This window comes from Coregonus lavaretus, assembly GCF_964263955.1.
Source record: "Coregonus lavaretus genome assembly, contig: HAP1_SCAFFOLD_3639, whole genome shotgun sequence".
Classification (NCBI taxonomy): Eukaryota; Metazoa; Chordata; class Actinopteri; order Salmoniformes; family Salmonidae; genus Coregonus; species Coregonus lavaretus.
Genome location: NW_028156086.1, coordinates 1 through 60,381, shown reverse-complemented (window position 1 = coordinate 60,381; position 60,381 = coordinate 1). Strand labels below are relative to the sequence as shown.

Genomic DNA, 60,381 nt, shown 5'->3' with positions numbered 1-60,381 from the left:
CAGTTTTTCACACAGCCAGAACTACCCAGCCTTAGCTAGTTAGATAAAACGTTGCGTTATGGTCCCCTGGAAGTTTTGTCTAGTTCCCAGTTAATTTGTGGAATTTCTTTCCTTCTTAATGTGTTTGAGCCAATTAGTTGTGTTTTGACAAGGTAGGGGTGGTATACAGAAGATAGCCCTATTTGGTAAAAGACCAAGTCCATATTATGGCAAGAACAGCTCAAATAAGCAAAGAGAAACGACAGTCCATCATTACTTTAAGATATGAAGGTCAGTCAATACAGACAATTTCAAGAACTTTGAAAGTTTCTTCAAGTGCAGTCGCAAAAACCATTAAAGTGCACTCTTTGGGAGCAAGGATAAATAATTGGGACATAGCCTGTAAGTCATCATGAGTCAGATAGTTATGCAACCATGCTGAATGTCTGTCTGTGCAGTGTCAGACTTGATAACCATAGCATCTCCCTGGTTGTATATAGGACAAATTCTGTAAGATTTGAAGAAGCTATTGCTATTTTTACCTTTCGAACATATCTTTATCTCTCCGATTTTAATTTGACCTCTATGAATGAATCGAATGGCTTGAAACAACTCATGTAACAAGGAAAATATCCTGGCAATGGGTAAAAGTCATGATGCCGTTGACCTTAACAATGGACCCTTCTGAATAGCTCTTTATCTCTCCGATTTTAATTTGACCTGTACGCATGAATCGAATGGCTTGAAACACCTCATGTAACAAGCAAAATATCCTGGTACTGGATAAAAGTCATGATGCCGTTGACCTTAACAAAATAGCCCCATAACATCAAAGATCCACCACCATATTTTACAGTAGGTATGGGGTTATTTTCTGCTCATGCATTCTCATTTCAACGCCAAACCCACCACTGGTGTGCGTGGCCAAAGAGCTCTACTTTCATGTCATCTGACCAAAGCACTGGTTCCAACCCAATACCAATGCTGTTTAGCAAACTCCAGGCATTTACATTTATTGGATGACATGAAAATAGAGCTATTTGGCCACGCATACCAGTGGTGGCTTTGGTGTCGAAATGAGAATTCATGAGTAGAAAATAACTCCATACAGTGCCTTGCAAAAGTATTCATCCCCCTTGGAGTCTTTCCTATTTTGTTGCATTACAACCTGTAATTTAAATTGATTTTTATTTGGATTTCATGTACTGGACATACACAAAATACTCCAAATTGGTGAAGTGAAATGAAAAAAAAACTAACGGAAAAGTGGTGTGTGCATATGTATTTCACCCCCTTTGCTATGAAGCCCCTAAATAAGATCTGGTGCAACCAATTACCTTCAGAACTCACATAATTAGTTAAATAAAGTCCACCTGTGTGCAATCTAAGTGTCACATGATCTGTCACATGATCTCAGTACATATACACCTGTTCTGAAAGGCCCCAGAGTCTGCAACACCACTAAGCAAGGGGCACCATCAAGCAAGCGGCACCATGAAGACGTAGGAGCTCTCCAAACAGGTCAGGGACAAAGTTATGGAGAGGTACAGATCAGGGTTGGGTTATAAAAAAATATCAGAAACTTTAAACATCCCACAGAGCACCATTAAAATTATAAAAAAATTGAAATAATATGGCACCACAACAAACCTGCCAAGAGAGGGCCGCCCACCAAAACTCACAGACCAGGCAAGGAGGGCATTAATCAGAGAGGCAACAAAGAGACCAAAGATAACCCTGAAGGAGCTGCAAAGCTCCACAGCGGAGATTGGAGTATCTGTCCATAGGATCACTTTAAGCCATACACTCCACAGAGCTGGGCTTTACGGAAGAGTGGCCAGAAAAAAGCCATTGCTTAAAGAAAAAAATAAGCAAACACGTTTGGTGTTCGCCAAAAGGCATTTGGGAAACTCCCCAAACATATGGAAGAAGGTACTCTGGTCAGATGAGACAAAAATTGAGCTTTTTGGCCATCAAGGAAAACACTATGTCTGGCGCAAACCCAACACCTCTCATCACCCCGAGCACACCATCCCCACAGTGAAGCATGGTGGTGGCAGTATCATGCTGTGGGGATGTTTTTCATCATCAGGGACTGGGAAACTGGTCAGAATGGAAGGAATGATGGATGGCGCTAAATACAGGGAAATTCTTGAGGGAAACCTGTTTTAGTCTTCCAGAGATTTGAGAGTGGGACGGAGGTTCACCTTCCAGCAGGACAATGACCCTAAGCATACTGCTAAAGCAACACTTGAGTGGTTTAAGGGGAAACATTTAAAATGTCTTGGAATGGCCTAGTCAAAGCCTAGACCTCGATCCAATTGTACACCAGCGGAACCCATCCAACTTGAAGGAGCTGGAGCAGTTTTGCCTTGAAGAATGGGCAAAAATCCCAGTGGCTAGATGTGCCAAGCTTATAGAGACATACCCCAAGAGACCTGCAGCTGTAATTTCTGCAAAAGGTGGCTCTACAAAGTATTGACTTTGGGGGGGTGAATAGTTATGCACGCTCAAGTTTTCTAAAATATTGTGCATCTTCAAAGCGGTAGGCATGTTGTGTAAATCAAATGATACAAACCCCCCAAAAAATTCATTTTAATTCCAGGTTGTAAGGCAACAAAATAGGAAAAATGCCAAGGGGGGTGAATACTTTCGCAAGCCACTGTACCTACTGTAAAATATGGTTGGTAGATCTTTGGTCTTATGGGGCTATTTTGCTTCCGCTAGTCCTGGGGCCATTGGCATATTTGATGAAGCAGAAATTCATACAGGTCACGTGGTCCTCTGTAGCTTGGTTGGTAGAGCATGGCGCTTGCAATGCCAGTATAGTGGGTTAAATTGCCTGGAACACATGTACGTAAAATGTATGCACGCATGACTGTACTTTAGATAAAACTGTCTGCTAAATGGCATAATGAAAAAATAATTAAAAATGAAGATGGCATAGTGAACATATTTCATTATACAGTGGGGAGAACAAGTATTTGATACACTGCCGATTTTGCAGGTTTCCCTACTTACAAAGCATATAGAGGTCTGTAATTTTTATCATAGGTACACTTCAACTGTGAGAGACGGAATCTAAAACAAAAATCCAGAAAATCACATTGTATGATTTTTAAGTAATTAATTTGCATTTTATTGCATGACATAAGTATTTGATACATCAGAAAAGCAGAACTTAATATTTGGTACAGAAACCTTTGTTTGCAATTACAGAGATCATACGTTTCCTGTAGGTCTTGACCAGGTTTGCACACACTGCAGCAGGGATTTTGGCCCACTCCTCCATACAGACCTTCTCCAGATCCTTCAGGTTTCGGGGCTGTCGCTGGGCAATACGGACTTTCAGCTCCCTCCAAAGATTTTCTATTGGGCTCAGGTCTGGAGACTGGCTAGGCCACTCCAGGACCTTGAGATGCTTCTTACGGAGCCACTCCTTAGTTGCCCTGGCTGTGTGTTTCGGGTCGTTGTCATGCTGGAAGACCCAGCCACGACCCATCTTCAATGCTCTTACTGAGGAAAGGTGGTTGTTGGACAAGATCTCGCGATACATGGCCCCATCCATCCTCCCCTCAATACAGTGCAGTCGTCCTGTCCCCTTTGCAGAAAAGCATCCCCAAAGAATGATGTTTCCACCTCCATGCTTCACGGTTGGGATGGTGTTCTTGGGGTTGTACTCATCCTTCTTCTTCCTCCAAACACGGCGAGTGGAGTTTAGACCAAAAAGCTATATTTTTGTCTCATCAGACCACATGACCTTCTCCCATTCCTCCTCTGGATCATCCAGATGGTCATTGGCAAACTTCAGACGGGCCTGGACATGCGCTGGCTTGAGCAGGGGGACCTTGCGTGCGCTGCAGGATTTTAATCCATGACGGCGTAGTGTGTTACTAATGGTTTTCTTTGAGACTGTGGTCCCAGCTCTCTTCAGGTCATTGACCAGGTCCTGCCGTGTAGTTCTGGGCTGATCCCTCACCTTCCTCATGATCATTGATGCCCCACGAGGTGAGATCTTGCATGGAGCCCCAGACCGAGGGTGATTGACCGTCATCTTGAACTTCTTCCATTTTCTAATAATTGCGCCAACAGTTGTTGCCTTCTCACCAAGCTGCTTGCCTATTGTCCTGTAGCCCATCCCAGCCTTGTGCATGTCTACAATTTTATCCCTGATGTCCTTACACAGCTCTCTGGTCTTGGCCATTGTGAAGAGGTTGGAGTCTGTTTGATTGAGTGTGTGGACAGGTGTCTTTTATACAGGTAACGAGTTCAAACAGGTGCAGTTAATACAGGTAATGAGTGGAGAACAGGAGGGCTTCTTAAAGAAAAACTAACAGGTCTGTGAGAGCCGGAATTCTTACTGGTTGTTAGGTGATCAAATACTTATGTCATGCAATAAAATGCAAATTATTTACTTAAAAATCATACAATGTGATTTTCTGGATTTTTGTTTTAGATTCCGTCTCTCACAGTTGAAGTGTACCTATGATAAGAAATTACAGACCTCTACATGCTTTGTAAGTAGGAAAACCTGCAAAATCGGCAGTGTATCAAATACTTGTTCTCCCCACTGTATGTTAGCTGTGAAAATCAAGGACATTGTTTTCAGTGAAGAAAGATCGGTCAGTCAGTCTGTTTAAATCTGCCATGGTGCTCATTAGCGAAAATAGCATTTGTTCTGTCCAGACAGTTCTTTCTCTGTCTCAGTATCATGCATGGTTGATGGATTCTGGAGGGCTCCACCACTGATGTAATTCCCTGCTCACTGAGCGCTCCAAGTCTAGAAAAGCCTTTAGGCTGTGATGAAATGTTCTGCATTAAGCAACAGTATCTACTTGGAGGTTTTTTTAATGTGGTTTTACCATCATCGTCAGAAGGCTTAGGTTGCCTTCCAAGATGGCTAGATTTGAGCTATATAAATTGGTACTGTAGTACTTTTAGATGTTAGCCAAATGCTGGATACCTGATTAAAATGTAATGACTTCACACTACTCTGAATCTATATCTCACTAGTTAAAACCTGGAAATAGGCTAAACCTATTTAATTCTGACAAATACAATACAAAGGACGAGGGCCTGTATTCACAATGTGTAGTGCTGAGTAGTACTGAGCAGGGTAGTGCTGATATAGGAACAGTTTTGTATTTTAAGTCATAATGAATCATATTATATGGACAGGTGGGACCTTATCCTAGATTAGCACTCCTACTATGTGATGCTTCTTGAATATGGCCCCTGGTCTCTCACTGCCCCAAATAGCACATTGTCTACATCACATCTCTAGGAAACAAAACACTTTGTCAGCAGTAAGGAGTCACACATTGATATCTGCCCAAGTGCTGCTGACTTGACCGATAATCTTGCATGCCACAGTATCCAGTGAATTGTCACGACAACCGAGCGGAAATATGCAGGTTTCAGGAGAACCGACCTCACAAAAACGTGGCCAGCAAGCCTTAAATCTTTCCATTATAGGGATGGATATAGTAAAGGGAGAGGGTTTTTCACACATCCTGATCCAAATATGCACAGGAGCTAGGCAAAAAATGAATCTCCACTCACTGTTTGCTGTTGCCAGTTTGAAGTGGTAGAGGTTGTTCACCACAGTATTTGGAATATACTGCTGAATATACAAGCTGTCATCATTAGCTTCATATTAATACAAAAATGACCAAACCTTAGTAACGGCCCTCTGGTAATGTCTAAAAATCTATGTCTCAAACTAATGGCTGAAATAGCAGTGTCTTATTTTTCTTGTCTCCAACGCTATTAAGAGGGCACTTCAAGCCTCTTTGCTTGCCACTCTCCCAGTCTTGCTGAGACTCAGAGGAACACTAATACTCTGAATGCGTCTAATTGGGAAGTCGATCGGATGGAGAAAGACACCAACGGACATGAAATATGTTTGCTGGCACATCTGCCGAGCACCATTCAATGGAGCGATTGGCCCAGCCTTATCTTAATGGGTGCAGATGGTGTCAGTTTATTTTTAGGGGGTATTCAGAGGTCCTCACATTCCTACAGCTCAGCTATGCTGAGTTCATCCTTAAGGAAATGGTAACAGAATCTGTGGAAAATCTCTGTAGCTTCCTCTCTGCATTCATGATTGAAATACTGTAGATCGGTACTAGTGAATCCCAAAATCATGGTGTTTGTAACATTCTTATTCAAGAACATTTCCCCAGTCACTATACGGATTAAATTTGAACCAAAACAAGTTAGCACTCAGCTTCCTGATTGTACCTTTATAATGCCTGGGTGTAGGGCCCACAAGTGTTCCCTTGATAACCGTTGTCTAACACCAGGGTGTGTTCACCTGAATGGGTGACCACCAGTTATTTGCTTTGTTCCCCTGAAGAGGGTGCCTGGTATAGGTCTAATTGCTGTAACACAGGCTCATTCCCCAGTAAGTAGCATAGCCTCTGAGAAATACAGACATGACTCAAATGCTATGCTCAACGTAGCAGTCATGGACTGTTGCCACTGGGCTGCCTCCTGTTGATAGTTAGAGCAAACATCAGTATAACGAGGAAGAAGAAGGAGTGCACCATTTATTTGCACCTGCTGTAGAGAATGTTTAGTCAACTGTTTATATAGCTATTGATAGATTATTTGTAACTTTTTGTAGAACAGCAACATTTCAGGTGGCAAATTGGAAGGACCCTACTGGCATTCTAGCCATAGGCAACTGGACAATGTACATATTGGCCAGTGTTATCTAGTGTTGATTTTTCAGTGTAACATTTCTAGTGTTGATTCAGGTGTTAAATTAACACTCATTGGTGTAAACAAAACAAAAAACAGTGTTGGTTTTAATAACCAGTGTTAAACCAAACCACACCCATCATTATCATATTTCCCAGCATGCTCTATATTGCAGGTAGATTTTTGGAATTGTTTGTTTCAATATTTATGTACATTAATTGATTAATATATCTTATGCTACTCAAATGTAAATAACATACAGTGGCTTATTCCACATTTTGTTGTCTAAAAGCCTGAATTGAAAATGTATTAAATATATATTTTTTCTCACCCATCTACATAATGACAAAGTGAAACATGTTTTTAATATTTGTAGAAATGTTTTAGAAAATTAAATACAGAAATATGAATTGTTTTGCATTTTAATGAGGGAAATAAGTATTTGACCCCCTCTCAATCAGAAAGATTTCTGGCTCCCAGGTGTCTTTTATACAGGTAACGAGCTGAGATTAGGAGCACACTCTTAAAGGGAGTTATCCTAATCTCAGCTTGTTACCCGTATAAAAGACACCTGTCCACAGAAGCAATCAATCAATCAGATTCCAAACTCTCCACCATGGCCAAGACCAAAGAGCTGTCCAAGGATGTCAGGGACAGGATTGTAGACCTACACAAGGCTGAAATGGGCTACAAGACCATCGCCAAGCAGCTTGGTGAGAAGGTGACAACAGTTGGTGCGATTATTCGCAAATGGAAGAAACACAAAAGACCTGTCAATCTCCCTCGGCCTGGGGCTCCATGCAAGATCTCACCTAGTGGAGTTGCAATGATCATGAGAACGGTGAGGAATCAGCCCAGAACTACACGGGAGGATCTTGTCAATGATCTCAAGGCAGCTGGGACCATAGTCACCAAGAAAACAATTGGTAACACACTATGCTGTGAAGGACTGAAATCCTGCAGCGCCCGCAAGGTCCCCTGCTCAAGAAAGCACATATACAGGGCCGTCTGAAGTTTGCCAATGAACATCTGAATGATTCAGAGGAGAACTGGGTGAAAGTGTTGTGGTCAGATGAGACCAAAATCGAACTCTTTGGTATCAACTCAACTCGCCGTGTTTGGAGGACGAGGAATGCTGCCTATGACCCCAAGAACACCATCCCCACCGTCAAACATGGAGGTGGAAACATTATGCTTTGGGGGTGTTTTTCTGCTAAGGGGACAGGACAACTTCACCGCATCAAAGGGTCGATGGACAGGGCCATGTACCGTCAAATCTTGGGTGAGAACCTCCTTCCCTCAGCCAGGGCATTGAAAATGGGTCGTGGATGGGTATTCCAGCATGACAATGACCCAAAACACACGGCCAAGGCAACAAAGGAGTGGCTCAAGAAGAAGCACATTAAGGTCCTGGAGTGGCCTAGCCAGTCTCCAGACCTTAATCCCATAGAAAATGTGTGGAGGGAGCTGAAGGTTTGAGTTGCCAAACGTCAGCCTCGAAACCTTAATGACTTGGAGAAGATCTGCAAAGAGGAGTGGAACAAAATCCCTCCTGAGATGTGTGCAAACCTGGTGGCCGACTACAAGAAACGTCTGACCTCTGTGATTACCAACAAGGGTTTTGCCACCAAGTACTAATTCATGTTTTGCAGAGGGGTCAAATACTTATTTCCCTCATTAAATGCAAATCAATTCATAACATTTTTGACATGCGTTTTTCTGGATTTTTTTGTTGTTATTCTGTCTCTCACTGTTCAAATAAACCTACCATTACAATTATAGACTGATCATTTCTTTGTCAGTGGGCAAACGTACAAAATCAGCAGGGGATCAAATACTTTTTTCCCTCACTGTAAGTATTCACATCCCTGAGTCAATACTTTGTAGAAGCACCATTGGAAAGCGATTACAGCTGTGAGTCTTTCTGGGTAAGTCTCTAATTGTGCAACATTTGCCCATTATTCTTTTCAGAGTTCTTCAAGCTCTGTCAAATTGGTTGTTGTTCATAGCTAGACAATAATTTTCAGGTCTTGCCATAGATTTTCAAGCAGATTTAAGTCAAAACTGTAACTCGGCCACTCAGGAACATTCACTGTCTTCTTGGTAAGTAACTCCAGTGTAGATTTGGCCTTGTGTTTTAGGTTATTGTCCTGCTGAAAGGTGAATTAATCTCCCAGTGTCTGGTGCGAAGGATTTTGCCTGTGCTTAGCTCCGTTCCGTTTATTTTTTATCCTGAAAAACTCCCCAGTCCTTAACGATTACAAGCATACCCATAACATGATGCAGCCACCACAATGCTTGAAAATATGGAGAATGCTACACAGTAATATGTTGTATTGGATTTGCCCCAAACATAACACTTTGTATTCAGAACAAAAAGTTAATTGCTTTGCCAAATTTTTTGCAGTATTACTTTAGTGCCTTGTTGCAAACAGGATGCATGTTTTGGAATATTTTTATTCTGTACAGGCTTCCTTCTTTTTACTCTGTCAATAAGGTTAGTATTGTGGAGTAACTACAATGTTGTTGAGCCATCCTCAGTTTTCTCATATCACAGCCATTAAACTCTGTAACTGTTTTAAAGTCACCGTTGGCCTCATGGTGAAATCCCTGAGTGGCTTCCTTCCTCTCCGGCAACTGAGTTAGGAAGGACTCCTGTATCTTTGTAGTGACTGGGTTTATTGATACACCAAAGTGTAATTAATAACTTCACCATGCTCAAACGGATATTCAATGTCTGCTTTAGAAAAACATTTTTTTACCCATCTGCCAATAGGTGCCCTTAATTGCGAGGCATTGGAAAACCTCCACGGTCTTTGTGGTTGAATCTGTGTTTGAAATTCACTGCTCGACTGCAACTTATTATGTGACTTGTTAAGCACATTTTTACTCCTGAACTTATTTTGGTTCGCCATAGCAAAGGGGTCGAATACTCGTTGACTCAAGATATTCTAGCTTTTTATTTTTTATTAATTTGTAAAAAAAAAAAAAAAAAAAAAAACATAATTCCACTTTGACATTATGGGGTATTTTGTGGAGGCCAGTGTCAAAAAAAAATCTCAATTTAGTACATGTTTTATTCTGGCTGTAACACAACAAAATGTGGAAAAAGTCAGGGGGCGTGAATACTTTCTGAAGGCACTGTACATTATTCTAAACTAACCAAATCTGTTACTTGAACTTATTGCACCTGTTACCGAGGTGGTTGTTTCAGTTTAGATGGTTTAGGTAGTCTCATATCTTAGTCTTCCAACCCGGCAGTCATTTTTTGGGCTGTATTCCAATACTAATTACACATCACTTTGCAAGCCAGCATGATGTGACTTGCAGGCCTGATGTGGCCTGTAAACCATATGTTTCAGGGCACTGTATTAGGGTAAAACTATGCCCTCAAAATTAGGCCTCATGAAATATGTGTTGTATTGTGTTAAATGGCTACATTTTTATGATAACATATTCACTTAGGATCTCACTTGGTGAAGGTCACAAGACTTAAAATGGATAAATGCAATAACCATGTCTCTGTAACTATCAAATACAGTCTTGGGTGGTAACTGTACAATTCACTCGAAAGGCAAAGCACTCTGGGAAATATGCAAATAAGTCTTTAAACTAAGCAGTGAGTTAATTTAACACGGAAAAGTGTGGACCTATGTAGACACTGGGCTGTATTTACCTGGCTGTAATAGACTACTTGGTTGTAATCTGGTTATTTGAGGACTTACAGTGCCTTGCAAAAGTATTCATCCCCCTTGGTGTTTTTCCTATTTTGTTGCATTACAACCTGTAATTGAAATAGATTTTTATTTGGATTTCATGTAATGGACATACACAAAATAGTAGAAATTGGTGAAGTGAAATGAAAAATATATTTCAATTACATTATTCTTTTCAGAGTTCTTCAAGCTCTGTCAAATTGGTTGTTGTTCATAGCTAGACAATAATTTTCAGGTCTTGCCATAGATTTTCAAGCAGATTTAAGTCAAAACTGTAACTCGGCCACTCAGGAACATTCACTGTCTTCTTGGTAAGTAACTCCAGTGTAGATTTGGCCTTGTGTTTTAGGTTATTGTCCTGCTGAAAGGTGAATTAATCTCCCAGTGTCTGGTGCGAAGGATTTTGCCTGTGGGGGTGAATAGTTATGCATGCTCAAGTTTTCTGTTTTTTTGTCTTATTTCTTGTTTGTTTCACAAGAAAAAATATTTTGCATCTTCAAAGTGGTAGGCATGTTGTGTAAATCAAATGATATAATCCCCCCAAACATTCATTTTAATTCCAGGTTGTAAGGCAACAAAATAGGAAAAATGCCAAGGGGGGTGAATACTTTCGCAATCCACTGTATTAACCAGAAAAATAGTTTACAACCAGAAAATGACGTCATTAAGACGTCCACTACATCAACAATAATGGTATTTATTTGGCACTCTAAAAAGGAAATGGGAAATTTGGAGGAGCTGTGTCCTCTTTAAATCTATATAATCAAAGTAAACAGGCTTTCAGAATGCCCTGCTGGTCCAATGACTCGAGGACACCAGCAGTAGATGTAACCTTGAACAATTCATTGTATGTTTTAAAATGCCAGTGTGAAAGTGGGCTCAGAATGCAATAAGCGAAAATAGGGCAGATTACCATGGGAGGCCTGAACTTGGCTGGATGTTACCCTGCAGGAAGACTTTCTCACTAAGCCGTTGGGTTGCTGTGTGCGTGTTTGTGTGTGTATGCGTGTGTGTGCATGCGCATGTGTGCGTGCATGGAGAGTGACAGAGTGAAAGAGAGTTTGCCTGGACTCAGTCACAACAAAAAATTACAGGGGTGTTTTTTGCTGTCAAGAAAAGGAAGGTCCCCTTCTCTCTCTCTCTCTCTCTCTCTCTCCATCCATCCCTCCCTCTCTCTCTCTCCACCCTCTCACTCTCTCGTTTAGCTCCACTGTAGCTGTCGATGGTAGTCTGCTTGTCTAATGGAAACTAACAACTCTTCCCCATCCCGTCAGCCTATTGTCCTAGTCTATAAGCAGCAAATAGCATCATCATTATTGCATAAGCACAGTATAGTACAGTAACTGATTTTATTCCGTGACTAAATAAATTATTTGTAATATATCTCTCAATGGAATGTGACAGACTGGAAGAAAACAAGTTTTAAAATGCTCATTATGTGAGAAACGGTATGTTTTGCACGATTAGAAGTAGCCATGGTTGATGAGCGTCGTGACGTAGTTACAACGGTGTGTTATTAGTGTACGTAGTCCTCCCTCTAAAGTCATTCCAATTTAATTGTGTTGTTTTTTCAGCCATGATTCTCCATAATTTGTGCAAAAGGAGAATGAACAACAGAGACTGAATGAATATTTATTTTAAATAGATTTGGGGGATGACCCCGTCTCTGGGGGATGAACCCCAGAGCCAGACACAGGGATGGCAGATAGCCCTTTGATGGGCATTTGGCATCAGGACCCCACTGGCTGGGTGTAAAATGCTGTATTCTGATGCTGGGACCCTCAGCTGGTGGCGGTGGGGAGGAAGAGGGGTGACGGCGTAAACTTTTGCTGCAAGTGCGAGACAAGGGCTAAGCAATTATTCAAATACATCTCATGATTTCACCCATTGGTGAGAAAGAGAGCAAGGTGATTATTGAACTGCTATGCCCATAGGTATATTAGGAAGCCTGGTGGAATTACGTTATTCTGCTGTGGCTCATTGGCTAACGGTGACTGTAATTCCGCATGTGGTTAATTGATAGTGAAGGAAGAGTGACCTGATGTTGTCCTGTTGATGATACTATTTGTAAACATAACAAATATAAAGTTCCCACTGTGCCCATGTTAGGAGAATATTCCATCAACGTTCCACCATGCATACACAGTACATGGTTGCCATGTTCTCAGAATATACAATAGTAGTGTTCTAGACATGTTTTATGGGATGTTGCAAAAACATTCCCATGTTGTCACGCCCTGGCTCTGAGGACTCTTAAATGTTGAGCCAGGGTGTGGATTTTCTATGTTTAGTTTTCTATGTTTTTTGTTCTAGATCAGGGGTGTCAAACGTACGGCCCGTGGGCCGGATCAGGCCCGCAAACGGGTTTAATCCGGCCCGCGAGATGATTTTGAAAAAAAAAATATATATATATATATATATTTTTTTTTTTTTAAGTATAAAAATGCGCTGCAATTTAAAAAATAAATAAACTGCTGTTCCAATTGCGTCCACTGGATGGCGCAATAGCAATTGTGTTAAGCAAGCAAACTGTTTATACCGGGGCAGAGCAAGTAGGTCAAGCACGTGCAGCCAATGAGCTACTTTGTTTTGCCCGCAATATTTATTACGGCTTCTACTTTTAACATTATGTGCTTTGGCACCCTCATTGCCCCAATATGTCTCTGTCAAAAAAGAGAAAAGTGGACGCAGAGTGCAGAGTGTTCCAAGAAAAATGGTCATCCTATTTAATCACGGAATTGAATGGGAAAGCTGTATGTTTGGTGTGTTCAGAGCATGTTGCAGTGCTGAAAGAATATAACCTTCGTCGCCACTATGTGAGTCTTCATGCCGACAAATATGACAACTTTCAAGGACAGCGGAGATGAGAGAAGGTGAATGAACTGTTGGCGGGTCTGAAGAAACAGCAGTCTGTGTTTACTCACAGCCGAGACATCAGTGACGCTGCAGTGAAAGCTAGCTACCTCATTGCTAATGAAATCGCAGTGGCTTCAAAACCATTTAGTGAGGGTGAATTTGTAAAAACATGCATGATGAAGGCAGCGGAGATTGTGTGCCCTGAAAAGCGGCAGGCTTTTGCAAATATCAGCCTGACAAGAAACACAGTTGCAGACAGGATTTCCGATCTTTCAGTGGATTTGGACAGCCAGTTGAAGCAAAAAGTAAAGTCATTTATTGCGTTTTCGGTTGCAATTGATGAAAGCACGGACATTACAGATGTTGCACAACTGGCCATTTTTTCATCCGCGGAGTTGATGACACATTGACCGTCACCGAGGAGTTCGTGGAGTTGGTGCCGATGACAGATACAACGACAGCAGCTGATATTTTTACTGCACTCGTCGGCGCGCTGGACAGGGTCGGAGTGGACTGGTCCCGCGCTGTCAGCCTGGCTACAGATGGTGCGCCCTCAATGATCGGGAAAAAAGCAGGCGTTGTGACAAAGTTCAGAGAGAAAGTGCAATCTGCAAATGGAGGACGTGATTTTTTGACTTTTCACTGTATTTTGCACCAGGAGGCTTTGTGTTGCAAGTCATTAAAGATGGATAACGTCATGAAGGTGGTCATCCAAACTGTTAATTTCATCCGATCCAGAAGCCTGAATCACCGTCAGTTTGACAGCCTTCTCAGAGAGAAAGACCACATCTATGGCCTGCCATACCACACTGAGGTAAGATGGTTAAGCCGAGGTGCTGTGCTGAGGCGTTTCTTTGATTTACGAGAAGAAATTGAACAGTTCATGGAAGAAAAGGGCAAACCAGTGTTAGAATTTCATTCCGCAGAATGGATGCCGGACCTTGCATTTATGGTGGATGTTACAGAGCACCTGAATAACTTGAACAAACAGCTGCAAGGGCGCAACAAAGTTGTCACGCAGTATTATGACAGCATACGTTCTTTCAAGTTGAAGCTGTCATTGTGGGAGACGCAACTTGCCGGTGGTGATGCAGCTCACTTCCCCTGTCTGAAAAATGTGTGCGCGACCCAACATGTGGCAGACATGAAGCGGTTCAAAGATAAAATAACTGGACTGTTACGGGAGTTTGAGCAACGCTTTCAGATTTATGTTTATATGTTTTTATGTTGATGTGCTATTGTTTTTAATTGATTTTATTTTATTTGTATATTTAACCTATTCTTGACTCTGTGGTTCTTGCACTTGTTTGGGGAACAGGATTTCATTATTTTTATCTACATTTCTGCCTGAGAAATGACACCCTGATATAGTTCTGTGATCTGTGAAACAGTTCTGTTAATCACTGAGGCATTGTGTGTTTGTGTGTTCTTTTTCTTTAGAATTTTCAAATAAACTTGACGTGTTTTATGATTAATAGTGATGTTGTGCTTGTACTATTTTGGACACACTGTCCTCAGGCTCCAGCTTTATGTTGTATGTTGATCGTATTAAAACAAAGAAAACAATCTGAAGTTGTTGTTTTTAAGTTATATATACCATGATTTTACCGGTCCGGCCCACTTGGGAATAGATTTTCCTCCATGTGGCCCCTGAGCTAAAATGAGTTTGACACCCCTGTTCTAGATCGTTTAGTTCTATGTTGGCCAGGGTGGTTCCCAATCAGAGGCAGCTGTAGCTCGTTGTCTCTGATTGGGGACCATACTTAGGCAGCCTGTTGGCACCAGTTAGTTTGTGGGATCTTGATCCGTAAAGGTTTGGTGTGTGTAACCTCAGGACTTCACGTATCGTTTCGTTTTGTTGTTTTGTTCGTGTGTTGTGTACTAAATGAAGATGTACGCTTATCACGCTGCGCCTTGGTTCCACGAGTCATCAGTCAACGATCGTGACAGAAGATCCCACCTAAAGAGGACCAAGCAGCGTGTCCAGGAACAGACAGCCTGGACTTGGGAGGAGATCCTGGACGGGAAGGGATCCTGGACTTGGGAAGAGATTCAGGCCGGAATGGATCGCCGTCCTTGGGAGGAGACTGTGGAGGCGCGCTACAGAGAGGAGCAGCGGCAACGCAGAGGGTACCGGCCGAGGAGGAAGCCCGATAGACAGCCCCAATAAAAAAATTTGGGGGGCTAAAAGGGTGGTTGGCGGAGCCTAGAGTTAGAGCAGAGCCAACTCCCCGTACTCAGGCTAGGAAGCGTGAGACTGGGCAGGCTCCGTGTTATGCGGAGCCACGTACTGTGCCGCGAGTGTTCCGGCACAGTCCTGTACGTCCGGTGCTAGCACCACGCACGTGTCGTGCTAAGATGGGCATGCAGCCAGGACGGGGTGTGCCGGCTCAACGCTCGTGGCCTCCAGTACGCCTCCTCAGTCCCGTATATCCTGCGCCAGTGCCACGTGCTGTAGCGCAAGTACGAGTGCACAGCCCTGTACGTCCTGTGCTGATGCCTCACACATATTGTGTGGAAATAGGCATTCAGCCAGGACGGGTTGCATCAGCTCTCCGCTCCAGACCTCCAGTCCGCCTCCACAGTCCGGCCCGGCCCGTTCCGGCACCCCGCACCAAGCCAGTGGTGCGTGTTCCCAGTCCAGCCCGGCCTGTTCCTGCTCCCCGCACCAAGCCAGTGGTGCGTGTTCCCAGTCCAGCCCGGCCTGTTCCTGTCCCGCGCACCAAGCCAGTGGTGCGCGTCGCCAGCCCGGTCCGGCCTGTTCCTGCTCCCCGCACCAAGCCAGTGGTGCGCGTCGCCAGCCCGGTCCGGCCTGTTCCTGCTCCCCGCACCAAGCCAGTGGTGCGCGTCGCCAGCCCGGTCCGGCCTGTTCCTGCCCCTCGCACCAAGCCAGTGGTGCGCGTCGCCAGCCCGGTCCGGCCTGTTCCTGCTCCCCGCACCAAGCCAGTGGTGCGCGTCGCCAGCCCGGTCCGGCCTGTTCCTGCCCCTCGCACCAAGCCAGTGGTGCGCGTCGCCAGCCCGGTCCAGCCTGTTCCTGCTCCCCGCACCAAGCCAGTGGTGCGCGTCGTCAGCCCGGTCCGGCCTGTTCCTGCTCCCCGCACCAAGCCAGTGGTGCGCGTCGTCAGCCCGGTCCGGCCCGTTCCTGCTCCCCGCACCAAGCCAGTGGTGCGCGTCGTCAGCCCGATCCGGCCCGTTCCTGCTCCCCGCACCAAGCCAGTGGTGCGCGTCGCCAGCCCGGTCCGGCCTGGTCCTGCTCCCCGCACCAAGCCAGTGGTGCGTGTGTCCAGTCCGGCACGGCCTGTGCCTGTTCCACCGGTGCCTGGTCCGGCACCGGTCAGCTGCTCCACTCCGGAGTCAGAGCAATCTGCTCCACCGGTGTCCAGTCCAGCTCCGGCCAGCGGCTCCAGTCCGGAGCCGGTAAAGGTTTGGTCCACCGTCGTCGGGTCCAGCTCCAGTCAGCGGGACCAGACCAGGGGCGCAACGGGGAGGTGGAGAAAAGGTGGTGGTCACGCCCGGAGCCGGATCCGCCTCCGAGGCGGAATGCCCACCCGGCCCCTACCCTCTTGTGTTTGTGTTGCGCGGTCGCAGTCCGCTCCTTTGGGGGAGGGTACTGTCACGCCCTGGCTCTGGGGACTCTTAAATGTTGAGCCAGGGTGTGGATTTTCTATGTTTAGTTTTCTATGTTTTTTGTTCTAGATCGTTTAGTTCTATGTTGGCCAGGGTGGTTCCCAATCAGAGGCAGCTGTAGCTCGTTGTCTCTGATTGGGGACCATACTTAGGCAGCCTGTTGGCACCAGGTAGTTTGTGGGATCTTGATCCGTAAAGGTTTGGTGTGTGCAACCTCAGGACTTCACGTATCGTTTCGTTTTGTTGTTTTGTTCGTGTGTTGTGTACTAAATGAAGATGTACGCTTATCACGCTGCGCCTTGGTTCCACGAGTCATCAGTCAACGATCGTGACACATGTGTCCAGTTTTCTGAGGGTTAGGAGAATATTCCATCAATTTCCCACCAAACATACACAGGATATGGTTGCCATGTTCTCACAATATAAGATATTAATGTTCTAGACATGTTTCATGAGAGGGGTATTTTATTAGGATTCCCATTAGCTGTTGCGAAAGCACCTACTCTTCCTGGGGTCCACACAAAACATGACATATTACAGAACATATATAATGTTTAGAGTGTGCAAAGCTGTCATCAAGGCAAAGGGTGGCTATTTGAAGATCTGAACGTGACTCCTGCAGTAGAGAGAGAGAGAGAGAGAGAGAGAGAGAGAGAGAGAGAGAGAGAGAGAGAGTATCCCAAATCTTGCCAACAGACAAAGCGCTATGATTGGATCAGTGGTTCACCAATCAACAATAACAAGGCATGATTTGTAATGAAATATTTTTGAGGGGTAGAACGTTTCTTTGGGACCATCAGGCGAGGTCCTGACAACTGATACAGAGAAATCTTCCTGCAACGTTCCCATTAAACATGTCTAGAACATGAATATCTTATATTCTGAGAACATGGCAACCATGTTCTGTGTATGTTTGGTGGGAAGTTGATGGAATATTCTCCTAACCCTCAGAAAACTGGACACGTTCATGTTCTTGTAACGTTTCCATGAAACGTGTCTAGAACATTCATATTTGAAGTTATGAGAACATGGTAACCACGGTCTGGATAAGTTCTATTTGACATTAAGGGAATGGTCTCTTGGAAACATTCCTTGCACATCACGGGAACATTACTATGAAAACGTTATTTAATGACCTAATGAGACTCTTAAGAGAACGTTCTCTAAAGTTGCTGGGTAGCCAACCCCTGAATAAAATCCACACTTTTAGTGACACTTTCAGTTTGAGCGAAGACAAAATGAATTGATCTCAGAGCGACAATATGGTGGATCCTAAGGGATGGCGTCAGCTCTGAAACACTCTTTTGAGGCGCTCTGTCACTGCGATCCTCTGCGTTGAAAGGCTTATTACCCTTTTCCTCATCAAAAGTATGATAAGCACTGGGACGGTGAGTCACCCAAAGAATAATCCTCAAAATAATAGCGATTAAGCCTCTCCTCCAGTTTGCAGTGTGCCATAATTTCTCTACCTCATAAGCTTTTATACCCACTCTATGAAATGGATCATTGCAAGGATCTACACTCCTATCATCCATGAATATGGTATCTTTCTCTGGGGAAGTCGAAGCCGGGTTTAAAGAGGAAAACTGTTTTACAATCAATTCAATAGATCGCAAAGGGCAACTCTTGTGTAGCATAAAAAATGCATATATATATACATACTTACAGACATACACACAGCAAATATAAGGGTAAGATTAAAAGGCATGTGTAAGATTAAAAGGCATGTGTTAAAAAGCATGATTCAATGCACAGTCGACCAGTTGACAACAAAGACAGCAAAAAACAAAACAAAACAAAAATACTGAGTGTGTGGTTAAAAGTGTCAAATGAAGGCCAAAATGTGGTATAAAAAAGGTAAAATATAAAACTCTACCTTGTAGCCAAAATATTTTTCTGAGCCAAATATAAATGCACACACAGTTGATGTTAGTACCCGCTTCTATGGAGCAAAATATCATAAATTACATTTCTCGCCCTGGTACTTTTTGTGACTTAATGCTTGGAAAATATTGAGATCAATTGCAGATTTATGTGAGAGAGAGGGGGAGGGGGGAGAGAGAGAGAGAGAGAGAGAGAGAGAGAGAGAGAGAGAGAGAGAGAGAGAGAGAGAGAGAGAGAGAGAGAGAGAGAGAGAGAGAGAGAGAGACAGAGAGAGAGAGAGAGAGAGAGAGAGAGAGAGAGAGAGAGAGAGAGAGAGAGAGTCAAGGTCCCCAAAAGTCACAACTGATAGGCAGATTAAGCACAGCACCCCATTGGAGGTGAAAATGTTCCCTTACTTTCTGCTCTATCACACACACACACACACACACACTCACACACACTCACACACACACACACATTCTATTTAATGGATCCTGATTGTTATTAATGTGTGCTGATGGTAATATCTCCAGGGGTAGTGTTCACCTCCATCAAGATCAAAAGGAATATAATTGGCTATTTAAGCCCCATTCACTCTCTCTCTCTCTCATATTTATTTTTAGTTATTTATTTAACCTTTATTTAACCAGGTAAGCCAGTTGAGAACAAGTTCTCATTTACAACTGCGACCTGGCCAAGATAAAGCAAAGCAGTGCGATAAAAACAACAACAACACAGTTACATATGGAATAAACAAAAACGTACAGTCAATAACACAATAGAAAATAGAAACTCTATATACAGTGTGTGCAAATGTAGTAAGTTATACATTTACATTTACATTTACGTCATTTAGCAGACGCTCTTATCCAGAGCTACTTACAAATAGGTGCATTCACCTAATAGCCAGTGGGATCACCACTTCACAATGTTTTTTGTTTTTTTGGGGGTTGGGGTTTGGGTTGGGGTAAGGGGGGGGTAGAAGGATTACTTTATCCTATCCCAGGTATTCCTTAAAGAGGTGGGGTTTCAAATGTCTCTGGAAGGTGGTGAGTGACTCCGCTGTCCTGGCGTCGTGAGGGAGCTTGTTCCACCATTGGGGTGCCAGAGCAGCGAACAGTTTTGACTGGGCTGAGCGGGAACTATGCTTCCGCAGAGGTAGGGGAGCCAGCAGGCCAGAGGTGGATGAACGCAATGCCCTCGTTTGGGTGTAGGGACTGATCAGAGCCTGAAGGTATGGAGGTGCCGTTCCCCTCACAGCTCCGTAGGCAAGCACCATGGTCTTGTAGCAGATGCAAGCTTCAACTGGAAGCCAGTGGAGTGTGCGGAGGAGCGGGGTGACGTGAGAGAACTTGGGAAGGTTGAACACCAGACGGGCTGCGGCATTCTGGATGAGTTGTAGGGGTTTAATGGCACAGGCAGGGAGCCCAGCCAACAGCGAGTTGCAGTAATCCAGACGGGAGATGACAAGTGCCTGGATTAGGACCTGTGCCTCTTCCTGTGTAAGGCAGGGTCGTACTCTTCGAGTTATGGAGGTAAGGCAATAAATAGGCTATAGTGCAAAAATAATTACAATTTAGTATTAACACTGGAGAAATAGATGTGCAGAAGATGATGTGCAAATAGAGATACTGGGGTGCAAATGAGCAAAATAAATAACAATGTAAATCACAATATGGGGATGAGGTAGTTGGGTGGGCTAATTACAGATGGGCTGTGTACAGGTACAGTGATCGGTAAGCTGATCTGACAACTGATGCTTAAAGTTAATGAGGGAGATAAGTGTCTCCAGCTTCAGAGATTTTTGTAGTTCGTTCTAGTCATTTGCAGCAGAGAACTGGAAGGAATGGCGGCCAAAGGAGGTGTTGGCTTTGGGGATGACCAGTGAGATATACCTGCTGGAGCGCATACTACGGGTGGGTGTTGCTATGGTGAACAATGAGCTAAGTTAAGGCGGGGATTTGCCTAGAAGTGATTTATAGATGACCTGGAGCCGTGACGAATATGTAGTGAGGGCCAGCCAACGAGAGCATACAGGTCACAATGGTGGGTAGTATATGGGGCTTTGGTGACAAAACGGATGGCACTGTGATAGACTACATCCAATTTGCTGAGTTGAGTGTTGGAAGCTATTTTGTCAATGACATCGCCGAAGTCAAGGATCGGTAGGATAGTCAGTTTTACGAGGGCATGTTTAGCAGCATGAGTGAAGGAGGCTTTGTTGCGAAACAGGAAGCTGATTCTAGATTTAACTTTGGATTGGAGATGCTTAATGTGAGTCTGGAAGGAGAGTTTACGGTCTAACCAGACACCTAGGTATTTGTAGTTGTCCACATATTCTAAGTCAGACCCGCCGAGAGTAGTGATTCTAGTCGAGCGGGCGGGTGCAAGCAGCGTTTGATTGATTTAGTTTTACTAACGTTTAAGAGCAGTTGGAGGCCACAGAAGGAGTGGTGTATGGCATTGAAGCTAGTTTGGAGGTTTGTTAACACAGTGTCCAATGAAGGACCATATGTATACAAAATGGTGTCGTCTGCGTAGAGGTGGATCTGAGAGTCACCAGCAGCAACATCATTGATATACACAGAAAAGTCGAGTCGGCCTGAGAATTGAACCCTGTGGCACCCCAAAGAGACTGCCAGAGGTCCAGACAACAGGCCCTCCGATTTGACACATTGAACTCTATCTGAAAAGTAGTTGGTGAACCAGGCGAGGCAGTCAGTTGAGAAACCAAGGATATTTAGTCTGCCAATAAGAATGCGGTGATTGACAGAGTCAAAAGCCTTGGCCAGGTCGATGAAGACGGCTGCACAGTACTGTCTTTTATCAATTGCGGTTATTATATAGTTTAGGAACTTGAGCGTGGCTGAGGTGCACCCATGACCAGCTTGGAAACCAGATTGCATAGCGGTGAAGGTACGGTGGGATTTGAAGTGGTCGGTGATCTGTTTGTTAACTTGGCCTTCAAATACTTTCGAAAGGCAGGGTAGGATGGATATAGGTCTGTAACAGTTTGGATCTAGTGTGTTGAAGAGGGGGATGACCGCTGCAGCTTTCCAATCTCTGGGAATCTCAGACGATACGAAAGAGAGGTTGAACAGGCTAGTAATAGGGGTTGCGACAATTTCGGCTGCTAATTTTAGAAAGAAAGGGTCCAGATTGTCTAGCCCAGCTGATTTGTAGGGGTCCAGATTTATGCAGCTCTTTCAGGACATCAGCTATCTGAATTTGGGTGAAGGAGAAGCGGGGGGGTGGGGGCATGGGCAAGTTGCAGCGGAGGGTGCAGAGCTGGTGGCCGGGGTAGGGGTAGCTAGGTGGAAAGCATGGCCAGCCGTAGCAAAATGCTTATTGAAATTCTCGATTATCGTAGATTTATCGGTGGTGTCCCAAAACCTTTTGGAGTTAGTGCTACAGGATGCAAATTTCTGTTTGAAAAAGCTAGCCTTTGCTTTCCTAACTGATGTGTATATTGGTTCCTGACTTCCCTGAAAAGTTGCATATCGCGGGGGCTGTTCGATGCTAATGCAGTACGCTACAGGATGTTTTTGTGCTGGTCAAGGACAGTCAAGTCTGGGGTGAACCAGGGGCTATATCTGTTCTTAGTTCTGAATTTTTTGAATGGGGCATGCTTATTTAAGATGGAGAGGAAAGCACTTTTGAAGAACATCAAGGCATCCTCTACTGACGGAATGAGGTCAACATCCATCCAGGATACCCGGGCCAGGTCAATTAGAAAGGCCTGTCACGATCGTCGGGAACAGATGAGAACCAAGGCGCAGCGTTGCAGACGAACATACTCTTTATTAGCGATACACGACCAAAACAACAAAAACAAAAACGATAACGTGACAGTCAACGGTCAAACACAAACCAACTAGAACAAGATCCCACAACAACTGTGGGAAAACAGCCTGTATAAATATGGTTCCCAATCAGAGACAACCAGCACCAGCTGACACTCGTTGCCTCTGATTGGGAACCAATCTGGCCAACATAGAAATGCAACTACTAGATAAACAAATGAAACGCACACCCTGGCTTAACATACAAGTGTCCCCAGAGCCAGGGCGTGACAGTACCCCCCCCTAAAGGCGCGGACTCCGACCGCGTCAACTAAATACCACAGGGGAGGGACCGGGTGGGCACTCCGCCTTGGCGGCGGATCCGGCTCCGGGCCTGATCCCCACTCCCTCTCCAACCCCCCAAAGTACCCCTGGTCCGGTCTGGCCCCGCTGACCGGAGCTGGACTGCACACTGGTGGAGCGGATTGCTCTAGCTCCGGCGTGAAGCAGCTGACCGGTGCCGGACCAGGCACCGGTGGAACAGGCACGGGCCGTGCCGGACTGACGACGCGTACCATAGGCTTGGTGCGGGGAGCAGGAGCGGGCCGGACCGGACTGGCGACGCACACCACTGGCTTGGTGTGGGGAACAGGCACGGGCCGTGCCGGACTGACGACGCACACCACTGGCTTGGTGTGGGGAGCAGGAGCGGACCGGACCGGGCTGGCGACGCACACCACTGGCTTGGTGTGGGGAACAGGCACGGGCCGTGCCGGACTGACGACGCACACCACTGGCTTGGTGTGGGGAGTAGGAGCGGGCCGGACCGGGCTGGCGACGCACACCACTGGCTTGGTGTGGGGAACAGGCATGGGCCGTGCCGGACTGACGACGCACACCACTGGCTTGGTGTGGGGAGCAGGAGCGGGCCGGACCGGGCTGGCGACGCGCACCATAGGCTCGGTGCGGGGAGCAGGAACAGGCCGGGCCGGGCTGGCGACGCGCACCATAGGCTCGGTGCGGGGAGCAGGAACAGGCCGGGCCGGGCTGGCGACGCGCAACATAGGCTCGGTGCGGGGAGCAGGAACAGGCCGGGCCGGGCTGGCGACGCGCACCACAGGCTCGATGCGAGGAACAGGAACAGGCCGGACCGTACTGGGGACACACACCACTGGCCCTATGCAGGGATCAGGAACGGGCCGGACCGGACTGGTAACACACCCCAGTACCTCTCGCCGTGCCTCCACACTTTCCCTCTCCTCTGTGACCAGTGGCCCCCTTAACCTGGCGGCCTCCTCTGCACACCCACTGGACCGCTCCATCGCGGCCTCCTGCTGCCCCGTCGTCCACGGCGTGAGCCCCCCCTAAAAAAAAAATCTGGGGTTCTCTCCTCCCCGTGGGCCAGGCCTCTATAGTTCTCGCCCAACTCTCGCTCTTCTGCTTCCAACTCCAGCCATTCTGCTCTTCATTTGGCTTGACCCAGTCGAGACTCTTCCTCCACTGTTCCCAAGTCCACCCTCTCTGCTCTTCACTAGGCTTGACCCAGTCGAGGCTGCCACGGAGATCTGCTAGCGATTCCCCTGGCGATGGCTCCTGGACACGCTGCTTGGTCCAGTTTTGGTGGGATCTTCTGTCACGATCGTCGGGAACAGATGAGGACCAAGGCGCAGCGTTGCAGACGAACATACTCTTTATTAGCGATACACGACCAAAACAACAAAAACGATAACGTGGCAGTCAACGGTCAAACACAAACCAACTAGAACAAGATCCCACAACAACTGTGGGAAAACAGCCTGTATAAATATGGTTCCCAATCAGAGACAACCAGAACCAGCTGACACTCGTTGCCTCTGATTGGGAACCAATCTGGCCAACATAGAAATGCAACTACTAGATAAACAAATGAAATGCACACCCTGGCTCAACATACAAGTGTCCCCAGAGCCAGGGCGTGACAAGGCCTGCTCGCTGAAGTGTTTTAGTGAGCGTTTGACAGTGATGAGGGGTGGTTGTTTGACCGCGGACCCATTACGGACACAGGCAATGAGGCAGTGATTGCTGAGATCCAGGTTGAAGACAGCGAAGGTGTATTTAGAGGGTAAATTAGTCAGGATGATATCTATGAGCGTGCCCATGTTTACGGATTTAGGGTGGTACCTGGTAGGTTCCTTGATAATTTGTGTGAGATTGAGGGCATCTAGTTTAGATTGTAGGACGGCCGGGGTGTTAAGCATATACCAGTTTAGGTCACCAAGCAGTACGAACTCTGAGGATAGATCGGGGGCAAGCAATTCACATATGGTGTCCAGGGCACAACTGGGGGCTGAGGGGGGTCTGTAGCAAGCGGCAACAGTGAGAGACTTATTTCTGGAAAGGTGGATTTTTAGATGAAGAAGCTCAAACTGTTTGGGCACAGACCTGGATAGTATGATAGAGCTCTGCAGGCTATCTCTACAGTAGATTGCAACTCCGCCCCCTTTGGCAGTTCTATCTAGACGGATAATGTTGTAGTTCGGGATGGACATTTCTGAATTTTTGGTGGCCTTCCTAAGCCAGGATTCAGACACTGCTAGAACATCAGGGTTGGCAGAGTGTGCTAACGCAGTGAATAACTCAAACTTTGGGAGGAGGCTTCTGATGTTAACATGCAAGAAACCAAGGCTTTTACGGTTACAGAAGTCAACAAATGATAGCGCCTGGGGAGTAGGAGTGATACTGTGGTACTACAGGGCCTGGGTTAACTTCTACATTACCAGAGGAACAGAGGAGGAATAGAATAAGTATACGGCTAAAGGCTTTAAGAACTGGTCTTCTAGTGCGTTGGGTACAGAGAATAAACGGGGCAGATTTCCGGGCGTTGTAGAATAGATTCAGGGCGTTATGTACAGACAAGGATATGGAAGGATATGAGTACAGTGGAGGTCCTCTGTAGCTCAATTGGTAGAGCATGGCTCTTGTAACGCCAGGGTAGTGGGTTCGAACCCCGGGACCACCCATACGTAAAAATGTATGCACACATGACTGTAAGTCGCTTTGGATAAAAGCGTCTGCTAAATGGCATATTATTATTATTATTATTATTAGGTACACCTAAGCAGTTGGTAACAATGAAAGAGATAGCATCACTGGAGGTACCGATTGAGCCGGTCTCCGCATGTATGGGGGGTGGGACAAAGAAGCTATCTGCGGCAGGTTGAGCGGGACTGGGGACAACTGATAATGGCGATGAAAGTTTGGGCTGAGGCTAAACAAATAAACAGGATGGGGTACCGTGTAAAGGAACAGTCCAGCGGGCATCAGATGTGTAGCTGAGTGATCATAAGGTCCAGTGAACAGCAATAGATAAGTCCGGGAGCAGTTCGTAGGCTGCTACAGCACAGGCGAGCAGGAGGCACGGCTGTTGATTGCGCGTGCTAGCGGGCCGGTGCTAGCAGATGGATCTTCGTGGTCGTCGCAACGGGAAGCCTGTTGAAACCACATCAGACGATTACGTCGGCAGACCAGTCGTGATGGATCGGCGGGGCTCCGTGTCGATCCTGGCTCGAGGCTAGCTCAATGCTAACTGGTGCTAGCTTTGGGACAAGTGGTGATTAGCCAACAACAACATCCATTCGGTTGCAGCTAGCTAGTTGTGATCATCCGGTGTTAAGGTCCAGTGATTCAGTGATTCCGGCAGAAAATCCTAAATGCTCTGGGTCGATAGCACGCTGTGCAGACTGGCCGATAATTGTCCAGGCTAGAGCTGGCTGGTAGGTAGTGCAGGCCACGGACAGTGGTGAAGACCGCTAACGGTGGCTAATAGCAATAGCTAATAGCAAGTAGCTAGTTAGCTGGCTAGTTTCAGCTGTGGGTTCTTGATAAAAGGTATGAAGAAATAATAGAATCCTTTCCACATTGGGTGAGGCGGGTTGCAGGAAAGTATATTTAGTTAAGGATGGAAAGTGAGATAGAGAAATATATACGAAAAAATACAAAAAAACTGGCTATTCACACGAGGACACAACAGAATACAGGACCGCACTGCTATGCCATCTCTCTTTTCCCTCTCTCTCTCTCTTCCCTCTCTCTCTCTGCTGACCAACCTCCTATAGCTGTACCACAATAGAAATGTGTGTGCCAGCTGCAGTACTCCAAACTTGATTTGGATTAAGTGCTGTCCTTAATCCTTAAAATGTTCTGGTTATTTTTGGACAATTTTGCACATTGAGAGTTCTGCTTACTAGACAGAAGGACAGAAATGTGTAGATTGAAGTACTCAGTATGGCAGTAGGAATTGGCACGGTTATTCGAATATCCGAACAGACATTAGTATCCAATTACTTGGGAGAGTATTCATTTCTGAGAGAAAGGTTTTAAAGGCTTTGTCTAAAATTCAATCAAATGATCTGTGACATTGCTAGATAGCTTACAAGGATAGACCATTACATTCAAAATTGTAATAAAACAACTGTTTTATTACAGTTTTTATGAGTGCGTCCCTTAAAAAAGGCACCCCGGTAGCCTACACCCAATACCTCAAGTTGTTGTTATTGTCGGTCAATCAAAGCAGCGCTACAGTCAGAGGCTCCATTTATTTATTTTTTACCTTTATTTAACTAGGCAAGTCAGTTAAGAACAAATTATTATTTACAATGACGGCCTACACCGGCCAAACCCGGACGACACTGGGCCAATTGTGCGGCGCCCTATGGGACTCCAAATCACGGCCAGTTGTGATACAGCCTCAAGCACTGAGATGCAGTGCCTTAGACCACTGCGCCACTCGGGAGCCATCCATGTGTAGCAAGTGAAGTGAGATTTAAAATTATGGAATTAAGTTGGCTAAATGAGAAGGAGTAGGCTACAATGATCAACCAACAGGTAAGCTGTTGTTTCATATGAATCGAGTTGTTTTAGACAAGGATGGGAAGTGCAGCAAAATAGCCTAAATTAGCTGGCTCCTGTACCTAGCTAGCTTCTTTACAACAATTTGATGCGGTCAAGACAGGCACTACCAGATGGTATGACAGATAACCTATTTGTCACAGCGACGTGTATGCGGTAGGCGAAGTCAAGAGCAGGACACCGAGCTACTGGTAGAAACTTTACTGGATGCAGTTCAAATACAAAGTACAAAGGCAACCTCAATCAGAGAGGAAATAATATGACCCGCACACATGGGAAACTGCCGCAAAGACCAAAACAATTACGCACAATACACAATGAGAAACAGAGGGTTATAAAGGGAACACAATAAAACATAATGGGAAACAGGTGTAAACAATAAAGACCAAACAAGACAAACACAGAAACATCGATCGGCAGCAGCTAGTACTCCGGGGACGACGAACGCCGAAGCCTGCCCGAGCAAGGAGGAGGAGCAGCCTCGGCTGAATCCGTGACACTATTGCAGCACCAAGTTTGTCTAACTAGTGTGAGTCGGTTTGGCTTCTCTCTTGCCCTCTCTCTCTCTTTCTCTCTCCCTCCGTGCCACACTGACTGTCACACACACCGGCCCCTGAAAGCGGAGCGCATCGCACCGGTTCTCTCTCAAGTCTCCATTGAAGTTTAAAAATTATATATTTTCTTTAAGACATTTGTATTTTGACTATCTGGATATCCGAAAAATTATCATGATATTATTCGAATAGCAAAATAATTTCAAATTCTCATCCCTATATGGCAGTCAGAATTTATTTCAAGGAGAGGTGTGGCTTTGTATTCATTTCCAATGAAAAGGTCCACAAGATGTCAGTCTGAGTGCACAAGGATGATAGGTAGTCATAGTCTACCAAGTAGCTTGGGAGGTGTGTTGATCACCTCCAGTTGACACCGCCAATACAGCAAAGAGTTGTCGGTGACAATTGAATTCCAGTCTTAGCCCATTGTCTTACGCCAGACCGTATGTCAGGTAGAATTGACAACACCTGTTGGAAGACAATGGATTTTCAGCATCTGTATGTCCTCCACCCACCCTCTACAGGTACACTGTCCCAGGTCAACCCCCTCCTGGCCTCCCTGTCCCTCCCAGGACGGCCCCTCCAGACCCAGCTGGACATCAAGCACTTCCTGCCGCTCCACGTCAATGCCTCCTCCTCCTCCCCCCTCAACCTCTTCCCCAACTTCAACAGGGTGAGCTGCTCTCACACACATGCATGTATACAGGCATGCACACACTAGGGTTGGGAGGTATCCAGATTTTCATACCGTCATACCGTTTCTGTACCATACCGGGGTATATGGTATTACAGAGTGTGCACACAAGGGGCGCACAAATGGGAGGGCGCACAAATATATTTAGGCAACAGGGATCTTGATCCAGGAGGGGATTGCATATATCTGCTGTAACCAAGAAGCTTGATCTTGACATCTAGCCACATAGTTAGCAAGTTAGCAAACCAAATGCATAGCTGGAACCCAGAGCTGGATATCATTTATTTGACACATCTTTGATTTCTTATAGTTCTACTTAATTTATAGTTAAAAGCAGTGGCGTCGCACGCACCCCCGCAGCCTCAGCGAGGGAATTGAAAATCATATCGTCGGTATTTCGAAATACCCCGGTATACGGTATAAACGGTATATCGCCAAAGCCTAGCACACACACACACACACACACACACACACACACTGTTCGGGAGTATGTCCAGTTCCTGTCTTATTACCTGTTCCCTTATGTACTTGATGACATGTACAGTTGAAGTCGGAAGTTTACATACACCTTAGCCAAATACATTTAAACTCAGTTTTTCACAATTCCTGACATTTAATCCTAGTAAAAATTCCCTGTCTTAGGTCAGTTAGGTTCACCACTTTATTTTAAGAATGTGAAATGTCAGAATAATAGTAGAGAGAATTATTTCTTTCAGCTTTTATTTCTTTCATCACATTCCCAGTGGGTCAGAAGTTTACATACACTCAATTAGTATTTGGTAGCATTGCCTTTAAATTGTTTAACTTGGGTCAAACGTTTCGGGTAGCCTTCCACAAGATTCCCACAATAAGTTGGGTGAATTTTGGCCCATTCCTCCTGACAGAACTGGTGTAACTGAGTCAGGTTTGTAGGCCTCCTTGCTCGCACACACTTTTTCAGTTCTGCCCACAAATCTTCTATAGGATTGAGGTCAGGGCTTTGTGATGGCCACTCCAATACCTTGACTTTGTTGTCCTTAAGCCATTTTGCTACAACTTTGGAAGTATGCTTGGGGTCATTGTCTATTTGGAAGACCCATTTGGGACCAAGCTTTAACTTCCTGGCTGATGTCTTGAGATGTTGCTTCAATATATCCACATAATTTTCCTTCCTCATGATGCCATCTATTTTGTGAAGTGCACCAGTCCCTCCTGCAGCAAAGCACCCCCACAGCATGATGCTGCCACCCCCGTGCTTCACAGTTGGGATGGTGATTTTCGGCTTGCAAGCAGCTCCCTTTTCCCTCCAAACATAACGATGGTCATTATGGCCAAACAGTTCTATTTTTGTTTCATCAGACCAGAGGACATTTTATCAAAAAGTACAGTCTTTGTCCCCATGTGCAGTTGCAAACCGTAGTCTGGCTTTTTTATGGCGGTTTTGGAGCAGTGGCTTCTTCCTTGCTGAGCTGCCTTTCAGGTTATGTCGATATAGGACTGGTTTTACTGTAGATATAGATACTTTTGTACCTGTTTCCTCCAGCATCTTCACAAGGTCCTTTGCTGTTGTTCTGGGATTGATTTGCACTTTTCGCACCAAAGTACGTTCATCTCTAGGAGACAGAACGTGTCTCCTTCCTGAGCGGTATGACGGCTGCGTGGTCCCATGGTGTGTATACTTGCGTACTATTGTTTGTACAAATGAACGTGGTACCTTCAGGCATTTGGAAATTGCTCCCAAGGATGAACCAGACTTGTGGAGGTCTACAATTTTATTTCTGAAGTCTTGGCTGATTTCTTTTGATTTTCCCATGATGTCAAGCAAAGAGGCACTGAGTTTGAAGGTAGGCCTTGAAATACATCCACAGGTACACCTCCAATTGACTCAAATGATGTCAATTAGCCTATCAGAAGCTTCTAAAGCCATTTTCTGGAATTTTCCAAGCTGTTTAAAGGCACAGTCAACTTAGTGAATACATGCTCAACTTCAGTCCTGGAGGGCAGCAGTGTTGGTTGGCTGTCTTCTTATGTCCTTGCCATACAATATCAGACCAAATTATTTGTTGGAAAATGTCTTGCCAATCAAGAAATCAGCAGGACTCGCGTTGTGTAACCCTCCCTGACCTTGTAGTTCAGGGGTGGTCATGGACAACAACCCTCCTGAGGAGCTATACCCCCCTGCAGGCTTTTGCTCCAGCCCTGCTCAAACACACCTGATTATACTAATCAGCTGCTCCTCAAGACCTTGATTAGGGTCGTGTTCATTAGGCCCCAAACGGAATCAAACCGACTGAAACAGGGAATACCTGGACCTGCACTAATTTTCACTTTCCGTTGTGAAGCATTCTAAAGGTTTTCCGTTGCGTGCCCTGATGAACATGAGCCAGGTATGTTAGAGCAAAGGCCTACAGGAGAGTAGCTCCCCAGGAGGGTTGGTTGACCGCCCCTGTAATAGTTAGACACAACTAAATCTGAGTAATGTTTGGGTTTAGTCTGGCTTGTTTTGTGTGCGACAGATGGACCCGGTCCAGAAGGCGGTTATCAACCACACGTTCGGCGTGGCACCGCCCAAGAGGAAACAGATAATCTCCTGCAACATATGTCACCTCCGCTTCAACTCCACCGTAAGTCAGTCAATTCCGTTACAACGATAATACAGGCTGAAGCTATCCTCCTCTCTGTCAGATCGTTCATCACTCTGACGGTGTGTGTGTGTGCGTGTGCGTGTGCGTGTGTGCGCATGCGTTCTCCTGTTCCTCTATCTCTGTGAAAGTTGTGAGCCTTTCTCCGCCTATCAGCCAGAAAAAGCAGTAAACCCAGACACCCTCTCTCTGCTGGCATCCAAATCCACACATAGAAGAACCATCGCAGTCCACACTCACAAAAACTGACACTCACACTCACACTCACTGAGCACACACACACACTCACTGAGCACACAGAGACTCATGAACACAGAGGGAATGCTCAATACATCTGTGGACTGGTCCATTCACGAGAACTAATTAAATTTTTGGGGCTCAAGCTATGCTTATCAAGGAATTGAAGAACTGCTTGATGGGGCTATTATGTACTGTATATATACAGTGCATTCGGAAAGTATTCAGACCCCTTGACTTTTTCCACATTTTGTTACATTACAGCCTTATTCTAAAATTGATTACATTCTTTTCCCCCCTCATCAATCTACACACAATACCCCATAATGACAAAGCGAAAACAGGTTTTTAGAATTTTTTGCACATTTATTACAATTAGAAAAACTGAAATACGTTATTTACATAAATATTCAGACCATTTGCTATGAGACTTGAAATTGAGCTCAGGTGCATCTTGTTTCCATTGATCATCCTTGACATGTTTCTACAACATGATTGGAGTCCACCTGTGGTAAATTCAATTGATTGGACATGATTTGGAAAGGCACACACCTGTCTATATAAGGTCACACAGTTGACAGTGCATGTCAGAGCAAAAACCAAGCCATGAGGTCGAAGAAATTGTCTGTAGAGCTCAGACACAGGATTGTTTCGAGGCAAAGATCTGGGGAAGGGTACCAAAACATTTCTGCAGTATTGAAGGTCCCCAAGAACACAGTGGCCTCCCTCATTCTTAAATGGAAGAAGTTTGGAACCACCAAGACTCTTCCTAGAGCTGGCCGCCCAGCCAAACTGAGCAATCGGATGAGAAGGGCCTTGCTCAGGGAGGTGACCAAGAACCCATTGGTCACTCTGACAGAGCTCCAGAGTTCCTCTGTGGAGATGGGAGAACCTTCCAGAAGGACAACCATCTCTGCAGCACTCCACCAATCAGGCTTTTATGGTAGAGTGGCCAGATGGAAGCCACTCCTCAGTAAAAAGCACATGACAGCCCGCTTGGAGTTTGCCAAAAGGCACCTAAAGGACTCTCAGACCATGAGAAACAAGATTCTCTGGTCTGATGAAACCAAGATTGAACTCTTTGGCCTGAATGCCAAGCGTCACGTCTAGAGGAAACCTGGCACGATCCCTACAGTGAAGCATGGTGGTGGCAGCATCATGCTGTGGGGATATTTTTCAGCGGCAGGGACCGGGAGACTAGTCAGGAACGAGGGAAAGATGAACAGAGCAAAGTACAGACAGATCCTTGATGAAAACCTGCTGCAGAGCGCTCACGACCTCAGACTGGGGTGAAGGTTCACCTTCCAACAGGACAACGACCCTAAGCACACAGCCAAGACAACGCAGGAGTGGCTTCGGGACAAGTCTCTGAAAATAGCTGTGCAGCGATGCTCTGCATCCAACCTGACATAGCTTGAGAGGATCTGCAGAGAAGAATGGGATAAACTCCCCAAATACAGGTGTGCCAAGCTTGTAGCGTTATACCCAAGAAGACTCAAGGCTGTAATCGCTGCCAAAGGTGCTTCAACAAAGTACTGAGTAAAGGGTCTGAATACTTATGTAAATGTAATATTTCAGTTTTTTATTTTTAATAAATTTGCAATAATAAAAAATAAAAAACTGTTTTTGCTTTGTCATTATGGTGTATTGTGTGTAGATTGATGGGAGGAAAAAAACGATTTAATCCATTTGAGAATAAGGCTGTAACGTATCAAAATGTGGATAAAGTCAAGGGGTCTGAATACTTTCCGAATGCGCTGTATAAACTGTGTAACTAGTTACCAAGTTGTTTGCCAAAATCCTTTCCCCTTTCCTCATTTCTTGTCACTTTTGGTTGCTGTTCTGATGCTGAGATCCAGAGATCTCATCTCCTCTCATACTGTTTCTTTGTCTACTCTATGACCAGAACCAGGCTGAGGCTCACTACAAGGGCCACAAACACGCACGCAAGCTGAAAGCCATGGACGCCCAGAGGAACCGTCAGAGGGGCCAGGGCTCCATGGCAGGGAGGGAGAGAGACAGGGAGAGGGGGAAGACTGGAGTGTCAAAGGCCCTACCAGCACTGATGGACCCCAGCCTCACAGAGGGAACAGGTAAAATACCAGGTCTGGAAAAAAAAGTTCCACTCTCGCCTGCTCTCCTCCTTCCTTTGAAGTAAGGGTTGAGATCTGATTGCCATCAACAGTTAGGATTCATGTCAGATCAGTGATCATAGCAAGGAACATGCATGCGGAGGATGTGGTATTGACGTGTTGGAGCAGAGCTGTTGTTGTAAGCTATCCTGGAATCCACATTGAATATTGTTCTGTTTCGCCATTGTTTCAATTCATTGAATAAGTGTGGATTCCAGGTTAATTGTAACCTTGTTTTCTGTCCGCAAAACAGTTCTCACAGCAAAGAAACTTGCCCATAATAGCCAGTTTAGGTAGACAAGACAGCTACTCTTAATCCAAGTTTGGAATGCTACTGCTAGGGATTGCATTGCATGCAACCCATCTTCACGACACTTGTGTTGAATCCGCTTTAAAGATCACAGATTTCTCACAGACATCGTAAAAACCTAAGTTACGGTAGGAGATCATTCCTGCTAAAAATATTGATAATTTTAGTGCTGTTTTGTGGACAGAAAATGTCGGCCATGCCGTTTACCAATCAGAACAGTATCTTTGTCTTGTCATTTGTCAAGCCATTTTTCTCATCTGAAAATAACCCCATCTCCTGTCGCTCCTTCCTTCGCTGTATTTACAAGACTCATCTTTTTCTATCGATTCTCTCCTTTGTTCACCATATTTCAATTCCATTTAACGACATAATGATAGAGCCTTTATATCCAGGGTAACCATGGCAATTGATTGATGGAGAGAAAGGGAGAGGGAGAGAGAAAAAGGGAGAGAGAGAAAAAGGGAGAGAGAGAAAGGGAGAGAGAGTGAGAGAAAGGTGAGATTATTGATTTATTACAAACATTCTAGTATACAGTGCCTTGCAAAAGTATTCATCCCCCTTGGTGATTTTCCTATTTTGTTGCATTACAACCTGTAATTTAAATGGATTTTTATTTGGATTTCCAAATTGGTGAAGTGTAATGAAAAAAAAACTTGTTTTAAAGAATTCTAAAAAATTAATAACGGAAAAGTGGTGCGTGCATATATAATCACCCCCTTTGCTATGAAGCCCCTAAATAAGATCTGGTGCAACCAATTACCTTCAGAAGTCACATATTTAGTTAAATAACATGATCTCAGTATATATACACCTGTTCTGAAAGGCCCCAGAGTCTGCAACACCACTAAACAAGGGGCACCACCAATCAAGCGGCACCATGAAGACCAAGGAGCTCTCCAAACAGGTCAGGGACAAAGTTGTGGAGAAGTACAGATCAGGGTTGGGTTATAAAAATATATCAGAAACGTTGAACATCCCACAGAGCACCATTAAATCCATTATTAAAAAATGGAAAGAATATGGAACCACAACAAACCTGCCAAGAGAGGGCCGCCCACCAAAACTCACAGACCAGGCAAGGAGGGCATTAATCAGAAAGGCAACAAAGAGACCAAAAATAACCCTGAAGGAGCTGAAAAGCTCCACAGCGGAGATTGGAGTATCTGTCCATAGGACCACTTTAAGCCATACACTCCACAGAGCTGAGCTTTACGGAAGAGTGGCCAGAAAAATGGCATTGCTTAAAGAAAAAAATAAGCAAACACGTTTGGTGTTCGCCAAAAGGCATGTGGGAGACTCACCAAACATATGGAGGAAGGTACTCTGGTCAGATCAAGGAAAACGCTATGTCTGGCGCAAACCCAACACCTCTCATCACCCTGAGAACACCATCCCCACAGTGAAGCATGGTGGTGGCAGCATCATGCTGTGGGGATGTTTTTCGTCAGCAGGGACCGTGAAACTGGTCAGAATTGAAGGAATGATGGATGGCGCTAAATACAGGGAAATTCTTGAGGGAAACCTGTTTCAGTCTTCCAGAGATTTGAGAATGGGATGGAGGTTCACCTTCCAGCAGGACAATGACCCTAAACATACTGCTAAAGCAACACTCAAGTGATTTCAGGGGAAACATTTAAATGTCTTGGAATGGCCTAGTCAAAGCCCAGACCTCAATCCAATTGTACACCAGCGGAACCCATCCAACTTGAAGGAGCTGGAGCAGTTTTGCCTTGAAGAATGGGCAACAATCCCAGTGGCTAGATGTGCCAAGCTTATAGAGACATACCCCAAGAGACTTGCAGCTGTAATTGCTGCAAAAGGTGGCTCTACAAAGTATTGACTTTGGGGGGGGGGGTGAATAGTTATGCATGCTCAAGTTCTGTTTTTTTTGTCTTATTTCTTGTTTGTTTCACCCCAAAAAAATATTTTGCATCTTCAAAGTGGTAGGCATGTTGTGTAAATCAAATTATACAAACCCCCCAAAATTCCATTTTAATTCCAGGTTGTAAGGCAACAAAATAGGGAAAATGCCAAGGGGGGTGAATACTTTCGCAAGCCACTGTATTCCTGTCTTTGACCATCGTTGTTATATGTTTACTTTGACAATGTACAGTGTGTCAGAGTGGTGTGTGTAGATGAGTGGAAGGAATCAAGCGCAGGAACCAGGATGACTTCAACCGTCTTTTAGTAACGTTCAAGAACACGTGAACAACATAGTCGCCAACCCAACCGGGTGGCGCAAAACAATTACGCACAAAACACAGTGCGAAATAAACAAGAACAGCGCACGCAGTGCGAACTCTCGGGACAAGCGACAACGAGAGAATAATACCATACAGAGGCAGTCTGACAATCAACAATTACGCATAACACCTGACCCAAACAAACGAAACTAAATAGGGGACATAATCAAACACAAACAAGGGACAGGTGTTACAAAGAGACAAAACCAAACGAACATGAAACATAGAACGGTGGCAGCTAGTACTCCGGAGACGACGACCGCCGAAGCCTGCCCGAACAAGGAAGAGGAGCAGCCTCGGCCGAAACCGTGACAGTACCCCCCCCTTGACGCGCGGCTCCAGCCGTGCGCCGACCCGGAGCTCGGGGACGACCCGGACGACGCGGAGCAGGGCGCGCAGGATGACCCCGATGGAACTCGGTCAGCAGGGACTGGTCCAATATGTCCCTCCTTGGCACCCAGCACCGCTCCTCCGGACCGTACCCCTCCCACTCCACGAGATATTGAAGACCCCCCATCCGGCGTCTCGAATCAAGGATGGACCTCACGGTGTACGCCGGAGCCCCCTCGATGTCCAACGGGGGTGGAGGAGTCTCCTCAATCTCAAAGTCCTGGAGTGGACCAGCTACCACCGGCCTGAGGAGAGACACATGGAACGAGGGGTTAATATTCTTGTAATCAATAGGTAGTTCCAACCTGTAACTCACCTCGTTCAATCTCCTCAGGACTTTAAAGGGCCCCACAAACCGCCGACCCAGCTTCCGGCAGGGCAGGCGGAGGGGCAGGTTTCTGGTTGAGAGCCAGACTCGATCTCCAGGTGCGTACACTGGCCCCTCACTGCGGTCGGCGCTCGTCTTCTGTCGACGTATGGCACGCTGCAGATGGACGTGTGCAGCGTCCCACGTCTCCTCCGAGCGCCGCACCCACTCATCCACAGCGGGGGCCTCGATCTGGCTCTCATGCCATGGTGCCAGAACCGGCTGGTACCCTAATACACACTGAAAAGGGGTTAGTTGGGTGGAGGAGTGGCGAAGAGAGTTCTGTGCCATCTCGGCCCAGGGCACATATCTCGCCCACTCCTCCGGCCGGCCCTGACAGTATGACCTCAGAAACCTACCCACATCCTGGTTCACACGTTCAACCTGCCCATTACTCTCCGGGTGGTAACCCGAGGTAAGGCTTACCGAAACCCCCAACCGTTCCATAAATGCTCTCCACACTCTGGAGGTGAACTGGGGGCCTCGGTCAGACACTATATCCTCGGGTACCCCGTAATGCCGGAAGACATGGGTGAACAGAGCCTCTGCGGTCTGTAGGGCAGTGGGTAGACCCGGCATGGGAAGGAGACGACAGGCCTTCGAGAACCGATCCACAACGACCAGGATGGTAGTATTCCCCTGTGAGGGGGGAAGGTCGGTAACAAAATCCACCGAGAGGTGGGACCAGGGTCGTTGTGGAATAGGCAGGGGTTGTAACTTACCCCTGGGCAAATGTCTGGGCGCCTTACACTGGGCACACACCGAACAGGAGGAGACATAAATCCTCACATCCCTAGCTAACGTTGGCCACCAGTACTTCGTGCTAAGGCAGTGCACTGTCCGGCCGATACCCGGATGGCCAGAGGAGGGGGACGTATGAGCCCAACAAATGAGGCGATCGCGTACCTCGAGCGGAACGTACGTCCGACCCACTGGACACTGTGGAGGACTCGGGTCGGTGCGTAACGCCCGCTCGATCTCGCCATCAACCTCCCACACCACCGGTGCAACCAGACAAGACTCTGGTAGTATGGGCGTGGGCTCAACGGACCTCTCCTCCGCGTCATACCGCCGAGACAGAGCATCTGCCCTCCCGTTCTGGGACCCAGGGATGTATGTGATCTTAAACACAAACCGGGCTAGAAACATAGTCCAGCGGGCCTGGCGAGGATTCAGTCTCCTAGCTGCCCGGATGTACTCCAGGTTACGATGGTCAGTTAGAATGAGGAAAGGGTGTTGAGCCCCCTCGAGCCAATGCCGCCACACCTTTAGGGCCTGTACCACGGCTAACAGCTCCCTGTCTCCTACGTCATAATTCCGCTCCGCCGGACTGAGCTTCTTTGAATAAAACGCACAGGGACGGAGTTTAGGTGGAGTGCCAGAACGCTGGGAAAGAACGGCCCCTATCCCGGCCTCTGACGCGTCCACCTCTACCTGGAACGGTAAAGAGGGATCCGGATGCGCCAACACCGGCGCCGAGGTAAACAGGTCCTTCAGTCTCCCAAATGCCCTGTCCGCCTCAGCTGACCACCGCAAGCGCACCGGACCCCCCTTTAACAGAGACGTTATGGGAGCTGCCACCTGTCCAAAACCCCGGATAAATCTCCGGTAATAATTCGCAAAACCCAAGAACTGTTGCACCTCCTTCACAGTGGTTGGGGTCTGCCAATTACGCACAGCTGACACCCGGTCTACCTCCATCTTCACCCCTGACGCAGACAACTGGTAACCCAGAAAGGAGACCGACTTCTGAAAAAACAGACATTTCTCTGCCTTGACATATAGGTCATGCTCCAACAGCCTCCTCAATACTCGGCGCACCAGGGCTACATGCTCTGCACGGGTAGGACTGTACACCAGAATGTCATCGATGTACACAACTACTCCCTGTCCCTGCATGTCCCGGAAAATCTCATCGACGAAGGATTGGAAGACTGAGGGAGCATTCATTAACCCATATGGCATGACTAGATACTCGTAGTGTCCGGAAGTCGTGCTAAACGCTGTCTTCCATTCATCGCCCTCTCTAATGCGCACCAAGTTATATGCGCTCCTGAGATCCAATTTTGTAAAGAACTGCGCACCGTGCAGTGACTCCGTCATAGTCGCAATCAGAGGAAGTGGATAGCTGTACTTCACTGTGATCTGATTGAGACCGCGGTAATCAATACACGGGCGCAGACCTCCATCCTTTTTCTAAACAAAAAAGAAACTTGAGGAAGCGGGTGAAGTGGAGGCCCGTATGTATCCCTGTCTAAGAGACTCAGCGATGTACGTCTCCATTGCCTTCCTCTCCTCTTGAGACAAGGGATACACATGGCTCCGCGGGAGAGCTGCGCCTGACTGGAGATCTATCGCACAATCCCCCCGTCTATGAGGCGGCAGCTGCGCCGCCCTAGTCTTACTAAACACCAGTTTCAAATCCTCATACTCGGGGGGAATATGCAGTGCTGTCATTAGATTCGGACTTTCCACCGAGGTCGCCCCTATGGAAACACCCAGACACCGCCCCTCACACTGGGCAGACCACCCTTTAAGAGCTTTCTGTCGCCACATAATAGTAGGGTCATGGTTCATCAACCAGGGAAGACCCAGCACTACCGGATACGCAGGGGAGTCAATCAGATAGAGCTGAATTATCTCCTCATGACCCTCCTGCGCCATCATCTGAAGGGGTGCTGTGACCTCCCTAATCAACCCAGACCCTAACGGACGGCTATCTAGGGCATGAACGGGAAAAGGCTTATCAACTGGAAGGAGGGGAATCCCTAACTCTATACAGAACTGGCGATCTACAAAATTCCCAGCTGCGCCTGAATCTACCAGCGCCTTATGCTGGGAACGAGGTGCAACCTGTGGAAAACAAACAGGCAAGGTTAGGTGCACGACAGAAAGCTCTGGGTAAGTAGGGCGCCTACTCACCTGGGGGGAACCCCCAATGCGTGACCTGCCTTCTCCTTCACCGGGGGACCCTCCCCAACACCTAGCCGCGGTGTGCCCTCCACGGCCACAGTTAGTGCAGGGAACGGGCCCCCTCGGGTTCCTACTCCTCCGTTCCCTAGCGCCAGCACCCCCGAGCTCCATAGGGCTCGGCTCGGAGGTGCTGGAGAGTGGAATGGGCGAACCCCCCCCGGGACGTCCACGGGTGGCGAGCAGGGTATCCAGCCGAATGGCCATGTCGACGAGCTGGTCAAAGGTCAACGAGGTGTCCCTGCACGCCAACTCTCGCTGGACGTCCTCCCGGAGGCTGCAGCGGAAGTGGTCGATATGGGCCTGCTCATTCCACCCTGCATCGGCCGCTAGGGTCCGGAACTCCAAGGCAAAGTCCTGGGCGCTCCTCATCCCCTGTCGGAGGTAGAACAGACGCTCCCCCGCCGCCTTCCCCTCCGGTGGATGGTCAAACACAGCACGGAAGCGGCGGGAGAACTCCGCATAGTTAGTGGTAGCGGCGTCCATTCTCCTCCATTCGGCGTTGGCCCACTCCAACGCTTTGCCGGTGAGACAGGAGATGAGGGCGGAGACGCTCTCGTGTCCCGAGGGCGCCGGGTGTACGGTGGCGAGGTAGAGCTCCACTTGCAGCAGGAACCCTTGACACCCGGCAGTGGAGCCGTCGTACGCCCTCGGGAGCGAGAGCCGAATCCCACTGGGTTCCGGAGATGAGGCAGGAGGACTGGCCGGTGGGGATGGTTCGGCTCGTGGGGGCGTGGGTACCCCGCTGGTTTCCCATCGGTGAAGAGTGTTCATCACCCCCTCCAGGGCATGACAGACCTGGTTAATACGATCCTCCTGCCCACGAAGACGTTCCTCCATCCCGGCTGTTTGCGCGGCCGCTCCTGCTGATTCCATGGATGATGCGTAATTCTGTCAGAGTGGTGTGTGTAGATGAGTGGAAGGAATCAAGCGCAGGAACCAGGATGACTTCAACCGTCTTTTAGTAACGTTCAAGAACACGTGAACAACAATAGTCGCCAACCCAACCGGGTGGCGCAAAACAATTACGCACAAAACACAGTGCGAAATAAACAAGAACAGCGCACGCAGTGCGAACTCTCGGGACAAGCGACAACGAGAGAATAATACCATACAGAGGCAGTCTGACAATCAACAATTACGCATAACACCTGACCCAAACAAACGAAACTAAATAGGGGACATAATCAAACACAAACAAGGGACAGGTGTTACAAAGAGACAAAACCAAACGAACATGAAACATAGAACGGTGGCAGCTAGTACTCCGGAGACGACGACCGCCGAAGCCTGCCCGAACAAGGAAGAGGAGCAGCCTCGGCCGAAACCGTGACACAGTGCCTTCAGAAAGTATTCACAGCCCTTGACCTTTCCACATTTTGTTGTGTTACAGCCTGAATTTCAAATGGATTCAATTGAGATTTTTTTGTCGCTGACCTACACACAATACCCCATAATATCAACGTAGAATTATGTTTTAAAAATGAAAAGCTGAAATGTCTAGAGTTAATAAGTATTCAATCCCTTTATTATGGCAAGCCTAAATAAGTTCAAGAAAAAAAATTGGCCTAACAAGTCACATAATAAGTTGCATGGACTCACTTTTTGTGCAATAATAGTGTTTAACATGATTTTTGAATGACTACCTCATCTCTGTACCCCACACATACAACTATCTGTAAGGTCCCTCAGTTGCGCAGTGAATTTTGAACACAGATTCAACCACAATGACCAGGGAGGTTTTCCAATGCCTCACAAAGAAGAGCACCTATTGGTAGATGGGTAAAAAAACAAAAAACAGATATTGAGCATGGTGAAGTTATTAATTACACTTTGGATGGTGTATCAATACACCCAACCACTACAAAGAAGGAAACTACTCAGGGATTTCACCGTGAGGCCAATGGTGACTTTAAAACAGTTACAGAGTTTAATGGCTGTGATACGAGAAAACTGAGCTTGGCTCAACAACATTGTAGTTACTCCACAATACTAACCTATTTGACAGAGTGAAAAGAAGGAAGCCTGTACAGGATAAAAATATTCTAATACATGCATCCTGTTTGCAATAATACTTTTTTTACCTGAATACAAAGTATTATGTTTGGGGCAAATCCAATAGATCAGATCACTGAGTACCACTCTCCATATTTTCAAGCATAGTGGTGGCTGCATCATGTTATGGGTATGCTTGTAATTGTTAAGGACTGGGGAGTTTTTCATGATAAAAAAGAAACGGAATGGAGCTAACCACAGGACAAATCCTAGAGGAAAACCTGGTTCAGTCTGCTTTCCACCAGACACGGCCAAATCTACTCTGGAGTTGCTTACCTAGAAGACAGTGAATGTTCCTGAGTGGCCGAGTTACAGTTTTGACTTAAATCTACTTGAAAATCTATGGCAAGACCTGTAAATGGTTGTCTAGCACGTTCCATGTCAATAAAGTATATTGAATTGAAATGAAATATTCAGAGAGCAACAGACTGAGAGATGTAGAGATACACTTATGTGGTTGTAATTGTAATTTTAAATGATCAAATCAATTTGACCTATGTATGTATCTAGAGAGACAGGTAGAGAGAGGCTAAACATGCTACCAGTGTCGAGCACTGCTCTCAGTAAACACAGCAGAATCTACATTGATTAGCTGCTCTGCATGTGTATTTAATTGAATCCAGCTCTCACATGAATCCACTGTCTTTGGCTGCCTGATATAGTTGCCAAGTTAGTGCTGGCCTTTCTCTCCCCATGTAGCCCTAACTCCATTGTCTGACGTCAGATAGAGATTAGAGTCAGTTGAGGGGCTAGTGGTGTGTAGGACCTGTCGGAAGACAATGTAACCCCAATCCCTGTTTGTATGTGAATACCACATGTACGATAACTCTCAAACAGCAACGTCTCTCTCCCCAGGCCTGCTATCGGCTCCCCAGCCCCCCACCAGACCGAAGCTGGATGACACCCTCCAGGGGGTCTCCCCAACCCCTACGCCCGTCTCGGAGACCTCTTCCCTGGACGCCTTGGCCCTCCTCTCCCCCCAGGTCTCCCCTGCTGCCTACCAGCTCTCGGAGCTCACGTCAGACGGTAGCCCTATGGAGGGTCCCAGCCCGACCCCGGACTCCAACCCGCCGCTGGAGGGCCAGGGGGAGTCCCCAGGGGCACCAGAAGGGGAAGAGGAGACCAGGCAGGGAAAAAAGAGCCCCCCCGCCAAGCAGCACCTCCACTGTCCCATGTGCAAAGTCACAGTCAACTCCTCGTCCCAGCTAGAAGCCCACTATAGCGGTATGCACTGCAATATGTCTATTTATTTATTTATTTATTTATTCATTTATTTTACCTTTATTTAACTAGGCAAATCAGTTAAGAACAAATTCTTATTTACAATGACGGCCTACACCGGCCAAACCCGGACGACGCTGTGCCAATTGTGCGCCGCCCTATGGGACTCCCAATCACGGCTGGTTGTGATACAGCCTGGAATCGAACCAGGGGTTCTGTAGTGATGCCTCAAGCACTGAGATGCAGTGCCTTAGACCGCTGTCTGTATGGTGTTTTCTATTGAGTGATAAGTAGATACTATTTAAATGGTGACCTATGATTCTGATTAAATTAACATTTTAACTGATAAAGGAATCAATAGCCATGTGGTCGTGTCTGTGATGTGTGTCTGTGATGTGTCTGTGGTGTCCTAGGCTCCAAACACAAGCAGATGTTGGAGGGCCAGGCGGGTGCTCAGGCGCGACGCCGAGGCAAGGTAATGTCATCGCCTAGGCCGACGTGCAGGAGCAAGCAGTCAATCAGCAGCAAGGCCAGGGTGGGCGTGGCCCTGGCTAGCCAACCATTCCACTGCGAGATGTGTGAAGTGTCCGTCAATTCGGAGACGCAGCTCAAACAGGTGTGTGTGTTTCTGAGTGTTTTTGAGTGTGTGTAGTACAGCTTCAGTATATATATGCCATGCACTCAGTCCTTGCATGTGGAGCTCTGTCTATGAATTTGAGAGGGGTTACATTTCCCTAGTCCTATCGCTCAGCTGTAGACGAAAACAAGTGGGATTTTCAAATGTATTTCGAATGAATCCCACAATGTAGCTTTTAAGGGATGTTTCACTCAATATACAGTGAGGGGAAAAAAGTATTTGATCCCCTGCTGATTTTGTACGTTTGCCAACTGACAAAGACATGATCAGTCTATAATTTTAATGGTAGGTTTATTTGAACAGTGAGAGACATAATAACAAAAAAATCCAGAAAAACGCATGTCAAAAATGTTATAAATTGATTTGCATTTTAATGAGGGAAATAAGTATTTGACCCCTCTGCAAAACATGACTTAGTACTTGGTGGCAAAACCCTTGTTGGCAATCACAGAGGTCAGACGTTTCTTGTAGTTGGCCACCAGATTTGCACACATCTCAGGAGGGATTTTGTCCACTCCTCTTTGCAGATCTTCTCCGAGTCATTAAGGTTTCGAGGCTGACGTTTGGCAACTCGAACCTTCAGCTCCCTCCACAGATTTTCTATGGGATTAAGGTCTGGAGACTGCTTAGGCCACTCCAGGACCTTAATGTGCTTCTTCTTGAGCCACTCCTTTGTTGCCTTGGCCATGTGTTTTGGGTCATTGTCATGCTGGAATACCTATCCACAACCCATTTTCAATGCCCTGGCTGAGGGAAGGAGGTTTTCACCCAAGATTTGACGGTACATGGCCCCGTCCATCATCCCTTTGATGCGGTGAAGTTGTCCTGTCCCCTTAGCAGAAAAACACCCCCAAAGCATAATGTTTCCACCTCCATGTTTGACGGTGGGAATGGTGTTCTTGGGGTCATAGGCAGCATTCCACCTCCTCCAAACACGGCGAGTTGAGTTGATGCCAAAGAGCTCGATTTTGGTCTCATCTCACCACAACACTTTCACCCAGTTCTCCTCTGAATCATTCAGATGTTCATTGGCAAACTTCAGACGGCCCTGTATATGTGCTTTCTTGAGCAGGGGGACCTTGCGGGCGCTGCAGGATTTCAGTCCTTCACGGCATAGTGTGTAACCAATTGTTTTCTTGGTGCCTATGGTCCCAGCTGCCTTGAGATCATTGACAAGATCCTCCCGTGTAGTTCTGTGCTGATTCCTCACCGTTCTCATGATCATTGCAACTCCACGAGGTGAGATCTTGCATGGAGCCCCAGGCCGAGGGAGATTGACAGTTATTTTGTGTTTCTTCCATTTGCGAATAATCAAACCAAATGTTGTCACCTTCTCACCAAGCTGCTTGGCGATGAACTTGTAGCGCAGTCCAGCCTTGTGTAGGTCTACAATCTTGTCCCTGACATCATTGGAGAGCTCTTTGGTCTTGGCCATGGTGGAGAGTTTGGAATCTGATTGATTGATTGCTTCTGTGGACAGGTGTCTTTTATACAGGTAACAAGCTGAGATTAGGAGCACTCCCTTTAAGAGTGTGCTCCTAATCTCAGCTCATTACCTGTATAAAAGACACCTGGGAGCCAGAAATCTTTCTGATTGAGAGGGGGTCAAATACGTATTTCCCTCATTAAAATGCAAATCAATTTATAACATTTTTGACATGCGTTTTTCTGGATATTTTTGTTGTTATTCTGTCTTTCACTGTTCAAATAAACCTACCATTAAAATTATAGACTGATCATTTCTTTGTCAGTGGGCAAAGGTACAAAATCAGCAGGGGATCAAATACTTTTCTTCTCTCACTGTAAAACCTAACATGCTTTGCTTTTGTCCCTCAGCACATGAGCAGCAGAAGACACAAAGACCGGTTGTCAGGAAAGCCCCAGAAACCGAAGTTCAGCCCTTATACTAAGAGCCAGCCAAACCCTGTTTTAGCGGTGAGTGTCCGTCCAACACACACACACACACACACCAACTACCCCTCCTGTCCTGCCCATTCATTCCCACACAGCCAGCGTTCTTATTTTTTCGCCCCCTTTCCCCCGTTCTTGTGTCCTCTCTGCAGAGCGTGAGATGGAGTGGTTTCCCATTTGGGGGGGTGACCTCGGCCATAGGGAAACTGGCCAGCCACTGCCACCTCAGCACTTACAACCCTCAGGTGAGGGCCAAGGGCCCGAGAGAGAGATTGGAAAGGAAAGGGGTCCATATTCTACCATGCCATCTGTCATGTAGATATCACTAAATGCAAAAGCTGAAATCTGCATGTTGTGACAGTTGAAAACCAGCTGGCAAAACTGGTTGCAATAACGTCGCTACGAAGTCTTTCATGGCGTCATGGTCAGGTTGTATACTGCTTATATGAGGATGTTTTGTGAATGTCTTTTTAGCAACCGGAGACCGATGTCTTTATCTGGTTGTCTGGATGTTTTACCAGATAACCAAACTATGACGTCCATGACATCAGACGTCTTTACCTGGATGTAACAGAGACCAGTTGGTTGTATTTTAGTTACATCCGGTCTTCTAACCCAGAAAACCAGTTTACAGGCTGAAAATAACATCATTAAGACGTCAAGGGCCACATTTTACCCACTTAGGAAGGAGAAGAACCTGAATTTGAATTGGGCTACTGTCTTAGGTGGCTCTGGTCACATAAAAGGCAAACACACATCAATCAATCAATTATAAAGCCCTTTTTACATCAGCAGATGTCACAAAGTGCTATACAGAAACCCAGCCTAAAACCCCAAACAGCAAGCAATGCAGATGTAGAAGCACGTGGCGAGGAAAAACTCTGTAGAAAGGCAGGAACCTAGGAAGAAACCTAGAGGAACCAGGCTCTGAGGGGTGGCCAGTCTTCTTCTGGCTGTGCCCATTGTCTATCTATGGGGTTAATGAACTGAGCGCTATAGCGTGCTGCTGTTATATCGGATAGCTGAGAAAGGACCATGTTTGGGAATAGGCATGGTCACGTTCTTCCACAGTTTAATAACTACAAAAATAACTTCTTGAAAGTTGGTGAGGCCAAATATACTGGCAGGCACAAAAATGTCTCTCACACACTCATGTAAACATAGCCTCACACACACACAAACATTGTCACATAACCACAACACACACGCAAGCACATGCTCACATACACACACACACACACACACACACACACACAGACAGAGGGCCACACAGGATTTGTGTTTTGCCAGCTGCTGGGGAGAGGCAGTGTCTTAGGTCCTGGTCACAATCTTGTCTGGGATATTTAAGGCCAGCTCATGAGGTTGCCAACAATCCACACTGGCTTCACAGATTGATGGTGATGGACATTCACCATCATGTTTCATTCACCCTCACTCTGACATTAATGTTGTGGTTCCCTTAATAAGTATGGGCCTGAGCTAGAGTATATCACTGTAATGACTAGAAATACTTTTTGTATACAATTGTATGGGCTTGAATAGAGACATGGTGACAGGTGAAAATACTTTCTGGCCAAACAATAGCTAGGTTTCCATCTAATTAGCGACAGATTGTCATGGAAATATTCTAAAATATGCGTAAAGAAAATATGCGCATTTTCCCACCAGTGATGTGTTTCCACCAAACTGGCTTCCACCAACAATCAGTTCGTGATGACATAATGCACACAAACACACACGTTTTTATTTACCAAATACATTTTGTAAGCTTGTGTTTCCATCGCATTTTCAACTCTACCGATAGTTTTGTCACAAAAACTGTTGCGTAAAATAGCAACTGTGCCAACTCTGGTCTTGGCACGTCCGCTCTAGCCAACAGCCCACATATACAGTACGGGTAGGCTAGTCTACATGATGAGATTATTATGGATAAGAGCAAGAATATTTTTATTTGTCAAACGGCAGGCAAGCATCAATCATCATGTCACCAGAATAAGACCCTCAATATTTATTGGAAAGGAGCATCAAGATCACTGTGCACTTTCACAACCCTGTGAAGTTCATAACTTATTTAATCTGTAGCCTAACCAACTGCATCGTTTCCTGAGTCATAGTGGGAGGACCACACACCATATCATCACATGACTCCAAGTTTACTTAGATATGATGGTTATTATATCAATATTTGCGCATAAAGGCATTTCCACTGCCAATCAAATAATTTGACCGACAAAAAAATACATTTATAAAATTGTACCGAAACTTCCTGTTTCCATCACAGCTGTCGTGATTTTTTTTATAAGCTATGACTTTACTCGTATATAAACTGTGGATGGAAACGTGGTTAGTGACATGAATCAATCAAAATAATTGATGACTTACCAGGGAATAAAGAAAACCAGCAGTACCACAGACCTTGAGGTGGCTGGTATTCAATCAAGTGCAGATAGTGGGTTTTTCAAATATTTCTTTGAGAAGTAAGTTGAATTTGCACAGCAGTATGTCCTGGATGGAGGGAGTTATCGAAAATCCACTATCAGGAATTTACTGAATACCAGACAAGGGTCAAATACATACTTTTGTATATATAGTGGACACCCTTTTTTCGTTGCATGCTCTAATGAACGTGACCTGCCGCAGACTCGTACTAAAAACCCTATGGTTCCTCTCTTCCAGACCAAACTGGCCCTGCAGAAGCAGCTGTCCAAGGCCCTGTCGGCAGGTTTCCTGGCCAACCACATGAACCCGGCCACCCTTTGCACCATGGCCTCCAATCCACTGACCCTGCGGGGGCCCCCGGGCCCCGGTCACACAGCCCTCATCCAGAACCCCCTGCTCAGCCCCGCGCTCTTCAGGCCCGCCCCGGGGCCCCTGAGGGCCACTCACACGCCCATCATCTTTTCGCCGTACTAGCTGAGTTTGGACAGGCCTGGATCAAATTGACCTAGCCTGGACAAGCCAAACTTGGACTAGCCTGGATCAAATTGGCCTAAATTTAAATTTTAGTAGAGCAGACGCTCTAGCCTTTCTAGATGAAAAATAAGGACCCTAATTGGAGCTACTCTGAGGCCCTGTCCAGAAACAACCCTTTACCCCCCCCCCCACCTTGTAACTTGTGTACAGTACTATATATAATTTTATACCGTATAAAATGATTGGATAGATACTGTATATAAGCAAAATGGTTGGAGCTCCACTTTAACTTCTAATAGGCTAAGTGGTATGTTCACCCTATCGCTGAAACCCATCCAATCCTTTCGGATCTTCACAACTGCATAGAGGTTAGTGGTTGATTTTGGACAGGGCCTAAAACATTTCTATGCAGCCAATGAGAGCAGAGCAGCGTGCCACCAAGTCCAACATACAAAACCCCTTACTGGCTACGGTGCTACACACTGGAGAACCAGAGATGGCCGTGGCGTTTCAGCCACAAAACTGTTGCCCTTCTCTCCCGTTGGCTCTCTGAAGACTGTCGACTGCATGCTCCAACGTGGTCTGGAGGACCCTCTTTGAAGCCATGACGACGAACGATCGAGTTTTATTTGTTTTGTGCTATTTATTAGACGACGATAGAGAAGTAGGCCTATATTTATGTCCGTTGCCAATGTCCCCTCGCTTTTCCAAACAGTTGCATTCTGGGAGTAGGCCTACACTTTCAGATTTCCCCTGTCCAGTATTAATCTATCACCTTTTATCAAGGATACTGTTTTATTTGTGTTCTGCTTTCTGCTAAGGTGCTTTTCAACTAACACTTTCACTGAAACCCGGTATTAAATCCCAAAAGAGCAAACCTAGGTATGTTGACTCAAATTGTATAGGTTGAGTCTCTCTCTCTCTCTCTCTCTCTCTCTCTCTCTCTCTCTCTCTCTCTCTCTCTCTCTCTCTCTCTCTCTCTCTCTCTCTTTCTTTCTGTCTCCCTCTCTGCCCCCTTCCTCTCTCTCTCTCTCTCTCTCTCTTTCTGTCTCCCTCTCTGCCCCCTTCCTCTCTCTCTCTCTCTCTCTCTCTCTCTCTCTCTCTCTCTCTCTCTCTCTCTCTCTCTCTCTCTCTCTCTCTCTCTCTCTCTCTCTCTCTCTCTCTCTCTCTCTCTCTCTCTCTCTCTCTCTCTCTCTCTCTTTCTGCCCCCTTCCTCTCTCTCTCTCTCTCTCTCTCTCTCTCTCTCTCTCTCTCTCTCTCTGCCCCCTTCCTCTCTCTCTCTCTCTCTCTCTCTCTCTCTCTCTCTCTCTCAAGCCTTGTTGATGTTGGCCAACCTAAATAAACAGCTTTGGTTTGCCAGGTTGCGGCACCGATCACGGTAAATGCTGCATATGTCGGCTCAATCGGAAATGACCTTCAAATGTCAATTCGCTATAACGCGGATCTTCCTGATCCGTTAGAATCCTGGCCTGGGTCTGGGAACATGATGCCAATGTGAGACCTCGAGTCCCAGCAACCACAGACCCATCAGACAACACATTATTAGTAGTTCTGTGTGGCTCAGGCAACGGCATGGTCATGTGTTCAATTCTCGCAGGGAACACATACACCTACTAAAGAATGTATGCACTCACTGTACTTCAAGTCGCTCTGGATAAACAATGTATGCCCTGCTCTCAGCATTTGACAGAGAAAGAGACATCAATGTAGCTGGTCCCAGATCTGTATATGCTTTCAAAATATTCAGAGGAGCTGGCTCAAGCAGATCTGAAGCCAGGCTAACATTGAGGGGTATTAGAAGGTATCGATGAGGTAAGGGTCACGCTCTCTCGTGCTCTTTATTTTCTCTCTTTCTCCCTTTCTTCCCTCTGTTTAAAAATCTGTATTAGTACAGCCCCAATTAGCCCCCCACTCAAACTGAATGGAAACAGGAATGTTCAGGGAAACAGGAATAAAGAGACAGAGAGAGGGGGAAGGGAGAGAGAGAGGGAGAGAAGCCTGCGTTCAAAACAGCCATAATCTGGGGCTTATTCAGGAGGGGGCAACATCACAGAACATGTATCATTTAACATAGAAGTATGTCACATAGATAAGCAGTCCTCTTTGTCATAGAGAATAGGCAATCATGTCCACTCTATACGGTGCATTTCTATCTGCAAAGTTCTGAAATGTTTCACTCTTTTGAACAGTCTCCAGATGCCACCAAGCAAACTCTGTTGGTGGGAGTCTGAAGTAAAGGAGCTCCTTGGTAACAAGTGGGAATCGTTTCCTGATGCTGTAGGCTGATAATGTGTAATATGAGGACTTATTAAAAAAGGTTTCTCCTCTCAATCACTTTATGTTAATTCCTGAGGAAGCTGGTAAGTGTTTTCACAGAAGGGGACTATTGAAGATGTAACACCTCTGTAGTATTAAGCTGCTACTATCCCTCAGTTTTGTATCCTTTGTTCCAAGTGTCATCCGGTGGACTACATGGGTAGCTTAATTTTCCATCCATTGCAATAATGTAAATTGGTATTCGTAAAGAAAATGTCTATATAATGTCTGTATCGTTGTACATGACCTTATAAAGAATACAGATTTTTCATAGAGATGTGTCTCCTGTGTTACCTTGCTGTACAGTGCCTCTTGTTGTTACACTGACGCACAAATGTAAGGACACATTTATTCTCTGGCTGTGACAGACAAATCATGCCCTCTGCTGGCCAGATCTGCTATCTGACATCTGAGATCACACAGAACCAGGAAGCCACCATCGACAGAATACAAGCCACTCCTACTCAGAGGTGGGTAGAGTAGCCAAAAATTGTACTCAAGTAAAAGTACTGTTACTTCAGAATAATATGACTCAAGTAAAAGTAAAAAGTAGTCATCCAAATAATTACTTGAGTAAGAGTAAAAAAGTACTTGGTGAAAAAACTACTCAAGTACTGAGTAACTGTTGAGTAACGTCTGATTTATTTTTTAACACAAGACAACAATCAGACAGACAAAAATACAAAATAATCATCTTTAATGAATTACAAAATAGCTTAAATTAAAATAATTCAGGTAAATTCAAGTATAAAAAAATAAAAAAATAATAAATAAAAAATAAATAAATAAGCACAAGTAACACAAATTTCCAAACCTTTATACTTTTGTTACCAGGCAGAACTAGAACGAGGCCCATAAACTCTCATACACTGTGTGTGTGTCTCCACAGTGACAGAACAACAGAAGGAAACACACAAACATTTCAAACCAGGCATGCTGAACAGAAAACTGCACACCAGAAGGAAGCGGTCAACGTAAAATAATCAATAGGTGTTGATTAGGCCTACTCAGTACCTTTGTATTGCATGGCAAGCAACAGCCCTTTTTCTGTGTGCCTAGAAATGAATACTCTGATCTGTGATTAGGCCACACTGCACATCTCACTGAGCAGAGGAAAAGAGCAGCAGTACACATCAACTGAAAAAGCACCAGTCCATGATAGATGGCCAAATAAAACAATATTGCAGGCCTAGTATCCCAGAACACAAATTAAGCTGAATGCATGTTCTCTAAAAGGCATTAGAGGAGAGTGATGTAGTTGTAGATCGGGCATTATGTTTACTTCCAGTTCCAATATCTAACAAGAAAAGTCAGCAAAAAAAAGTCACACTAACTATATTGCCACCCTGTGGTTTGTCACTGACACACTATAATCCTAAATGACAGTAACATTATACAGAGTTATATAGGTCAATGTCTACTGGTTCACATTTGAATTGATAAACAAGTATATTTACCAGTATTTAAGATGTTCTCCTCTGTGGTCCAGGATGTTCTGAATCTTGGTAGGAGTATTGCTGCTGCAGTCAGCTCAGGCTCTTTCATGACGTCTCCAAAACGTTTCTGGATCCCTTGCTGCAGGGCGTGAACAAGAGGTGTACACATTTTGCAAGTTGACTCCAACTTCTTCAGCTTGTCCCGCAACTGGTAAAGTGTTGGCAGCAGGAGGCCCATATGCACAGATGATTCCCCTTGGAGGATATTAAGGGCCATGGCAACAGGCTTCATCACAGCAGCATACTCGACCAAAAACCCATTTTCAGCTGGATTGAACCTATAAAAGATGTAACGATAAAACAATTACTTATAGCTATTTCTGGTACAATGTCTTTATTATGCATTGTACATGTTAAATACAAAAAATATATATATATATATATATTTCATTCAAGCCATCCACAATTGTCACACCACCATCCAAAGAAAACTTAGTTACTTGAGACAAGTGGATTCACCCATTAATCAGCAAGGCTTATTTACTTTTATTATTCTTTAAAAACAAAATATACATTTTGTCAACTTACATCTTTATCTTTAATGCTGTGCAGACATTGCGAATTGCTTGTTCTCCTTGCTCTCGGTGAATGCGCACAATCCTTTCTACAGCGAGGAACAGGGAGCTCCAGCGTGTCTGATTGGGTCGGAGAAACTGCAGCTTGCATTCACGTTCCACTGTTTCATGAGCCATGGTTGACCTGCTGGTTTTATTCCAAAGAGCATGACATTTTGCAAAAGCAGACCGAGACAGCCTCTTGTAGGTTTCGTTTGCAGCTCCTCCTGCAGCAGTGGCATCAACTGTGGATATAAGATTGAGGAGATGGCATGCACACTTTTGGTGCCTTGGAAGTTGGTACTCAAGGCCTGTGTTGTCATCCAGAATTGCAGACATCTTGATACTCCACCTCTGACTCACTCTGATCTTCTGTTGCATCATCAAGGGTGGAGTCACTTTCCTCTTGTACATTGATGGCTTCCTCCTCTTTCTCCTCACCATATAATCGAAAGGAAGTTTGAGCCACTGTCTGTTGTTGTCCTGGTCACTTTTTCCCTGATGTGGTACTCAGAATGTATTTCCTCTAATGCAGCAGCAAGGACATCAAACGTGTGCGAGCCTTTGACAGGTCTACAAGCCAATGTGGAGTGCCTCTCCAGTGAGGTGTTGTCTATCCAGTGACAGGTGACACCTAAGAAGCTACGTTAGCAACATAGTTCACAGCACTCAGCTTTTTGATGATTATGCTCTTCTTGTGTTTTGCAGCTTCTTGTATTCTTGTGCATAACGTTTTAATTGTCATTACTGTATGAGGCTGCAAGGTTTCTATCAAAGTATTGAAGGATGGCGTCTCAACCACAGAAAATGGTTGGTTGGCATCACATACAAAATTTAGCATCAGCTTGTCAAGCGTTGCTTGTGTTTGTGTTACCCGCCCTGGGGCAGCAAAGGCTGTGATTTTTGCATTTTTCACAAGAGTATCACTGGAAGAGGAGGACTTACGCTTTCTGTGGTTCTCTAGTAAGTCTGTGTACTTTGCCAGTTTGTTGGGGTGAATCCTCTGTGGACTCAAAAAAAATATGTGAGGCTACAGGGAGATCAAGACATTAAAATAGACTTATTATCACATCAAATGTGGATATATATATATATATATATATATATATATATATATATAGAAAATGTTTAAAACATATGTAACCTAAAAGACAAACATTCGCCTATCCACAGCAAAAAAAAACGAATTTAGGAAACTTACCGCTACATGTTTCCTCAAGTTAGATGTTGAGTTCTTGAATGCTGAAATGTCCGTTTGTTTTGGTAGACACAGAAGACACCGCATAATGTAGCTGTTCTTTCGCACTTTTACTAAGGTAAACATGCTTTCAATATGAGGCCAGGGGTGCGGGTGTTCCTCCTCGTCTGTGTCTGCATTGCCGACGGCTAATTCTGACATTTTTGTGTTGCTATGACTGTAAAGCCAACCCGTCCCGCCGCTGAGATTGAGTATGGTAAAGTGACGAGACTGCACAACTACGTTTGATTGGTGAAACACAGTCACGTGGTAGAGCCTTAGCGGAAGTCTCTCTCTCTCTGTCAAAATAAAACATTAAAATAAGGCATATGCGGGGGGATAAAGACAATGACGCATAGAATACCAAAGAGGTAAAAAGAAAAGTAACGACCTCATTGTAGCCTAATGTAGCGGAGTAAGAGTACAGTTTCTTCTTCACAAATCTACTCAAGTAAAAGTAAAAAGTATAGTGATTTAAAACTACTCCTAGAAGTATAATTTTTTCAAAAACTTACTCAAGTAAATGTAACGGAGTAAATGTAACTCGTTACTACCCACCTCTGCTCCTACTCCTCAGAAAACTAAACTTATCTCTGGTTCTCTTGCTATGTTTGTTAGTGTGTGCATCAAAATGGCAGAGGCCATGGATCAGTTGTCCGATCAGTCTGGATCTACTGAAGGATCCAGTGACTATTCCCTGTGGACACAGGTACTGTATGGGCTGTATTAATGGCTGCTTGGATCAGGAAGATGACAGGGGTCTACAGCTGCCCCCAGTGCAGACCTTTATCCCAAGGCCTGTTCTAAACAGAAACATTATGCTTTCTGAAGTGGTGGAGAAACTGAAGAAGAGTCTAAGCTGCTCCCCCTGCTCTGTCCTTTGCTGGACCTGGAGATTTGGAGTGTGATTTCTGCGCTGGGAGAAAACTCAAAGCCATGATGTCCTGCCTGGTGTGTCTGGCCTCTTACTGTGAGACTCACCTCCAGCCTCACAATGAAGTAGCTCCATTAAATAAGCTCAAGCTAGTCAAAGCCTCCACACAACTACAGGAGAATATCTGCTCTCATCATGACAAACTACTGGAGGTGTACTGCCATACTGATCAGCAGTGTATCTGTTATCTTTGTATGATGGATGAACATTAAAGCCATGAGACAGTATCAGCTGCAGCAGAAAGAACTGAGAAACAGGTAAAGATGGGAACTCCACAGTTAGATGTAATATGCCTCAATAACTATGAGGAAGTGTTTTAGTCTAAGATGATATAACTGAAAGAGAGAAAAAATCTGGCAATGCCCAGAAATGTCAAAGTACACACACAACCAATCAAATCAAATCAAATGTTATTTGTCACATGCACCAAATACAACCTTACCGTGAAATGCTTACATACAAGCCCTTAACCAACAATGCAGTTTTAAGAAAATAAAAAAGTAACACAAAAAAATAACAATAACGAGGCTATATACAGTGGGGAAAAAAATGTATTTAGTCAGCCACCAATTGTGCAAGTTCTCCCACTTAAAAAGATGAGAGAGGCCTGTACACGTCAACTATGACAGACAAATTGAGAATTTTTTTCTCCAGAAAATCACATTGTAGGATTTCTTATGAATTTATTTGCAAATTATGGTGGAAAATAAGTATTTGGTCACCTACAAACAAGCAAGATTTCTGGCTCTCACAGACCTGTAACTTCTTCTTTAACAGGCTCCTCTGACCTCCACTCGTTACCTGTATTAATGGCACCTGTTTGAACTTGTTATCAGTATAAAAGACACCTGTCCACAACCTCAAACAGTCACACTCCAAACTCCACTATGGCCAAGACCAAAGAGCTGTCAAAGGACACCAGAAACACAATTGCAGACCTGCACCAGGCTGGGAAGACTGAATCTGCAATAGGTAAGCAGCTTGGTTTGAAGAAATCAACTGTGGGAGCAATTATTAGGAAATGGAAGACATACAAGACCACTGATAATCTCCCTCGATCTGGAGCTTCACGCAAGATCTCACCCCGTGGGGTCAAAATGATCACAAGAACGGTGAGCAAAAATCCCAGAACCACATGGGGGGACCTAGTGAATGACCTGCAGAGAGCTGGGACCAAAGTAACAAAGCCTACCATCAGTAACACACTACGCCACCAGGGACTCAAATCCTGCAGTGCCAGACGTGTCCCCCTGCTTAAGCCAGTACATGTCCAGGCCCGTCTGAAGTTTGCTAGAGTGCATTTGGATGATCCAGAAGAGGATTGGGAGAATGTCATATGGTCAGATGAAACCAAAATATAACTTTTTGGTAAAAACTCGTCGTGTTTGGAGGACAAAGAATGCTGAGTTGCATCCAAAGAACACCATACCTACTGTGAAGCATGGGGGTGGAAACATCATGCTTTGGGGCTGTTTTTCTGCAAAGGGACCAGGACGACTGATCCGTGTAAAGGAAAGAATGAATGGGGCCATGTATCGTGAGATTTTGAGTGAAAACCTCCTTCCATCAGCAAGGGCATTGAAGATGAAACGTGGCTGGGTCTTTCAGCATGACAATGATCCCAAACACACCGCCCGGGCAACGAAGGAGTGGCTTCGTAAGAAGCATTTCAAGGTCCTGGAGTGGCCTAGCCAGTCTCCAGATCTCAACCCCATAGAAAATCATTGGAGGGAGTTGAAAGTCCGTGTTGCCCAGCGACAGCCCCAAAACATCACTGCTCTAGAGGAGATCTGCATGGAGGAATGGGCCAAAATACCAGCAACAGTGTGTGAAAACCTTGTGAAGACTTACAGAAAACGTTTGACCTGTGTCATTGCCAACAAAGGGTATATAACAAAGTATTGAGAAACTTTTGTTATTGACCAAATACTTATTTTCCACCATAATTTGCAAATAAATTCATAAAAAATCCTACAATGTCATTTTTTGGATTTTTTTCCTCATTTTGTCTGACATAGTTGACGTGTACCTATGATGAAAATTACAGGCCTCTCTCATCTTTTTAAGTGGGAGAACTTGCACAATTGGTGGCTGACTATGCATAGATAATAAACAGCGAGTAGCAGCAGTGTAAAAACAAAGGGTGGGGGGGGGGGGGGCGGGGGTGTATCAATGCAAATAGTCCGGGTGGCCATTTTATTAATTGTTCAGCAGCAGTCTTATGGCTTGGGGGTAGAAGCTGTTAAGGAGCCTTTTGGACCTAGACTTGGCGATCCGGTACCACTTGCCGTGTGGTAGCAGAGAGAACAGTCTATGACTTGGCTGACTGGAGTCTTTGACAATTTTTTGGGCCTTCCTCTGACACCGCCTAATCCTGGATGGCAGGAAGCTTGGCCCCAGTGATGCACTGGGCCGTATGCACTACCCTCTGTAGCCTTACAGTCGGATGCCGAGCATTTGCCATTCCAGGCAGTGATGCAACCGGTCAGGATGCTCTCGATGGTGCAGCTATAGAACATTTTGAGGATCTGGGGACCCATGCCAAATCTTTTCAGTCTCCTGAGGGGGAAAAGGCATTGTCGTGCCCTCTTCACGACTGTCTTGGTGTGTTTGGACCATGATAGTTTGTTGGTGATGTGGACACCAAGGAACCTGAAACTCTCTACCCGCTCCACTACAGCCCCATCGATGTGAATGGGGGCTTGTTTGGCCCTCCTTTTCCTGTAGTCCATGATCAGCTCCTTTGTCTTGCACACGTTGAGGGAGAGGTTGTTGTCCTGGCACCACACTGTCAGTCTCTGACCTCCTCCCTATAGGCTGTCTCATTGTTGTCGGTGATCAGGCCTACCACTGTTGTGTCGTCAGCAAACTTAATGATGTTGTTGGAGTCGTGCTTGGCCACGCAGTCGTGGGTGAACAGGGAGTACAGGAGGGGACTAAGCACGCACCCCTGAGGGGCCCCAGTGTTAAGGATCAGCGTGGCAGATGTGTTGTTGCCTACCCTTTCCACCTGGGGGTGGCCCGTCAGGAAGTCCAGGATCCAGTTGCAGAGGGAAGTGTTTAGTCCCAGGGTCCTTAGCTTAGCTCACATCACTGGGCAGCTCGCGGCTAGGTTTGCCTTTGTAGTCCTTAATAATTTGCAAGCCCTGCCACATTCGACGAGCGTCAGAGCCCGTGTAGTAGGATTCAATCTTAGTCCTGTATTGATGCTTTGCCTGTTTGATGGTTTGTCTGAGGGCCTAGCGGCATTTCTTATAAGCGTCCGGATTAGTGTCCCGCTCCTTGAAAGTGGCAGCTCTAGCCTTTAGCTCGGTGTGGATGTTGCCTGTAATCCATTGCTTCTGGTTGGGATATGTACGTACGGTCACTGTGGGAATGACGTCATCATCGATGCACTTATTGATGAAGCCAGGACTGAGGTGGTATACTCCTCAATGCCTTTGGATGAATCCCGGAACATATTCCAGTCTGTGCTAGCAAAACAGTCATCTGACCACTTCCGTATTTGCTTGTAAGCAGGAATCAGGAGGATAGAAATATGGTCAGATTTGCCAAGTGGAGGGCGAGGGAGAGCTTTGTATGCGTCTGTGTGTGGAGTAAAGGTGGTCTAGAGTTTTTTTCCCTCTGGTTGCACTTGACATGCTGGTAGAAATTAGGTAAAACGGATTTAAGTTTGCCTGCATTAAAGTCCCTGGCCACTAGGAGTGCCGCCTCTGGATAAGCATTTTCTTGTTTGCTTATGGCCTTATACAGCTCATTGAGTGCGGTCTTAGTGCCAGCATCGGTTTGTGGTGATAAATAGACAACTTCAAAAAACATAGATGAAAACTCTCTTGGTAGATAGTGTGGTCTACAGCTTATCATGAGGTACTCTACCTCAGGCGAGCAATACCTCAAGACTTCTTTAATATTAGACATTGCGCACCAGCTGTTATTGACAAATAGACACACACCGCCACCCCTCGTCTTACCAGACGTAGCTGTTCTGTCCTGCCGATGCACGGAAATCCCAGCCAACTCGGTGAAACATAAGATATTACCGTTTTTAATGTCCCGGTGGTAGGATAGTCTCAAACGGAGCTGATCCAGTTTATTCTCCAGTGATTGCACGTTGGCCAATAGAACGGATGGTAGAGGCGGGTTACCCACTCGCTGACAAATTCTCACAAGGTACCCGGACCTGCACCCCCTGTATCTCCGTCTTTTCTTCATGCGAATGACATGGATTTGGGCCTGGTCCGGGAGAAACAGTATATCTTTCGCGTCAGACTCATCAAAGAAAAAATCTTCATCCAATTCAAGGTGAGTAATCGCTGTTCTGATATCCAGAAGCTCTTTTTGGTCATAAGAGATGGTAGCAGCAACAATATGTACAAAATAAGTTACAAACAATGCGAAAAAACACACAAAATAGCACAATTGGTTAAGAGCCCGTAAAATGGCAGCCATCCCCTTCGGCGCCATTATTATCTGAACTGTTGTTAGGCTAAACTTAGCTTGTCTTTGAGCAATACATTGATTGTCATCGAGTTTATAATAGGGCACACAATGTTTAACATTTCTCAAAGTCATATTTGTAAATGTATCGATATTATTTATTTATCTGTAGAAAGAGTGGGGGGAGAAACGTCAAAAATCCCAGAAGAGAATTCAGGAGCGTGAGAAGGAGATTCAGGAGCTGAGACAGGCTGTGGATTCTGAAGGTGAGTGTTGGAGCCGATATACAGTGGGGAAAAAAAGTATTTAGTCAGCCACCAATTGTGCAAGTTCTCCCACTTAAAAAGATGAGAGAGGCCTGTAATTTTCATCATAGGTACACGTCAACTATGACAGACAAAATGAGAAAAAAAAATCCAGAAAATCACATTGTAGGATTTTTAATGAATTTATTGGCAAATGATGGTGGAAAATAAGTATTTGGTCAATAACAAAAGTTTCTCAATACTTTGTTATATACCCTTTGTTGGCAATGACACAGGTCAAACGTTTTCTGTAAGTCTTCACAAGGTTTTCACACACTGTTGCTTGTATTTTGGCCCATTCCTCCATGCAGATCTCCTCTAGAGCAGTGATGTTTTGGGGCTGTCGCTGGACAACACAGACTTTCAACTCCCTCCAAAGATTTTCTATGGGGTTGAGATCTGGAGACTGGCTAGGCCACTCCAGGACCTTGA

General features: G+C 45.7%; 1 protein-coding gene and 1 long non-coding RNA gene across 2 annotated transcripts; both read left to right on the top strand.

The window, feature by feature from the left end:
* Window positions 1-28,450: 28,450 nt before the first annotated feature.
* LOC311126862 (zinc finger protein 385C-like) lies at window positions 28,451-48,670 on the top strand (the record flags this gene model as incomplete). Its single annotated transcript, XM_084200839.1, has 8 exons — window positions 28,451-28,642; window positions 31,159-31,266; window positions 33,428-33,614; window positions 42,844-43,212; window positions 43,623-43,825; window positions 45,683-45,781; window positions 45,910-46,002; window positions 48,434-48,670. The coding sequence occupies 8 exons, from the start codon at window positions 28,451-28,453 to the stop codon at window positions 48,668-48,670; spliced, it is 1,488 nt and encodes a 495-aa protein (XP_084056965.1).
* Window positions 48,671-54,582: 5,912 nt separating this feature from the next.
* Window positions 54,583-59,925, top strand: LOC311126861. The gene is made up of 3 exons (XR_014613068.1): window positions 54,583-54,644; window positions 54,892-55,464; window positions 59,817-59,925. It is a non-coding gene; the product is annotated as an uncharacterized lncRNA (long non-coding RNA).
* The last annotated feature ends 456 nt before the right edge of the window (window positions 59,926-60,381 follow it).